Source organism: Puntigrus tetrazona, chromosome 6 (genome assembly GCF_018831695.1).
Source record: "Puntigrus tetrazona isolate hp1 chromosome 6, ASM1883169v1, whole genome shotgun sequence".
Lineage (NCBI taxonomy): Eukaryota > Metazoa > Chordata > Actinopteri > Cypriniformes > Cyprinidae > Puntigrus > Puntigrus tetrazona.
Window position 1 is genome coordinate 11,493,033 of NC_056704.1, and position 72,089 is coordinate 11,565,121.

Genomic DNA, 72,089 nt, shown 5'->3' on the forward strand with positions numbered 1-72,089 from the left:
TTTGCGTTACACAGAAGCAGACGGAGCTGAACCTCCACGAAGAGGCCTTCACAGTATAGACAAAACACGTTTTCTCAAGAAACAGAGCCTGGGAAGTGAGTGTTGTTCGAACAAGGTGTACCGAACGCTTTTAATTATGCGACATGTATATTGTGGGCTGATATGAAGCAGCTATAATTTATAATTAGCATTGTGCCAGGAGTAATGAAAGCTATGAATCATAGGTTAAGTATATGTGTATGTTAAACCACAGCGGTACAAGTTTAGAATTACACTGGTGTTTTCACAGTAATAGCTCTTATATCGGTTGGTGTCGGAAAGAGTTAGTGAGAGGTGAAAAAGTTTCTCCGTGGGGACTATACTGCTATAAATGTAGTGTAAGTTTCCTTGGGTGTGAAGCATCAGCTAAATCACTTACATGCATATTTTTGTCGTGTTTCATGGTTGAAATATATTTAAAAAATACGTAAAATATAAATGTGCTTGAGAAGCGGCATTGCATAAGATATTAAGACTTCCGACAAGCATATTTTGTCTTAATGAAGATATTTAATCAATCAGTTTATTCTACATCTTTTGGATCCCTTTATATAATGAAAAACATGTACTTAGGCTTGTGTTAATATATAACTGTTCAATGAACATGCATAGAACACATGAAATATGGTCTTTAGTAACTTTAGAAGTCTTTCCATTTCATTCATATATGTTTATTTGTGTTTCAAAGATGAATCGAAGCTTGAGGAATGTCTTGAAGAATTGTCTGCCGAAACAAACAAGCACGCTATTGATTTTATACAACTATAAGGAGTTAATATTGAGTAAATTGAGGCAAAGTATTGAAGTCAAAACATGATTAAGCGGTTCCAAATAAGTCAAAACATGATAAACAGGGCAATATTTAAGAGCAATGAATCAATGTCAATGTCTTTAAAACGATTGGCTGAGAGAATGATTCAATGACTTACTCATGAAGACAGTCACTTGTCGCCAACTAGTGGCGTCTTTGTGCCCACAAACACACACTGAACTGGAATAAAGCGTTATAAAGTCGATTGATGACTTCCCCTTCTCTTAGAGCATGTGCGTATTCTGGAGCGCTTCTAATTAGCAATGAATTATGGGGCTTAGTGATGGTATAAAGGGGAAAGTTGAACTCATGTGATTGAGATTCAGCACGGTGGCCTGGATGGTTTTCCAATCTCTTTTGTTTTGTCCTACTTCATTCTAATTACAATATCCTAACTATGATTTGTTGTGAATTTGATTACGAGTCCCTTGAAGAACAGATGTGTAGCGCATTAACAACCAAGCCTGCACGAATTCACTGAATGTGAACTGAAACCATAACAGGTACACCTGGTGAAGACAAATGGCAGGTGGATTAAAAAACAATAAAAGTGATTGAGAAAAACAGTGTTGAGCTCCCTATTAGTGTTCTTATTAACATTGTTTGCTTAAATATAGAGATGCATTGAAATGCTAAAGTCATAGAGGTTACGTACAGGAGCCGTGTATTAATGAGTCATTGCAGGGCTATATTATGTTTAATTAGCTGCTTTATATAATGAGGTGTTCATTTCTAATGAAGGGAATTCGCTGTGAGTGGCACATCTGCAAGAATAACTCATGCAATCAGCAGTGCTTGGACCCATGCAACTGCAAATGAGACTCGCTTACCCGAAATGAATTACATCTCGCGCTTTCTCAGAAAGTCCATTAATTAACTCTCCTGACATCAAGGTCTTTTCTTAATTTCATGTACCATTAGCATAATAAACACAATTTGAGTTAGCACAATGCGATCAGTTTAATGGATGCTATTTATTTTACTCTATTATTTAAAGGTCTGGTAATAGGAGGAAGAAACATAAATTTAGTCATATGGGCCCTTTATGAGAATTCCCCTCAGAGCCCGTACCATCACAGATGTTCGTTAAAGCTTGGTCGCATGCATTTGGCCAGTGTTTGTGGACTTCATTAATTTGCACGGCGGAAAGGCTGTAATTTCAGACCGTATTGGGCAGTGTAACCCTGCTTCTGTAATCTGACTGGCTTTCACATTCATTACAAATAGACGTTCATTCCCACCAGGGCAATATCTTAGGCCTAATGCTCGTTTGCCTAATGTTTACGCTTGTAAAAGGGGGAAGGGTCAATGATGTGGCGTTCATTTTTGTCTGATCAATTCATTTAATAAAATGTACATTAAAATGCAGTTTCGTACAATAAAACAACATGAACACATCTTTTGATGAGAAAGTGTATTTATGCAGTTATTTTTTTACATTTTTGAATTCTGAGAGTCAAAACACCACAAGACCTACATGACTATATATTTATATATACTATATTTATTTATTTATTTTTATTTTTCTTTCCAAGAAAGCCATGTGACTGTGTGTCAAGATCAATAAGTCTGTTAAAGTATCAGATGAGGAAAATATCAGGTTGGTGTGCGATGTGTGTCAAAAAAAAAAAAAAAGATAATGAAAAATAATAATGTTGTGAATGTCGTTTATTCAAATAATCAGCTAAATATACGTTTTACTTCTTTTTTCTTATTCATATTTTATTGTACACATTTATTTAAATCAGGTGTACACTTAACATTCATTCAAAGTGTTCAAGGAGTACATCTCTAAAAATATGGCATGCGTCACGTAGTTTTTCTTTTATCGTGGAGACTCTTCTTTGTCACTGACCCTCATATAGTTAGACATGTTAGCTTAAATAAAAATAAAAAAAGTTGTGGTAGATAATTGTGCTCCGCCTATAGCGCTTCTTTCCATCCTCCTTTTATCTTCTTTCTTCTTAAAAAAAGCACCCTTCATTAAAACAATACAGGATATTTAATTCCTTGCAGCGAATTAGTTGTGACCTTATAAAGGCCTGATCTGGAGGTGAGACATGATTAGAGTTATAGTGGAGGACAGGTACATCATTATCTCATTGAGTCTTCTGCACTGCCTGCTTGCACAAGCGTGTTCCAGCTCGGGCTGGCTGTTCAGCACTTACTCTCCTCTTAGGACCCAGGACAGACTTAATCATCAGTATTCCACAAGCGGGAACTGCCCTCCAGTTCTATTCCCGTCTATTAGAGATCCGGCTTCTGCCCCATGGTAATGTACCAGTCCTCACTAGACTCCTACTGTAAATGAACTGCCCTAATGTGGAGGAGGACTCGCTAACTCCGTGTAGAAAATGGAATAAATTAGGCTAGGTGAGGACAAGACACAACTTGTATTTATAGAATACTTTATGATTTCCAATTTGGTTTGACAGTTTGTTCTATGCGCCTCCTCATTGCCATTCGGGGTTTATTAGTAGACAGTGTGTCCGCGTGCTCTACATAGTCAGGCAAAGACAAGCCGAGAGTTATGGGTATGGGAGAGCGCTAATGGGAATATATTCAGCCAAGTTTCTTTATGAATGATGTATGTCGCGCTGAAAATATTTCAAGTGTTACCTTTGTTACCGAGAAGAGTGATTCACCTAACTTCACAATGCATAAAATGTTTTCTGTCCAGTAATTTTAGCTAGAAAAAAAAGTCTTTTTGCGCCACATATTCCAGGAATGTCAGCACAGAGGGATGAATAATAGATTATGTCCTGTCCTGAGCTCTTATCAGTTTGCTCTAAATCTTTGCGTCCATCTTGGCCTCCAGATTTTGTCCCGTTTCCTGTGACACAAAGCCTTTTTGACCAGAATCAATTATCTGTGGCTTGCTGGGGTGCTGTCTCATTAGGGGCAGGTTGGGTTACCCCTAAGCTCTGCTGGTCATCCAGTGGCGCCACACGCACATGGCTAATGACTGGAGATCGATTGGCCTGTAACCTGAATGCTGTTTGTTTTGGTATAACGTTTGCCATGCTCACAATGGCTCATGCATCGCAGCAGACTAACGCACGGCTCACAAGGAGAGCAAGTCACAGTGCATCAGACTGTATGCCAGTGGTTTTTCAAACTGACACACAATCCCGTTCTTTCTTAATTTAATCCTGTGTTGTGTCTTTGAGAATAACCCTTGAACAAATGACACACTGCGGCCATGTTATAATAAAGCAAAGAGTCCGGTATTTTTAATTGTTACATTGAAATAGTCCAAGAACCGGTTTAAAATATATACATGAAGTAATCCACTTACTGAAATAAAATGATGCTGTTGTTTTTTTGGACACGTGCGATGCTGATATGCCGTTCTGATCGGGACCAAGCTAAAAATAAGATAGAAGAAATCTTTCAAATAAAACATAAAGGCCTACTGGGAGATGAACAAAATCTATTTGGACACATTTATTATAATAACTAATTATTATATATAAAAACATGTTCCTACATGCATAATACAGTTACAGTAGATAGCAGTCTATGAATGCTTTGGGCCCAAATGTACAGTTAGCTAAAAAGAATCACTTTAAGTTTGGCATAAGTTTTTTTTTTTTTTTGCGGCAGGTTTTGTGCCATAAAAAAAAAAAATCTGCAATTTGTATTGATTTCCCAGAAACATTTCTTTAAAATTGAAAATTGATTTCATTTTGCTTATTAATTAATTAATTAGTTCATTTAAATGTATGCTGCCTGTATCAATGCATTTATTGTGGATGTTCTTAACAAAGAAATGCCCTTTTGTTACATCAAGTGGCTTAATGAGTTTTTTGCAAAACCAACAACACGTGGGTTTCATAATTAAGCCAATATTAATTCATTTAATCAACCATTTCTTTCAAGACCTATGATTCATTCAGCAATGCCACTGTAGTGATGAGAAAATCTAGTTTAATTCCTTGACTTGGTTCTTGTGAACAGTTAAAAAAAAAAACTGTTAAAAAGAGTTAAGGATTCTTTTACTCCGTGAAGTGTACTTATTACGTTTTCACTAACAGTCTGCCTTGAGAATGGAAACATACAAGTGGACTGAAACAAACAAGTAATGAACGACTTTGAGTCAAGTGTCTAAGTTTTAATTATACATACAAAAGATCCTATAGACATCTCTCACCTTCTAAGATTTGATTTATACAGATGTTTTGATAGACCAGTCATAAATAACAAATTATATAAAATAAATGCAATAGGAAAACGGCTAATTGAAAACCTTTATTTTTTTATTCATAGGATTATTTTTCTACGACTGCATGAAATAACCTTGACAATATAAGCAATTCAAGCACCGACTTTCAAACCAGTCAAAAATGAGACTTATTAAACCGTTAATAAACATTGTACTAGACCATAATGTACAGTATTAGCTGGCTTTATGCATGCATAGAAAGGATAGCCTACTGTAAACTATGAGGTTGAATGGTCAGTGTTGGTAGCAGTTAGGTTATTTTTGTGTAGTACGGTGAAACCTCTTTATGTAACGCGCTAGTATTATTCTTTTTTTGCTTTCTTTTTTTCTTTTTGTATTTTACAGAAGCGAGGAATGTGGAGGCTGTCCATCTGTACCAGTGAGAAAAACCTGTACTTGTGGTTGTGAAATGAGTCCTACACATAAATTTGGTAAGCGCTCTAAAGAAACGTTGGGCTCATCCAGTATTCTCATGGGAAGCACAATCTTTTTTGGATTTTACAAACTTCACAAGCAGAAATCGGTTGACAGTAACCAAAATTAGGTTGAGACGTGCGTCGTAGGAGGAAATGAAAATGCAATAAAACTAAGTATCTGGGCAGTGTAGATGAAACATTCTATCCGATATCTCGAGTCTCATGGTCAGCTGTCCTTTTTTATATACAGAAGATCAGAGTCCAGTACTGCTCATGGAGAGCCAACATCCTGCATGTTTTGGTTCCAACCAACCAAAAACACATTTGACTGGAAGTTTGAACAAATCCTGACAAAGAATGCTGGTTTAATTGTGGATAATTATGATTGCAGTTAAAATCTAACGATAGATTCCAGAAAGCAGAACTGGAAACCCTTGTGATAAAAATCATTTATTTACAGCATTATTTGTAATAGCTTTAGTTGTACGTTAAAACATGCGTATGGAACCTGCTGCAATGGTCAGTACTTTTGACCTGAATAACAGCCTGTAATCAAACTGTAATCAAAGCTGAATGAATACAGGGAGGCTCCAAAGGATGAGTTATCCCTCAAGTGTGCTTTCCCTCATTTTCTGTGATATTCCTTAATTAACAGGAAAAATCTGCAGTATACTCTGGTTTTAATGGACTCAATACCCAGATCTCATCTCCCACATCCAACACAGATCCAGAAAACTGATAGTAAGCCATGTTTTTCCTGCCTTTCTCCATTTTTTTTTTCCAGCATAGAATCAGTTTGCCCAAGGAACTCGGGTCTTTTCCTCATTACTAACAGGCTTCTTCTGGTTTGTGTTTGAGTGTTTGTGGCCTGTATCCTGGGCTCTGACTGATTCCCCAGTGTGCTGTCTGTCTGAGAATGAACATTCAGGGTCATGAAGAGGTGTAAAATTGACCAAAAATATGACTGGAGTGATTTTGTTAGTAAGATATGTTTTCTACAGAACTAGTACTGAGCATGTCTTTAATGTTTATTGAGTACAACAATGCTAATTAATTATACAAGAAATATGAGCATACAGTATATCTGGGATAATTATGAAAAATTTTGATTTGAATTTACTGCAAAAGATAACAGAACTAGACATTAGCAAGCACGTATTGCACTGAATTCAATTAAATTGACAATTAAAAAAACTAATAGTGTGTTACCTTTTGCTTTTTATTTGTCTTTTCAGATAAAAAATCACTAAAAATGTCTTTCATTCACTTTCCTGAAATTACTAAATCACGTGTTCTTCAAAATCAAATTGTCCTAACAAAAGTAACACTTTTTGTCTTCTACATGGAATGAATAAACAATACAGGGATTTATTTTTTAAAAGGCTGTCAGAATTAACATTCTATTGTGCAATATTAATCAAAAGATTAATCACAATTATTTTTTTCTGCTAAAAGCCATATGCTGTTAACTTGACAATATTTTCTAAAATGCTAAATAATTTGAATAATTATTAACAATATAATATAGGGCCATTATAAAAATAATATATATTTTTACATTTTAATATTGTATATTAGTGTATTAGAATATTATATTGAATATAGTGCTGTCAAACAAATCGTATCCAAAATAAAGGTATTATGTATATATAATGCGCACAAATGCATGTATATATTTAAGAAAACAACTGTTAAATTTATATTTGAAATATATTTTTATATAATAAATATATATAATAAATATATGAATACATATATACATGCAATGCCTAAATACAAGTTATTTAATACATACATTTTAACTTATATAAATTTAATATAATGAATACATTGTAAAATACAATTAATTGTATTATTCATACATTTATTTTAGCATACATATTTGAGTGTTTTAGGACCTTTTTATTAAAGAATAATATGAAAAAATTGATTGCAAGTTTTGTTTGATTTCATCTCTAAATGAAAGCTTCAAGGTCATATTCCACACATCTTTTCAAGTGGCCACTCAAAAATGATTAAAAAATATATATTTAAGTTCTTAAGTTCATATTCAACAGCATTCAACATTGAAAAACAAAAACAAAGAAACATTGGTGATGCTTAGGGGATTAAAGTCAAGGAGAAGCTTTTGTACTTATTATACTATGTGTTGAAACGTGAGTATTTAGTTGAAGAACTACTATTCGTTGAAATGAATACAATACAGTCTGTAACCTTCCCTCTGCACAGTGAATGTCGTGAACTTTCCTCTCCCTCCTTCTACCTGCTATGTCATAGCCAATGAAGCCGCTCGTCCAGGCTAGTGATGGAAAGCGACACAAACAACACAAACGTCAACCGCTGAGGTTTCAGACCAGCAGCCCACAGTATAACCGAGTCTCATGAAACTCACTTTGCGAATCCAGAATTATTAGTACCTGGCCACAACATATCGTTGCGGTGGAGAGACGGGACAGTGCTCGCTATTACTCATCGGCATCTCGGATATCGTTTGGACAATGCAAAGTAGAGAGCCTTCAGATCAATGCGGCCCTCCGCAAACACCATTAGTACACAACAGCGTATGATCAGTTTACTGAACAAAAAAAAACATCGTGCGGCATCCCTGCACTCAGCATCCCTTTACTGGAAACAATTGATGCCTTGTTGCAGTGAAATTAATCCTCCGAATTCATTAGCCGAATCAGATATTCAATCGACGCGACCCAAAATAATTATGTGGCGGAAAACGAATGACAAACGACTCCTCTGCCTAAGCTTTCCATTCGCTAGACGAGACTGCCTTATTTCAAACGTGGAAAATATGATACTGGCCAACCTCATCATAATAACAAAACACCAGCCACATCTGAATCTAATTTATCTCTCATTTTAGATTTGTCAGTGTCTTCCTTTCTTTCCAAGGCTCCAGAGAGAGGAAATGAGACGTGAAAGGTGCCAGCGTGATCGGCTGTTTGGGTATCCGTCTGCGCTATTGCCATCTACAGAGCAGTTATTAATCCCTCAACGATATTCTTGTATTCTAGGCTTGCTAATTGGGAGGTGAGAGCAAAATTTCTAACTGCACTCTGCGGATGTTCGCTTTCTGCACAAATATATCGAGTTGCTTTCTCTCCAAACATGATCGACATGTTGGGACTCCAGTCCGCTGTGAAGAAAATGCTCTCCACACATGATCGACACAGTGAAACTCAAGTCTCTCTCGTTGAAAATACGATCCAGAGGGTAAATTGCCAACAATTAAACAACGGGCCTCTATGGAGAGGGTGAGAAGCGAACACGCAGCTCTTTCACGCTGTCTGAATAAAGTGTGGCCCAAATGCATCTAATTAATGGGCTTCTTATGAACCATGTCCAAAAACACCTCTTTAAAATGTGCATTATTTTAGGCAACATAAATTGGCTAGAAGTTTTGTGTGTCTCCAGAAAGAGCACCATACAGTCAATTAGTTTAAAATCCCCCTACACTCCAGGGTAGGTTTGCGTGAACTTTTGAGGAATCAGAGCCGTTGGAAATAAATGACGCTGCAGTTATCCCAGACAGCGCGAGATGTACAGCAAATCCTCTTTGGGGATGAAGGTGATGCAATGGCTGATGCAATTGCAAATATTTCCGAGCCATAGTCAATTGGCGATTAACGCTGTTTTAAACCAAACTCGCTCGGTGGCGATTGCTAGAAAATCTTAGAATCATTTGGCACAATGCGTTCTGATGAAAGCGAGACATGTCTAGTCTGTATCTGTCATATTGGATGTTAGATTGTAAATGAACCCAGCTGACATGTGGTTATTTATGTGAAACGAGGTTATTTATCGCACATCCTTTATCTTGTGCCAACCGCATCCCACACTAAGCCACGGCACAGCTGTTCTTCACCATTTCACGCCTTTTTGCTAATTGCACAAGCGCACTAATGATGACCTATTTCCATGGGTAATTTTAATCCCACAGAAACAATGTGTGGCTTCATAATATTAAGAGGGTATTCAGAGGAAAGGAGTTCCTTTAATATTATCTCTTCAAATGTTAAAAAACATATTTTAGTCTACAATCAGTTATTCTTCGGGTCTCGTGGTTCAAGATGATTTGAAATGTATTTTATTTTTTGCACTCTGGCTCTCTTAGTTTCCAAATGATCTGACTGTGACCCTGACCCACGAGAGGAAATGAGATTGTTCCCCTCTTGTTTCTGTAGATCAGAGTGTGTTGAGAAAGATCAATGATCATCAGCCTTCCATAATGAGGTAGATGATGTGACACAGATGGTGGTCAATTTCTATTTACTGATGATTTTGGACCCCCACTTCCCCTTTTCCCTCTATCAAACAATTGTTAATCAGGAATGGCTTAGATAACACCTCTTTAAAAGCATGTACACAGAGCAAAAAATACTGTACAGTAGCAGAGCACTTTTAGTATAATAGTCAGAGGCATCGTGCTGTTACATACCAAATCAGGTTTTTGATTATAATTTAAAATCTTTCATAATGTATAACAATAATTTTTAATAAGTTTTCTAGTCAGTACAGCTTTTTCTTTTCTTAAACAACTTTTGTTCAGCAAGCTTATTTTTATATCGGGCATTTATGATATTTTAAAATAAATGCTGTTTTGAGCTTTGTTTTTCTAAAAGAATCCTAAAAAAATGTAAAAGAATTAAAAAAATTCAGTAACACTTTAGAATTAACTATGACTTTTCCCTCAATGCTGCTTGTTAATTAGTAAGGTAGTTGTCAAGTTTAGGTATTAGGTAGAATTAGGGATGTAGAATAAGGTCATGTAGAATAAGGCATTAATTGGCACTAATATGCATGCTAATTGTCACAATTGAGGAGTCTGAGGCATGCGGATCCATTTGCAGGCTTTTATCTGATGAAGGCATGGTCAAAGCAGGCAGGCATCAACAACACAGCAAACAGGAAAGGCAACAACAAAATCCAAATACAGGCAGAGGTCATATATTCTCTGGTTTTCAAAACCAGAGAATATCAATAGGGAAAAAAGAGGCAAGAACGAACAAACAAGCATATGCTAAATACAATGCTACATGTGGATGAAAGGCCTGCTACAGGATTTGGGGGTGGGACAGTGGGCCAGGTCCATGTGGGGATACAGGGTTTGAGGCACAGTGGGCAGGGCTGAGACCCTCCAGAACGCAGCAAGTGTGGTGAAAGCCATTCCGGGCGGAGCAGAGAGCCCCCAGGGCGAAGCAGAGAGCCTTCAGGGCGGAGCAGAGAGCCTTCAGGGTGGAGCAGAGAGCCTCCAGGGAGGAGCTGGCAGAGTCAGGTCAGGTGAGTCGAATGCCCTCCAGGGCAGATCTGGTGGCTGGGATGCCCACCAGGGCTGATCAGTTGGCTGAGATGCCCACCAGTGCGGATCTGGCGGCTGGGATGCCCACCAGAGTGGATCAGGTGACTTGGACACCCGGGGAGTAACTAGGACCTAAGAAGGGATGAGACACAAAAGAAAGGCAGAACAGTAGGAACTGTAACCCTCCAGGACTGACTGGACTGGCCAGGGCAGCATACGTGGGCCAGGGTCTGAAAGAAGCAGAGACTGACAACATTCGTCTCACAGAAGATCAGGACCTGGCTGGCTGAATATTCACAGGCGCCCTCCATAGATGTGGCTGGGCTGGACAAGAGATCACAGGCAGCCTCCCTAGCCATAACTGGACAGAATGAAGGTTCACTGGTAGCCCTCATAGCTGTGATGGGGCAGAGTGGGAGTTCATAAACGGCATCCATAGCCGTGACTTGCCAAGATGAAGGTTCACAGGCTGCCTCCATAGTGGTGACTGAACAGGACGATGATTCACAGGCGACCCTTATAGCCGGGAAGGAACAGGGTGAGAGTTCATAGAAGGCTTCCATAGCCGTGACTGAACGGGACAAGGGCGATCTTCACAGCCGTAGCTGGGCAAGGCAAGGATTCCTCAATAATTTCTCTAGAAATACTTGAGCCAGGAGAAGGTTCATAAGCAATCTCAAGGAAATCACTGAGGGCCCTTACTCAGTCTCTGTGGCCGAGTCTAGGCAGGCAGAGGGCTTTGTGGTGACTGATACCCACTCTGGAGGTTCTACGGCAGTTGCCGACACCTCAGGAGCAGGCTGGCTGGAGAGGTCTAAGGAGCGGACTCTGGATCAGGAAAGGCCTCAGGGGCAGACCTGTGGACAGGAAAGTCCTCTGGAGCAGGCTTGTGGACTTGAATGGGCACCGGAGTGGATTGACGGGCAGGAATGGGATCAGGAGCAGATTTGCAGACTGGTGTAGAAGTTGAGCAGCGTGTGGCCCAAACACACAAAATGGCAACCGCCATTACAGGAAGTGCAGTGGATGGGGCTCAGAGAACAGTCTCAAGGATGACTTGTGTTGAAGCCTTGGGAATACCGGCTGCCCTCACTGATATCATTGGTGGGTTCGCCAGACTGGATATCAACGTCAAACACCCTCGGAATGCCCTGGTGTCCTCAAATGCAGCATCCACAATGCCTGGAAATACTAGAGAGGCATCCAGCCAACCAAAGGCAGTTAGGGTCAAAACCAGAGAATACTGACAGGGAAAAAACAAGGCATGAACGAACAAACAAGGATATACTAACTACAATGCTACATGTGGATGAAAGGCCTGCTACAGGATTTATAGTCCCTAAACAGGAAGTAGTAGCAGAGGAAGCGATCACTGTTCATCCAGAGGTAAGGGCTCCCTCTGCTGGCTTGGCGTAACACTAATAAGCAACTAATAGGTATAACCGTAAAATAAAGTGGTAGCGAAAATTCTTAAAGTTATCATTAAGCGGCACAAATATGGTCAACATTATTCATAGTAACCTGAGAACCAAATCATATTAAAATTTCTAAGTGACACTGAAGTCTTAAGTAATGGCTGCTAAAAATTCAGCTTTGCCATCACAGGAATAAATTACATTTTAAAATTACTTGGCTTATAAATGGCTTAAATCGTCTACCCTTCTGCTTTCACATCATTGAGAAAAAAATGTTGTCATGTAAATTCTTGGCTGTTTTACAATGTGCATTGTTTCTGTTCCTGAACAAATTGCATCATATGAGGTACTGTTCGATTTCTAGTCTATCTGTTGTTAAGCATCTAGGCCTAACATTCACAGCAGCAAATTTATGATTTGAGCTTAGTCTGTCCTAGATGTCTTACAGATGTCATCAGAGACGGAATGTCATTCAGATTTGGATTAAAGATTTTATATGAATTATTTTAGGGTTTATCGATTATCGATTATATTTAAAGTTTGAAGTTTCTGTGTAGTGCCTTAAAAGGATAGTCCACATCATTCTAATGTTGTTAAATAAGATATTTTGAATAATGTGGATAGGCAAAACATTTTGGTTTCCATTGACTTCCATTGTATGGACAAAACATGCAACAGAAGTCAATGGAAATCGAACGGAACTTTTTGAGGTGGACTGTCCCTTTAAGCAGCAACTAACAATTAGAATTACTAGAATCTGTGTCCATAGTACATGTATTGCATTGTTGTTCATACACAAATACCGTTTATAAGAAAAGTTGGGGCACTTACATGAACTGAAAGCCAACTTACAATGCCTGAGTCATAAAGCACAGCAACTGTTTATTATTTCACCAAAGCCTATAATTTGTGGAACAGAAATGACCACATTTCCACCCAAATTCCCCACATCGCATGGCATCATGTCCAGTGTGAGGTCAGGGGCCATAAATATTTCAGAGAGGTTGTTTGGGCCCGGTGACAGAGCCAGCAGCCCACACTCGCCTCACCGCCTGAATTAAAGATGTGTTCTGTTCAAATGCTGCGACTGCCTCAGATTAGCCACAAACAGTAATCTGTCACTTAGCTGCAGCCTGGCTGGCCGTTTGAACTGATGTAAACTGGCCCTGTCTTGATGCTCCACCGGCCAGTGTAATGGGGATTCATTGATCCACTGGTCTCTCGCTGATTGAGTTAGATAATTAAAAAGCCTTGTATCTGTTCCATTAAGGATTGTTTGTGTAGGTCTTTCATGTGCCTTGTACTTATTCCTCTGTTGGAAAGCAAAAGCTTTGAGGATCCCGTGAGCGTTCGCTCTTTTTGTCCCCTTTCTCTCTTTTTCAAGCATTTAATACAATTATTTTGCTTTTAAAGGACAATGATTTGTTTATTGAACAGCTTTAGATCTATTATTAATCTATATCGTGAACTACTATAAATTTGAGTGTAAGAAAAATAGAAAGTCTTACAAATCATGAATAAGTTGATAAAACATCTATTGATCACAAGTACAAGTAGAAAAGGATGCAAAATGCTAGAGACATTAAATAGATTCTGGGAATCACTCTGAAGAGACAATTTAGAAGAGAGACTTCTTGAGTGTGTGAACAGGAATGTGTGGGCTGAGATGTGGCACTTGTTTACTTAAGCTGTCCTCTTTTCTAGTAAAAGCCATCAAAATGAATTACTTAAAAAAGGTCTAATGGCACAACTTGCCCTGTGTTTGGGATAGTTGAATCATCACAAAATATCTAAAATATTTAAATGCAATATATTTAATACAATAATAATGCAATAATACATTTTGGCCCAAAAAATAAAAATAAAAATAAAATTATATATATATATATATATATATATATATATATATATATATATATATATATATATATATATAATTCAATGCATGGGCAGCTTACTGAACATACAATATTTCTGGATCAGGAGAAATATCTATAATTAAAAAAAAGAAAATACAGCACCTTCCTGAATATAAAAATTGTTTTGTTGTGAGATTCAAATGTTTTGCAGTAGCTGATCAAACCCGATGACGAGGGTGGGTTAACGAAGCATTTATGCTACTGGATGCTGCAACTCTCAGCAGCGGCGGTCCTCTTGTCCTCTGCTGTCACCGTTAGCCGTGTGGGCCCTTCCTCCTCCTCCTCCTCTTCGACGGCGGTGATGGCGTCTCTGTCTGCGGCGGAGCTGAAAATAGCAGAGCGGCTCTCATTAACAGATTAGGTGTTGCAAGGAATCCATGCGGTCAGAGCTCCAAGGCTTGATATTGTTCCTCCAGGATAGCAATTATGGCTGATTGACACGTTGGCACGCGGGGGAGAGGCCGGAAGACAGTTCTGGGATGAAGGACAAAATGCTCTTCCTCATGGGCTCAGACCAGTGCAGTTGTGGCATCTTGGCCCACCATGCCTCGCCAATCCAATCACAGCAATTTGTATCAAACAGTGCAGATGTACAGGAAGTGTGAGGAGGTAGTTTATTTGTCCCTGGAACACACTCTCGCACATATATTCTGCAACACAAACACACTCGCACAGTTCCTGCAATTTGTTGAGCATGAGGTTCTGCATTAATAATAGATGAACTTTGTGTCATTGTCAGTGGTAGTGGAATGATGAACATGATAGCCTGATGTCAGCTCCTGACTGTATTACTCACTCAGGGTTTGCTGTTTGCAGTTCCAGGAAGCCACAAATTAAACTCTGTCCAGACACTGATAACCTGTGTGTCTCTCCACGTCCCTCACCTCTCTGTCAGGGCGGGATAATGATGCCTTTTACAGTCTCACCTGTATGAGGCAGGATTTTACTTATCAGTGAAAGACTGGAAGAGTCATCATTGTAACAGCTCAGGTCACACTCTCAAACTTGGAAATAACAACTCGAAAATGTTCACGTCTGTGTCTCTGAGAGCGGGAAATGTAGTCTTCAAGAGTAATGTGAAAACAGAGCTTGAATTCGTATTTTTCATAATGCAAGAATTGGATTAGCTTTCTCTTTAAGGTGAGTTGCTGTCATGGCAGAGCACAGTTCTCAACAAATCAACCATCGAAACGTTTGGCTCTTTATCCACTAACCGTTTCTAAAATAAATATTCATATATGAACTTTATACCATCTCTTGTAATTAGAACATTTGTATTCCTATTTTAAAGAATACTGCATTAAACAGTTTTGTCTGCTTATTATCTTACAACTGACATAAAGAATATTGAATGTGACTTGACGTGATATAAATTTTCTTTGTCACTTTTTTTTATCATATTGCAGCATCTGCTGTGGTTTACACAAAGTTCTTTGTTATAATTTTTTTTTGCTATATCACATTTAGTATTTTGTGTATCTTGAATTCATGCTAGTTTTTTTAAAGATAATAATACAATGTATTGTAATAATATAATAATAAAATTACTAAATAAAACAAATGTAAGACTATAGAAAGAATTTGCTTGATTGGAAGTGTAATACTAGTAAGGATTCTCAAGTGATATTTACCTTTATGTTCATATTTTATTTCTTCACATTCTCTTCACTGGATGAATTTCCATTACCCTTCAAAATGCACAAATCGAAATTGTGAATTGAAATATGCCAATGAAAACAAGTCAACTAGTCAACAAAAGCTCTGTATTGCAAAAAAGTGTTTACACAGGCATAAAGTGTTTTTTCAGGCCACTGCAGGTCACTTTGTGTACATAAACTTCACATTTTCATTTTTCTATAAACTATAACCTCCAAGAAACACCTCATATATGACTGTTCTCAAGTATAAGGGGCTTTCCTTACCATTAATATTTGGATGGACAACCCCTTATTTACTAAGCACATCCGTGGCACATTATGGCTCAGCCACAGCCACTCTAGTCAGTGTTTCTGTTTATACCAGCTGTGCAACAACGTGTAAAAATGCCAAAAGCAGCTCTCTGTGCTATTTTGCTAAAGATATAGACATACTCCTTCTATTAAAAATAATGGGTGGTAGTGCTGTGACGATATACGTAAACCTTACCAACATCTGTCACCTTGAATTATTGCGAGAAGAAAGAGTTTTAGTCACATAACATCAGCTAATAGAAATGCCACCATTTAACAATCCCTTTAGAAATCAATTTCCCATAGTGCCTCATACCTTGGACTGATCATACACTCACACCTGCACCTCATTACTGCACACACTTGATTTGCCCCGGCTGTCATTACTGAGCGTTTTGTTTTCTGGCCTCTGATATCAGACTATGATTCTCTGTATTCTGATCATTTGCTGCCTGCCCAGACCCTGCTTGTACATTGGACTGTACATTGCCGGCATTGTGTACCTCTGTCTGAAAACGGATCATGTCTCCCCTGATTCTTTGCAACAGAAGACTTTGCCACCAGCAATCCAGCAGCTATTCTCTGAATTATTTGCTCAAGGCTCTCAGCTCACTGTGCACCTACAATGGCTCACTAGTCTCACCAAGGAGCTGGTTCAAGCATTGCAAGGTCTTCGCCTATCATCCACCATATCCGCTACCAATCAATCACCTACCTAAATGACCCACAGCCACCACCGATGCCTTCTGTCAGCCCATGGCTCGCCTTCCCAGAGAAATCATGTGTAAGAACTATTTCAATGCTCACTCTTCATTAACCAACAATCCACTTTCTACACCACCGACTTAAGCCACATAGCTTTCGTTTACTCACTACTCACCGGGAAAGCACTGCAGTTGGCTACAGCCATATGGAGGATGCATGGATCAAGCTTTCCCACATTTGAGAACTTCTTACAGCAGTTCCACAAGGTCTTTGGACACTCCGTTGAGGGAAGGAACGTGGGTGAACAACTGTTAATACTCTCTCAGGAGAGAAGGTCGACTGCAGAGTACAGTGAAGGTTCTATTCAGAGGAGGGCTGAGTGCAGAATTGCAGTCTGAATTGGCTTGCAGAGATGAGGACAAAACATTGGGTGAGTTCACCAAATTGGCCATCCAACTGGACAACTTGTTCCACGCACATCACCCACCTTGAGTTTCACCTCATTCCACTCAAAACCTCCACCCTGTCTGAACCTATGCAACTGGGTTTCACTCACTAGGGTCTGAAGAGTGCTAACGTTACCTGCAGAATTACCTATGCCTCTACTGCAGTCAAAACGGCCACATAAAAATCACCTGTCTTGTTTGTCCCTCTTCTAACTTTACTAGTGTCGTTAACGGTCCATGATTAAACCATTGATTCAGTTGCCTTAGTAGACTCTGAAGCAGCAGGAAATTTCTTATGTTACGAATTTGCTGCGCTAAAAAACCCTTAAGCTAACCCCTTTTAACTCAGCATTCAGAGATAATTCGATTTTATGTCATTCACTCACGCAATCATCCTATCATCCTCAGTCTTCCTGACTCACACACCCACAATCCACATATTGCTTGGAGAAAGTGTCAGATTGTTCACTGGAACACCACCTATCAAAATCAATGCCTACAAAAGGGTCTCTCATATTTACTGTTCTGTGAACACCTCTCCTGTCCACATGCCATTTGAAGTCAATAGTGCTACATTCTCCTCTGCTGCCAAGGTAAATAATGAAACAACCAGTTCAGATGCATAGAAGGTAATCTTCCCAGTGAATATTCTGATCTAATTGAAGCATTCAGTAAGGAAAAGGCATCTTCAGACTCACTGTTCAGTTGATTGTGCCATCGATCTACCAATTGCCACTAGTTCCAGGCACTCTAGAACAGCTGCATAGGGTAAAATATTATACCAAACTAGATCTCCCCAAAGCCTACAATTTAATTTGAATCCGAGAGTGAGATGAATGTAAAACTACATTCTCCACCACTAGTGGGCACTTGAATATGCCCTTCTGCCTTGCTAGCAGTCCTTCTGCATTCCAATCCTTTATAAATGACATCTTCAGAGACATGCTGGTTGTCTACTTCGATGACATACTGGTATACTCATCCTGGAGGAAGATGTCACATCCAACATGTCAGATCGGTGCTAAAGAGTCAATTTAAACTGTAAGCCAAAGGCAGAGAAATGTGAGTTCCATCAGACCAGAGTTTCATTCCTTGGATATGTGATCAGACAGGAGGACGTAGCCATGGACAACGCGGAGTTAAATTGGACCCAACCACAAACCAATCCTAGGATTCACTAACTTCTACTGAATATTCATCGGGAGCTTTAGTACCATCACTGCTCCTGTCACCACAATGACCAAATGCCAGAATGCAAGCATTGAACGATCTGAAGAGTTGCTTTACCTTGGCACTCATCCTGATCCTAACCAGATGTTTTATCGTGGAAGTAGATGCATCCAACACCAGGGTACCTTGCCATACAATCTCAATGCCACAGCTCTCCAGCCAAAATATACATAAATATACATGTGCACATAAACTGACCCCCACTGAACAGAACTATTACATGGGCAACTGTGATGAAACTAGAACTAGAAGAGTGAAGGCACTGGCTTGAAGGGGTGAATCATCCACTCACTATACTCACAGACCACAAAAATCTAGACTATCTCAGTTAAAGCCCCTTAAAGCCCAGTGGGCATTGTTCTTCACACGTTTCAGATTCACTGTGACCTATCGACCAGGTACCAATAACACCAAAGCCTATGCACTCTCCCACCAAAACAAAAACACCACGTAATTCACCATTCATTAAAAAATCATCCCTGAGAAGCTGTTGGTGGCCCCAATACAATGAGACATCATGACTGAGATCAGCACAACCAGCAAAACATCCAGAATCCTCCACTACCCGAATGCCCTTCTAATCTTATGTATGTTCCAGATCCATTGAGAAAACTGGTACTTAACGAAGTACAAACCACACAGAGAGCTGGTCATCCCTGTATCAATGCCATTTCTGTTTCTGTTTCTGGTGTCAAAGAATACACCAACCAGGGTCGCCGTAAGGGGTTAGGATGTTTCCTTATTTTTTATTTTACTTTTTTATTGTAAAGACAACTCAATACAATTCAAAACATCTATTTATGACATCTGTCACTTTTACAACATTTCCAGCTTATATTCCCAATTCAGAGGAATAGAAAACAGATCTCCTTTCAGTCAGTGAAAGGTTACAATGCAGGATAGATGTCTGGAATATCTTGGGACACCAATGACTTAGTCTAGGCCAATGGATCTGGCTGTCAAAACGATATCTACGCCTCTGATGTTCGTGCAGAAATCTCAGTCCCAGGTATTCCTGGTCGATGGCGAAAAGGCTTACCGAGCGCACAAGCTGCTAGACCCCAGTCTCTGAGGCGGAACCCTCCAGTATTTGGTCAGCTGGGAGGGGTTCGGTCCAGAGGAGAGATCCTGGGTCAACATGAGGGATATCCTTGACCCTACACTCACTGAGGAGTTTTGTCAGACCTGCCCCTCCACCTCATGGTGTAGCTTTATATAACTATAAAGATGTCTAGCATCCACACCAGCAAATGGAGTTGCCTGTTTATTCTCAGCACATGCTCATCTACTCTGCTTTTGACAGCAGGATTGATTGATTGGCTGTCAATATTTTTATCATTCATCAGCTGGAAAAAAATATAATATAGTTTCTCTGTGCCTTTATTGTGGTTTGATCTAAGAATGATTTTTACAACTTTTAAGTTATCTTTATAGTTTTCATTCCTGGTGTGAGTCTTTAGTTTAAAAATGTACATTTATTATATACATTAAAGACATTAGAAAAATAATAAAAAATACACTTCATGTTTTCAAGTCAGTTTGAATGTGAAAAGATTGTAAGATAAATAAATATAAAAAGATTGTAATGAAATAAAATATTGTAATAAAATAGCCAGAAGAAACTCAGTTGCCTACTTGAGCACTTAGGTTCACCAGAGTAATGCAGAATGTGTGTTAAGTATGTACAGCGGGACTCTTGCGTTGGTCAGGCATTCGTGTCTGTGTACGTGTGCTACAGCGTAGAGTAGGTTTCTTGGTGGATATGTTTGCACATGCGATCCGTATCAAACCTGAATCCCTTACGGCAGGGAATTACGAATCTCCTTGCAATGTTGTACTGGCAGGTCTCGTTTGGTCTTGTGCTTAATTAGTGCCTCAGTCTTTCTCTCCTGTTGTTGCCAGGGTGGCACCTGAGAAAAGAGAAGAGAGACCTTGTGCCGTAATTATTGCCCCAGCACTCCCCTTTTGATCAGGGCCGGCTCGCTCTCGCCGGGGCTTCACTACATGGCTGCTAATCAAATAAATGTGCCCTTTAAATGAATGTTGTGTGTGATTCCTCCCCTTGCCCTTCCCTAGCTGTTTTAAAAGAGAAACATTGTGAGGTCCCTGTAGTTGCCCGGGCTCCATGTCTTTTAAAGCTATATGTTTGATGTTAATTCAGATTTTTTTTTTTTTACCCCCTGATCTTTTTCGTGGTTTTCAAAGAAAAAAGATACCTCTGAGTTTCAAAACATCAAAAAATCCATCAGCAGAATCAAGGGAATTTTTGATTATTTTAACTCCAAAGTCTTCAAGTCTTCACTTGCATATGAACAACATTTTCACTAAGTTGGGTCTTCTAATCAGAAGATCCTCTGAAGGGGCAAAAACTTTGTTATGTTGTTTCACTATTCTGTATTAATGAAACATATTTCATCATGCTACATGCCAGCGCTCCAAATCACCTTGGCCGTGTTCATTAGAAGATTTCAAGATTTTCTTATAATATTCGAAATTCGTATTTTTCCTGAAAGTTAATGTGAAACTGGCTGTTTTAAAGTCATAAATTAAAAGGTACAAAAGCTGTCGCCTTTTGGTATACTAATATCTGCTGCTAATATTTAGGCCGTAAGGTAATAACATGCACCTATGGAACATGCACTATAGAAATAAATAAGGTACAAAAGTATACCTTTTGAATAGATACAACTTTTGTACCTTTTAGTGAATATATCAGTTTATTTTTTAGAATGGTAGATTTCTTTTAGTCCTCTTAAACCCCTACATTCATCTGCTTTTTTATTTTAGCACAATGCAAACGTATCATTGTTCAAATTAAAAACTGATGCAGAAAAACTAGTTTCCACTCCGTTACACTTGATGTCACAATACAGAAGAAAAGATATGCTGCTACTTGTGTTTCATTGTGACTTTAAAGCAGCTCATCTTACAGTATACAGACTGCTACACTTAGAGGACAAAAGGTGAGGACATTGAAAGTGATCGCTCAAAAAGAGTTGAGCTTTACTGTTTTGCCAATGTTTTAGCAGATATAGCATACCCACTGTGGTCTGGAGGGATAGGAAGCAAGATACCACCTCACTTTTACAGAAATCAACCAGACGCACACTTTCAGCTCTCAAGCTGTTTTTGAGTACGGCAAATGCGCAGTTGCACAAGTGCTTCAGGAAAGCTGTGATTTGTAAAAATTGGAAGCATTTGTATCTATTCAGTGTGGCTTCTCTTAAATATCTCCAAATGCTGAATAAATTGTGACCTAGTAGTTTGTACAGCCTCAGAGCATTTCATGTATATTGCATGTAAGAGTGGCAAGACATTTCCAAAACCCCCAGAATAACAAGCTCTACTTTATAGCTTCTACAGTATTACAGGGAGAGAGAAACAAAGTTGTGTTGACAAGGTGCCAGTCTGCTAGATAAAAGCTTCCCAAGTCTGCTTTTGTGAGGTTCGTGGCATTAAATATTTGAAAGATTATTTGAAGATCTTTGTTGTGAGCCACTTAGCATACAAATAATAATAAAAATAATAATAATAACAATAAAATTATAGTTGCGATTGATAAAAAAAGCAAAACATTAAAATGCAATTCATAATGTTAATTACTTGAATATACCCTTCTACGATGAACATTATATATATATATATATATATATATATATATATATATATATATATATATATATATATATAATAAAAAAGACCATATTAAAAATATATTATTTATTTTGATAGAAAGTGTAAATACTAAACACACTTTGATTCAGTAGAATTTTTTTTTTAAATATGGAACAAATCAACATTACAGTACATATTACTGGAATTAAATCCAAAACCATAAAGAACACGCATTTTCTTTGATGCTGCCTGTACAAACTTTTCAATCAGCTATACATGAGCTTTGTTGTGCCATATCATTTTAGCATCATCAAATTTAGCTTAAAATTAAATGTGAACTATCATGATTTTAAATATATTTTTATTTGCTGTATTACCATGCTTTAATCAACAGAGAGTATGTAGGCTGTTTGTAAAATGTATGAAGATGTCAGAGATCATTAAACGCAGTAGAGTGAGTCAATGAGTTCATTTACCAGCAGGTGGTGCTTGCTGCAGTGTTCACTGAACTCTGTTTTCTCGTCTTTTGAGCATTGTGGATCATCTTCTTTTCTTTATTTTTTTCCCCTGCCAATTTAAAAACAGTGTAATAACACTGAGTACTGAGTCATATTAATTAACAACATGCGCATGGTTTAACGTTCACTTTTATTACTAGAGTAAATACATGTAATATATGTAACAAGGGCACATTTGCATAAAGCGTTAAAGTGTCATGTTCCTTTAGAGGTCGAGCACTCATAACGCTGTTCATGTTTTAAAACTTTTATCTTCTACTGACATGTTTCATATTGAACTAGAGTCCAGAACTGCGAAAATAAAATAATATAATTAAGTACAGAAAACTCGGACAGAATAAAATCAGCACACAAAAGCTGTAATTACCATTCTGAACAGTACAGTAGTAGTGTTTGCTCTGGGCATTGGCTTGATTATTTACTCTAAATCAATGAATGAGATCTGCACTGTGGATGCATTAGCAGCACCCTTTGAAGAATTTCCCTCTTTGGAAAATAGAGAATAACGGAATGAAATAAGTGTAAATATGTCGACCCAACGACTTTTATTGTGTTGTCTTCTTTAAAATGGTAACATAGGCTTATTCTGGCAGTGACCTCTGAATGAACTCCCTGTTGATTTTAGCTGTCAAAATGGCATTAGTTGTCACTATCAGTGTCTGATGGGAAGTGGATTTGAGTGAAAGAAATGCTTCGGCTTGAGCTTTCTCTGTAGCTGTAAACACTGGCTCTTTGAGAACGTCAGGTGTGAGAGATTTATTTCAACAGGGTGGGTAAAATAATCACATGACTGACTGAGGTGTGCTGGTGTGTCTTGGACACATGATCAGCTTTAGGGATCCACGGTAATTCGTATCTGACGTGTTGAAAAAGTACCGGGTGAGTTACGGGAACAAAATGCATTCTGTCTAAAACAGTGACCTCAGTGTTGATGGTACAAGCGCATTATAAGCCTCTCTTTCAGATCCTTTTAAACAAGGTCTCTTTAGAAATCACCATCACTTTTGATCATGTATTCAAATGAATTTGTTAAAGTATTGATCATTAATTATAAATTGTTTCATTAAACATTTGATTTTATTTTAAGTGCGAGGTAAAAACAAAAGCATATTTTGTACAACTTTGCACAACTCTTACCTTGAACGTGGCCTTTATGGTCCTCTGTCAGGCTCCTTTCTAAGTAGGTTCTGTCTGTTCTTCTTCACCCATCAAGCCTGGACTGCCCTGCTGTTTTAAGTGGACGCGCTGTCATATTTCTACAGGGACATGATAATCACTGATATTACTAGTGCTGTACATGGCTGTAAAGGACAAACTTGCTTCTATATAAGGATTTCTCTGCAAACCTTTTTATTTGCCTCAACGGGAGGTCAAATAATGGCCTTTGAAACAGAAATGTGTTGTGGCATTGTCTCCTTTAATCTTTTGTCTCCGTTTTGATATAGCATGCAAATTCTACATTTGCTAGGCTGGTAGGCGATGATAGATAAGAACATTGTGTTCAGATGTCCACAGGTGAAGACGTGACCGAACTGTGAACTGTAAAAGATGGCATAATTGACAAACCCTGTGACAAACTGTGCGTGAAGCCCGAGAGAGTCTGAAGAGTTTTTTATTGATCACTTTTATTTATTTAAATACTTTTTGCAAACTTAGCATGGTTCCATGTACTGATCTTGAATTTTTGGAACATGTACATGTTTTATTTTATTTTATTTTAAGTTTTGAGCTTCCAGCCATGTCAGCCATTATTATCCATTCTGACATCAGGAAGACAGATAGTGGAAAAAACTAATTTCATTTTCTCATTGTGCGCATCACGTCATTTGGTCTAATTTTTTGGCCTGGTAAGAGGAATGATGTCATATATTTATGAAAAATCAGACCATTTGGCCAGTGCTTCCCCAAATAATGTTAATATTGATCCTTATTATCAAGGCAGAGAATTTACATTAGCTGTTGTTTCCAAGAAATACTAATAGATATTTTCTGTGCTACCATACAAGCTGATGAAAATTTCATAGCGCACACTCAGTGTCAGTGTTATCCTGTTTAGACCAAAAGACAGGAGTCCTCATTGCCTTGTTCCATCAGTTTCAGGTAGAAACATTGTAAAAATTGCGTTAGTGCAAAAACACAGCAAAGATGAACAACTTTGTCACCATGTCAGAACCCATAGAGCTAAACCAGCCCTGAAAAGAAGCTGTTTCACAGACATCTACCTCTAGAGTGTCTTTACGCCTCTAAAAGGTATGATTGCACATGACGTTCACTTCGTACATGCGTAACAGCGTCTGGTTTCATCTCAGCCGTGATCGTCAAATAAGCGCTGTTCCTCAGAGTGTATGAATTCACTTTAGCCTGACAGCGATTCTGTGGCTGTTACCAAAAAGCGCTGGCCTGGGATGTAATTTGATAATAAATAGACCAACAGTTTCCGCAGCATACATTTTGCGCATCTAATGGAGGCACCAGAGTGGCAGGCGCTCAGATCTGTCCTGATAGGACGATAACACAGAAAACACTTCCATTCATTTCATCACGCTCCTTTCTGTTCTCAAATACGGCAAGGGTTGAGACTAATGACTCGTGAGCAATAAGCGAGTGTTTAAGTAAATGTACTTGCAGGGGGAAGAGCTTTTTCCAAGTGGCATATCAATATTTTAAATAGAGTTTCTATCGCTGTCTCCACCTAACTTGATTAGCTGTGTGATGTGTTCTGACAGGCCTGTTGTTCGAAATACCCCATTAACTGTGTCTGTCAGCTTATTTTCCCTCGGTAGGCCGCGTAACACCCATATATTTCATAATTTGTTTTGCTATCAGGGCTGATTTGTAAATGCGCAAATTCTAATTAGTAGCAGCCACTGTTTCTAATTTATTAAATATTAAATGGATCCTGCGGTGGATGCTTTTCTCTTCCCGAGATGGAAGTGTATGCTATGCAAATTCTTCGGCCCTTTTAGGTTGTCAGCACTTTTTAAACGCACCAAAATGCTTTTTCCTGGTTTGTTTGTTTTCCCTCTCCAGTCGTCTTCGAGTTAATATTTATTTATCTTAGATCTCCGGCTTTCTTTTTCATCCAATAAAGGCGTCACAGTCTGCTGGGCTTCAATCCCGCCGCTTTGTTTAACTTCATTAAAGCTGTCTTAATCTAAGGCCTAGTCGCTTGTTTCAGAGGCTGCATAATACATCTTCTGAAGTCACTTTGTCACTTACACATTAACAATGGTTTTGTCAATTTTTTCCGCCCAGCCCGAGGCGGAGGTGGAGCTGATATTACATGCTCATAGTCTGTTCCAGAAAAAAACCACAAGCATAACCAGGTTTATTTTTAAAACGCCATGTATGATGACCGCTCGCAATGGAGTAAAAGCCCAAGTCCCCCTTGCCGCATGCGATATTAATTCTATTGTTTAGTTAAGATTTTCCTCTGACCGTAGACATCGGATCACTTTGTTTTCTCACTGTGACAGCTGCCTGCAAACTGGACGTGGTTTAAAATATGTCATTTGTATTGAATTACCAGACATTTATCGAACACCCACTTATCCCAAGTGAACTTCAGTCTAATTAAGTTTCAAGAAACACATCCATCAAGCTATTGAGGCAGTTAATTTGCCATTGCCTCCTGGATCTGTATTCCCTTCCCGAATCACTGGAATTCACATGAGCATCGTTTCAGCGATGTCATTCGCTTTTCCTTCCTACTGGGCTGCAGCTGGCATGGCCACACTTGAAGCACGCTCACCCCACATGCTATTAAAACATGCTTCCAGAAAAATCCCCCCGTCGTGGACAATTGTGAAAGAAGTCCCCCAGCACTTCCCTTTGTGTGACTGTTTCTGTTGGGGTAATTTCATTAGAGTGCTGCTGTTTGATATTATATAATGAAGTGTGAGACTGAAGGGGGAATGAGGGTATCGTGGCTTGTGTTCCAAGGTCATTTCAGCCGCCAGGACATATCAGAAGGAACTACATTAGTAATACAAGGAACTCCTTGTTTCTCTAAAATGTACAGTACAGCTTCCTACCTCTGCGTACATTGAATACGGCTGTATTATATTCTTACTTTGCTATTAATACAACCCACGTTTGTTGAAAAAACGCCCCTGTTGTGATATTTCTGCGAAATTATATTGCGTTTCTTTTTGCAACGTTTTGCAGCAGGTTTGTTGAGTGTCACAAAAGCAAGTTAAACTTTTCTCAGAAAAAGTTGATTGTGAATATAGCTACATTTCGTTCTGTTGGTTGTTGTACGTAGTTTGGAATGCCAGATTATTGGTGCTAATCCAAAAGTTAAAATTCATTTACTCACTCTAATGTCACTCCAAACCTCCAAATAAATAAAAGCGAGAACCCCTCATTATATTAAAGCATTTGGTAGGCCATGAGGCCATGAGTAAATAATTTTTTGGATGAACTATTCCTTTAATGCTGTATCATGTTAGAAAATAACATAAATACATTAAATGCTAACTGATAGTGTTAACAAAATTACAAGTAATTTCAGCGTGCTTTGCGTCGCAAGTGCAGCTCGTACTAGGTGAGCTACCCAGCAATCTTACTACATTACAAAAGCCATACATATGTGATGCAAGCATTACAATGTATTTGTTTAGAAATTATGCATAACGATAGAAATGTTCTGAGGTTATACTTTAGTGTTGTGCAACTATTAACTGATATTTTTCTCCTATCACAGTCTGTGTGCAAAGGAATAAAAGTTGTCGGTGATTTATGGGCACTGATGTTCATTTAACCTGGAAAGAGTGAAATATATGTGCATATACAGCATATTGTTGGAGCAGAATTGGGGTAAAGTGCAGATATAGAGGAATGTTGCATTTATTGTTTGGTTAAGTGTTTAGTTGTTTATTTAAGCAGCTTTACGGTTGTCATACCTTACAGTTAAAAATGCGGTTTTAAGTGTCTGAATGGGGCAGTTAAATGGGTACATAATTACAGTGTGCCAAATCCATGTGGCGAATGAGAAAACACTGATATTAATTATAGAAGAATGAGAAATTATGTGCAGTCTAATTGGTAATCAGTTTGTTTTGTACTTTAGGCTACTTGCATATGAAAATGAATGATGGGCTATTTAACTTAATTTATTCCGGTTTTTACAGACATTTACCGGGCAGAACACATTTACATAGTAATCAGTAAAATTACAGATCACAATCACAAATATTAAAGACAAGTAATAAATTGCTTCAACTCTTTTCTTTTCATACTGCACATAAATTAAAGCTGTACACTGCTCTCGTTATACTTTATTTGAGACAATTATATTTAACATAGCAATAGAAAGTAGAGAGCACTTAAACCGAATATCGCAAATAATAACCAACCAAACAAACAACAACACCAAAACTTGTTTTTAGTTCCATCTTAGGGGTATGTCATCTATGCAAACTGTTCGTTTTGTTATTGTGTATGCGTAGCAATAGTCTTGTTGGCGAGCTAGCTGGAGTTAGCAGAGTCTTCTCTCATTAGTGCAATTATCCGTGTGAGGAAAACCTGTTTCTGTTTGCTTCTTTTTACGCTCGGTCCTTTCTCTTGGCCTCAGCACGATTCTCTCTTTTCTGCATAGAGACAATACCCCCCACGCTATTTGTCATAAAATCCCTCATTTGCTGGATCCTGAGGAAAGCAGATTATGCTTATTTTTCATTTGGACAGAGGGAGATGGAGCCAGGTGTTTGGCAGCAGTGGAGTGTTCAGGTGTAACCGGGCCGGCGATGGGACATGATGAGTTGGGGCTGATGAAGGATGAGGCGTAGAAGATTTCAGGGAGAGCGGCACCCCGCTGGCCGCTCCCTCAAGAGCACCCCCACTGATCAGGCAGAGGGGAAACTTTCCTTTCTAATCCGCTTGTGCCGTGATCACTTTCTGCTGCCTTAATTAGCTCTTTACGGCCTTGATGAAAATGCAAGGTTTGCAAGCTCAAGGCCCGCTATTCTGCTAAACTCATCAAGATCACTTGTCTTGAGTCTCAAGGTGATCTTTTATCTCACTTCTACAGGTAGAACTTCTTCTTAACTCTTAAAGATCCATTCTCAGCACTTTGATAATATGAAAGTTGAGACGTTGTCTTTCTGGCCTAATGCAGGGGGTTTCAGGCTTAATTTCAAGAACCCCCAAATATGATGATCTCTCTCGAGGTCCACGACTGAAACATAAAGGTAGGTTTGTATTTTCATATCCAAAGACTTATACTGAAGGAGAAAAATGAAAGTGTGCTATTATAAAGAAAACCGTCACAATTAAATAAGGGGTCTTTGTACTAAATAAGGTTGTCATTTTAGTAAGGCAAATTATACAATTTTCTACATTTATGCATTTATTGAAAAGCAACTTGTCAAAGAAACTCCAATAAATATCATGGTTTTTATTATAACTAATTTTATTTTAGAATAAAAGCAATATTTAAAACAGAATACAACCATAATATCATCAAATTCTGTAAATTTGTTTCTGTGAATAATTGTTTTAAAAATATTAATTTAATAGTTGGTTAAAATCTACTTTTTTCTTCTTCTAATTTTCTGATATTTTGCAGATCATCAGCATGCTCTTCATTTCACCCTTGACCTAATGTGATCTAAATATTTCTTAATGTCTCATTTTCCAGTAAAAATATTGAAAATGCAATTTTTTAAACATTTAAACAAAGCAAGAAAACAGTAAAAAGATATATAATAAAAATACAATATAAAAAATATACAATAAAAATATATATTTTACACAACTATGCTTTTCGAGTAAGTTTATATTGTATTGAGAGTTGGATTTCTTACAAGAAATCAAGAAGGAAAATAATAAAACTATGACAATAAAATAAATATTGTGCATAAACCTAAATATGCAATAACTGACTACTCAGACAGTAGATAACTGAAACTACTAGAGAAAATACTAGACAGATAGATTGTCAGAAGGGGCACATCCAGTCAAACCAGTGATATCAGTACTGACTCTTCAATGCAATAAGTCTTCAGTGCATGCAAACAAGACCAACAAACAGGCTAAGTTGTTCTTTTTGAAGATGGTCATTGTCCAACTCCATTCTCGCTCATTACACCCCAGCTTGATGCTGAGTCATGCATGTCTAATGGGGCAGGCAGACTGCAGAGTGTCTCTGTCTTCAGCCGGTCCCTCAGACACACACCACGACAGCCTTTCCCTGGGGAGAATCACATGGAGGAAGCTAAAACATGCCTAAGCACTGTCTCCCTGCATCAGAGGAAGCGGCACGCATGACGACGCCCACCAGAACCTAGCGAGGACCATTATTCCTAGCCTCGGAGATCCACCTGTACCCAGCCTTCAGGGAAAAAAGCTCTTCACAAAGTCTTCGGTTTACGCAGGATTGAGGACTGACGGGATACGGAGGTATAAACCGCGCTTGTTTGTAAAGACGGTGAAGAGGGCTTGACGCAAACATCCATAAACCTTTAGACAACTTTAACGCCACGTAAAACCTAGACACTACGTGAGCTTTCTCCCTCTCTTTGATGCCTCGAAAATGTCCTACAGTGAAATAAAATACTAGGCCTTGAGCAAACCGCTGGGACTTGTCAGTAGACTTCTCCCATGTCCTAATTACCGTCAGCAAGCTTGATGGACAGTCAAACCATCTGAAATCAAGCCTCCAGAGGACGCTGCTCAGTTAACTAATAAAGGCCTAGCGGTTAATACTCTCCTGAGAGGCCTGACAGACCTGTAAATCAGTCCTTCCACATCCTTTTATCTGTGCAGTCTACAGTCTGATCTTTACCTGCAGAAACTCCGTGCACTTTGTGCTGCAGAGACCTTTAAGAGTTTTCCTGATCCAATAACTGCCATTTGTCAAATGGAAACCTCTTGGTTTGACCCCCATCTCTTATTTTCCCTCCACTGAATTCATTATAATTTCCCGGGCTCAACTAATGTGGCTTTGTCTGCACGTTCTCAGTGCAAATGCTCCTTGCATTATTGTGTAAGCATCTCGAATTGAAACATCCGCCTTGTGAAATATTGACTTTAATATCTCATTTGAAAAATTCATGAAACCTTTGATGTTAAATCCATACTCAATTTAGCAAAATGCCACTAAAATATGCAGAGGGGGGCAGAAAACATTATTGTCTGTGCTTCTGTGAAGAAATTACATTTTATGGCTGTTACACCGATCTTTCCCATGTTTTCTTTTACTTTTTTTTTCTCCGTCGTCTGGGGGAAAAAGTGGAGGCGACCCATTAGAGGAGAAATGAAAAGCGCTATTGATTGGTCTCTTATTCCTCCACTCTTTGCCTCATTTCCTAAATGCACGGTAATAAGGGCTTAGCCTTGGTGCCACACAATAAGCTTTAATGAATGAAACTTTAAAGAATTAGCGAGCGTATATGCACGCGCGTCAGATGTTACCATCGGCGGATCCTTTGCGGTCGGCTTTGCTGTGTTTCCATTTAATAAAGCACATCCATGCCAATAATGTTACAATACAATAAAGACAATGAATGATACAAATATATGTTTGAAAAAGAGGAGCTGTTTCTGTGTGGTTGGCAGAAAGTGCCGTAGGGAGGGGTGAGATTTTTAAAAGGCATCATATTAGAATTAGATTTCCTGAGGCTAATTATGATCAAACACAGCCTTTTGAAATGGTCCGAGGTTATGACAGGTAGAAAAAAAAAGAGCCTTTTAGCAAATGGATTTCCATGGAGAAGAAAGAGTGTGAAAGGGAGTGCAAAGGAGAGAGTGTAAAAAGAGAGAGTGAGTGGTGCAAGAGAAATGAAAAGACTGACGAATGTTGTGAAATCCACTTGCGTGCTAATAGAGTTGCATTCGCCTTTGGTAATTTGTAAGCACTTTACCCCTGCCTATCGATCAAGCTGAGGAAGGGAAGGAGAAAAAATTACACTGCATTAACATGTCCCACTCTCTGCTGCTCTCTCTCTTACTCTAACACACACACACACACACACACACACACACACACACACACACACACATCTTTCATGATTGTCCTGTTCCTCTGTTCCACTCATATTTTGAGAAGAAATACCCCCTTTCATCATCCCGCTGCAAAACAAAGACGCATTCTTCCTCATTTCTAAAACCCTCCTTCCTTGCATGGTGATCTGCTTCTTTATAGGACTGCATAGGATGGGATTTGGGAGGCTGTATCAAAACACTTTGATTCAAATTAATTCCTCACGTTCAGCTGCAGCTTAAAGATATAAGATGTGTCGTGAAATTCTCAGGGTGGTGCTAGTGAAAGCGCAATAGAGAACTTGTATTTTTGAGGCGGTTTTTGGGTAAAACCAATGAGTATTTATATTCAGAATTTGATATATTGTCCAGTATGTTATGAATAATCAGCTACTGGCTGTACATTTAATCTACTTACTACATATCTGCTTACCAAATAAATTACTGTAACTCTCGAGTTGAAATATATATATATATATATATATATATATATATATATATATATATATTTTTTTAATCTTTAAACTTCCACTCACGTTTAAAATAATCATCTCAGAAAAAGGATGACCACTGCTAAAATATTGCAGTAGCAATGGAATAATATAGTAGTAAAAGACAGAACGGGAAAAAAACAAACAAAGAAGGAAGGAAAGGGAAAAAAAAGATCCTAAGCTATTTAAATAAAGGAAAATAAACGATGCACAAGTTGACACCAGTTTCATTTTTTATGAAATGGGTGGTGTGATACAAGAGACTTGCAGTTAAAGTAATACCAGTTTCACTTGGTTGGATATACAGAGAAACTCTCGGAGTGAACATTTAGAGTGCGTGAGGTGAGCTTTGCAAGAACATGACCGCGAGTTGGAATCTTGTTATTATGGTAACTTATGGTAGTAAATAAATTTGATGGTTCTTGTACATATGCCCTCCTTACACAAACAAGTAGGATGTTTCTCTGATCTTGTTCATGTTGGCTCAGGTCAATAACAGTCATCGTTTTTTCTGATTCAATGTGCTGCTGCCACTGTTGTTTAGAACGGCAATCAACAACTTTACAGTTGGGCCTGCATTTTTATCAGTCTTTATAATTTCATTGACACAGACGTTGTAGACACATGTAAAAAAAAAAATCACATGTGAAGTGAAGTGTATCTATAGATTTTTGTTGTTGTGCTGTGCGCAAGGAAAGCATGAGAAAAGGATTATTGGTTAGGAAGGTATCTTATGGGGATTTAAATTCTCATTTTCTGGTGTTTGAGTTGCCAGTTTATTTTTCATTTTCCCTCAAGTGTTTACACTTTAATTAATTTTGGATTTCATTTGGAACAGTGGTTGAAATGGTGTCCATGTAAAGCATCTATCTATCTATCTATCTATCTATCTATCTATCTATCTATCTATCTATCTATCTATCTATCTATCTATCTATCTATCTAATTACAGTGGTTGTGTTGGTAAATGACTACTTTTCAATACTTATACAACTAACGCTTGCCTAATGGTTTCATTTCATCTAAACATATAATGTATCAACGGAGCCCTCATGCAGTTGTGAAGATTTAGCTTTCTCCAGCCACCCAACATCGTGGCCATCATGCAGTTTACACTTTCAATTTTTACAATAACTACCTGTAAGTACCACTAAAAATCATTTTAAATATACCATTTTAAGCAACATACTAACTCTGGGATTTGTGTCGGAGGACTGACCTATTGCCAAGTAATTGGTGACACTTTTAGTCACGTGATTCAGTGAAGGGGTAATCATAGTGGAAATGGTCAGCTGTGTGGCTGTTGGCTTCAGGGTGATCATCTTGCTGAGGCATGAGTACTGCACCAATTAGTCAGTGCCGGGAGCTGTATGGGACATATTCACTTGCACTCTCTTTGCTTATGTGGATGTTCTGTCCTGTAGTCCATCTTGCTGATATTCCACAGTGGTATCTAAGTGAAACATATTCATTAAAGTGGCACCACGGAAGGTTTTTTTGTTGTTGTTGTTGTTGTTGTGTTAACATGGACAGAATTGTATTGTTAAAGGTGTCATGACACGATTTCATATTTTCCTTTGTCTTTAGAGTTACAAGCTGTTTGCAAGTAACAAAGATTAAGACTTCAACCTTAAACCACATTGCATTACATGAAACCACATTGCATGAAACCACATTGCATTACACATTGCATTGCATTACATGAAACACACTAAATAATGTTCTATTGACCAATGTGTAATAACCATTGTAACCACTGTAATAACCATTTCTTTTAAAGAAATGGTTCACTCAAAAATGACAATTCTGTCAACCTTTACTCACCCTCAAGTAGTTTCAATTCTGTATGAATTTCTTTGTTCTGTCGAACACAAAGCAATATATTTTGAAAAAAGTCTGTAAGCAGGCCGTTTTGGGTCACCGTTGACTTCCATAGTAAATTTTCTTTCCCTACTATGGAAGTCAGTGTAAATCTGTGTTTGGTCTCGATGAGAAGCACAAAACTTACTTGAAACTTTTACAAAAGTATGTTTTAAGATTCACTCATTTTTGAAACTGTGCTTGAATGAGATAGAGGAAGCCAGATAAAGCGCTGAAGGTAAAATCAGCCTCTCGCAGCAGTGTGTTTTGGCTTTGATCAAGGCGTACCTGAACGTCATTAGATCAGCTTTAAAATAAGATGTTAATTTTCTCTCCTTTTTTTCCTCAGGAATAGTTATTGTCTCATTTGCGCAGGGGTGTGTTCATTCTCCATTACCTCCAGCCACCAATTTGCATAATTATCATTCTGAGATGAAGCTCTTTTAACACGGGTAACGGCAAGCATCAGCAGAGCCTGGGTGAAAAGGATGTGTTTGGAGGAAAAGTTCTCAGATGTTCTTAAATTAACACCGATCAAATCTAAATCTAATTAATATGCCTTTTAGCCCTGATAGCACAACCCGACGATAAATTCATACATTTCTGAAGCATTACTTGCATTTAACCTTTTTTTTCTCTCCACATCCTTTTCAGAATTTTCACTTCATTTTCTTTTGTTCGAGATTATCTGGAAATATCAAGCCAGAGGAGGTCAGATTCTGTATGACACCTTCAAGCTAAATGTCGACTTATTCTACTTAACAGATATCAGCAAAAATCATAAAATAGCTTCTACAATGAAGATTAATTATATTAAAAAGCAAGAACATCTCGCATCAGTGACCTTAAAACCTTATTTTATTTAGATGATAGCCTTAGTAGCTGAACCTACTGGCTTTTCAGAATATATGACATTTTTTATGATCATTTTAATACAATCTATTGGCGTAAATTTTAGCTTTTTGATCTCCATCACCTCTGCTTTCTAATTTAATCTATTTCTGAGCTATGTTATTATTTTTTCTGATATCTGTCATGTAGAATAAGTCGACATTTAGCTTGAAGGTGTCATACAGAATCTGACCTCCTCTGGCTTGATATTCCCTGGTAATATAGAACAACTATTTATATATTATATAATACATTATTTTTAATTTTTATATTTTTTTATATGCAATAACAAAATGAGATTTTCAATGAGAAATTATGAAACTGTCCTTATATTTGAACAGGTGATCACATATTTGGATCTAACTATCTTAAAATGCATTAAACAATAAAAATGAATTGTAAACATTTTACTCACGTATTAAAGATGATAATATCTTTGCCCTTTCAGTGACAGATCAAAATTGACAAGTAAAGTGCAAACTGTCTGTTTCAATTGTGGCATTTTTTTGCTAAACGTACAAAATATTGCCAGAAGTTCCCTCTTGCCAGAGCATTTCAATTTGTGGTGAACTCCTATTTTATTATTTTCTTACACTAATTACTGTCTTTCTTCTTCTTCTCTCTCTCTCTCCTCGGCTGGCCCACAGCTGCCAGTTCAGCTGTCAGTTTCACAGCCAGATGACTCAATTATATTGTGGGAGCGGCAGCTTTTCAGGGAGGAAAGTGTGATCTTCAGTGGCGCTATGGCTTTGAGACCATTTGGTAAGAAATGCTGGGGAAAATGGCCGCAGCGCATTAAAGGGCCCTTCATTAGTTGAGGTACATTAAGGCTCCTAGAGGCTCACCACTCTCCTGAGCATAGACGATAACATTTACACACACATACACACACATAGTCTCCACACAAAGTTAATGAAAACGCTTGCCATTGACTTGTGCGTGTGTGTGTGTGTGTGTGCTGAGAGGAAATAAGGGGCTAGAGTCCTGGCAGAAGCAATATCAAGCATGAGTAATTTACAGGGTTTGGGCTGTGTGGTATTTCTGTTCTCAGGCCTGTTAGAGATTTGTCCAGTAGATAGAGCACATATAACTGATAGAGAGGAAGAGAGAGAGAGACGCAGCCTCAAAGCCTGCAGATAAAAGTCAATGTGCTCTTTGTTCAAGTGGTGAGTGGTCTAATGTTTGTCCATCATTTAAGGAAGAGATGAGAGGAACTGTTAAAGACCATATGTAATAGTAGCTTTTAGTCCATGCATGTTAGCTTTGAGGTCAGCTGTATTTTAGCGTAAACTAGTGGTCGCTTTGTTGCAGATACGTATAATTAAGCTTCATCTGGATGTACTACTTTTCTGACATTTCATTTATTAATTCATTCATCAGTACAAACAGCTGAGCAAATATGCAAAGCAAAAAAACAAAACAAAAAGAGACACATTTCCTCCTATTTCAACTTAGAAACTTAAGTTCAGTTGCTGCCTCAATTTTTAAGTATAATAAAAGCCTAAATGATACTAAACATATTTAAAACATTTAGCAGCATTTAGTTGAATTTTGTGTAACTTAAATGTCGATACCATGCTTTACTGATCATACTGTTTTTTTTTACAGTGTGTTATCTGTAGAAGCTAAGGAAGGCGTACTTGTAATGTCAAAGTTCAGAGGAAGGAGAAGCAGCACAAACGTGCAGATGGTGCTCTTCCCACAGTTTTCCAAAAAAATTGTTATTTTACTTTTTACCCCCATCTGGCTAATTTAAATATGCCACTGGTGGTTATTGTTTGTGCGAGATTCTTTTTAATATATAATTTAATATTATTTTCTGTTCTACGTCAATTCATTTATTTCTGTTTTTTAAGATTCTTGGTTCTTTTGATTTATACCGTCTTAGTATTTTTTCTTCGAGGATATCGCTTCACAATCCTTGATTGTGTGTTACAATCCTTCCTTAATCCAGGAAAAAATTTAAAATGAGATTTGAAGTTGTCCTTTGTGGTGAGTTATAATGACAGAATGTTAATAAATACTGTTAATAAATCTCTTTCATGAAAGAAATATTAACTGAAATGACTTCAACATTTTGTAATTTAGAAAATCTAAAGGTTCCCGTCTGCAATACAATCAGCAAGAGGCTGGCTAGGTCTCTTTCCAACCAGTCACATTCAGACTTACCATAACCATGGCTTCAATGCCTGTTAAAGGGTTACTCCACCCCAATATGAAAATTGTGTCGCTAATCACTTACCACATGATTCGGGAGCTTGTGAACATTGACTGTCAATTTCCACTTTCTTGGCCCAGAAAAGTAAGAAAGATGTTATCAAAATACTCAATTGGCCAAATATGTCTTCTCGCATTGATTTGAAAGAAAACAGCTTATCCCGTCATTGAGTCCAGCAGATATTCTCCAAAATGAACCACTGATGGCAGATGGAGTAGTCAGATAATGTCTTTCGTTATTTTTCTGCACCTTGACAGTGTAATTTACTTGACAGTCAAAGGGAAAGTCACAAGATTCCCGGTCACAGACTACATCCTGACAGCAAAACGTGTTTTATAGCAGCAATATTACTTATGCTTATTGGAGAAAAAAAGCCTCTCAATGGGTCCTAATTGTCAGTTACCTGACCTTAAGATATTTCATGCAAGTGGTTGTTAAGAATCAATGATGATTGTCACTCTGCATGTACTCTAAATATACAGTTGGTTGTATCTAGCAGGGATGAAATTTCATGAACCCGCTTGTTGCAAAGGTGGAACTCTGTCACGGTGCTATGCTTAAATTCACTGTACTCTGCATAATGACCCTTTTTCCCCCCAAATATTTGGAAATGCAGACAGCATGGTTAGGTGCTTCATTTTATACACTTGTGGAAATGGATAGGATTGAAACACCTAAATTCGCTGATCATGAGGTGTGTCCCACTACGCTCTTGTCCGTTGGGGGACGTGAAGTGTGTATATACGTGTGTGTGTGCATTAACACCACTTTGCCTGGCATTATGGCTGCTCCACAGGACAGTTACCCTGGCTCTCTCTTCCGCTGTTTCAGCTCAAAGCCATCCTCCTTCCCTGGGACAGCCTCCCACAGAGGGGCAGATGCTCTCATTTTACACACCAGGAGCACCAACCCCCAAACACCCACCCAACCAACCACACACGCTCATCTATAAAACACACACTCAGGTATTGTATTGTATTGAGAGATAACCGCATTCTGTATATGTATAAGATACTGAAAACAAATACCCCTTTTTGACTACAAATTCATATTGCTTTTATTTTAAGAGAAAATTAACATTGTGAACATTGTTATAAATTCCCTCCACCAAAGCTTTTTTCTATCCCAAAGTGTCGTAGTACGAGACCAAAACAGAAAGAGGGCTGAACTTGAGTCAAAATTGAGACCAGAAGTGGTTTGAGTTTTAGTCAAGACTCGAGAACCAGGACTAAAACCATGAAAATATGGTCTTTGACTTGAGTTAGTCTATTTTATATTTGTCACAAACTCAGGAGCATGCGGACACTGTCTCAAATTGAACTTGTCTCGGCCGTCTGAGATGCTATTCTATATTGTCATCCATAATTGTAAAAAAAACATTGGCACATTGGACTGAATCATGCACAAGAACCATTTTTACATGTCAATGATTGGATTGTCAGTGATGCACATAAACCATTTTCAAATAGCTTCTGTAGACTTGATTTGATTTTATGAGCATGGATATTTATTGTATTTTATGTCCTTTCAGGACAGATGTGATCAGTGCTCTGTAAATTGTTTAAAGATTCTTCATCTGCTTTCTGCCACCATGTACCAAATAAAAAAACAAAACAAAAAAAAACAGCAATGCAATGTGGAAATAATAGAAGAATTTTATTTTTCCAGTGAACTACATTCAAACTTCTGATCTTCATATATAAGTTATTAGCAGCACTGAGATCTACAGGAGATGATTTGCTCCACACACTGTGTGTTTCAACACTTTATTAATACTGCATGGCTTTGGCTCTGTTCCTCTGCCTCTATTGTCCCATCACCCTGTGCTCTCAGCTGCGAGGTCGAGGCTCAAACATGAGGTCAAGGCCTCTGCAGCCAGTTCGGCGTTGCCTGAGATCTGCAGAAAACCCCAGTAAGGGTGGATCACCAACAGATTATCACTCTTTTTTCCCTGGGAATCATTATCTAGGAGTCAAAAGAAGTTAAATTGCCACCTTTTCTCTCGCTTACTCCCTTTTCCTGTGGAAAATGCATTTTATGTATAATTCTTGGACTAAATAAGCCACGGTCCAGATGGATAGGTTCTTGACAGTTATGAATGAGGGTCTGGCTACATTAAGGCAATGAAGTGAAAATGGGAGGAGAGTGGGGTGGGGGGAATAGGGGATTGCAGATTTTGAACTAAGTTTGAATAAATCATCATCAGAGGCATTCTGGCTACTCAACTGGAAGCCCCGGACCTTTGTGACCATGTGACCTCTGGTTTCCCTGGCAACTGTAGTACTCTACATTCTTCAGAATATTAAAAGAATTTTGGTGGCAGTAAGTTTGCCTGAGAGCAGTGAACTGGTGCCCGGCGTGATGAGTCTACCCCTCATTAGAGCACCCAGCCTCGGCGGGCTTAACAGAGCTACGTCTATATCTTGTGGTAATGAAGACCCCGCAGAGGCCGAGTGGGAGAGCGAGAGAGAGAGGGAAGCAGAGGGCAGTGGAAAAGAAAGTCAATACTAGAACCCGTGCAGTGAGAGGTAGTATCAATTTTCTGGATTATTAATTCAAATTCGCATCGGCAGACTGCTTCAAATTAAGAGAGCCGCAGACGCCCTCTCACGCTCAGACAAAATTATAATTTAAAGTATTCTGTTTCGGACACTCAAACTAGACGGCCCAGTCAGCATGCCGGGGTTCTTTCCATCCTGCTAATGAAGGCACATATGCAATGAGTGGGAACAGAAAGAGATCCAAACTACACCTGTTTCACCACAGAGCTGCTTACAGAACTCAGCTTTCTGTCTGGCAGCAGAACAAGGGCTCTTTGTTTTGAACCGGTGAGAGGAGGGGGGAAAAAGTTGACTGTTGAAAGGTAGGATTTGCAGCTAGGTGTGAAATGTTTGGGTCCCACATTAACTGCTGAGGTAATTATTTTTCTTCTTTTGCATAAACAGCCTTCTTGGGGAAGTCATTGATGGCTTTGGAAAGTCATTTTCGTGATTAAAAACCGGGTCTCAGACCCACATCATCAGGTGGAACTAAGTCCTCTCAATTACAGAACCCAGCGGTGGAATGAGAAGCAGGATTGTGTTCTTGCAAATGACCAGCATTATATTCTAAATGGGCATGCGAAGTTTCATCCCTGGGTTTGATACTTTTGTCAGGAAAGAACTCATTTGAGAGATGAAGCCATGAGCTTGAAGGGCAGGCTGGTGTCCAAGGATTGTTAATTTTGGGGTCAAGCAGGGTCATGTCAATTTCATTTCGGTATCATGAGCATTATTGTTTTCCCTTGTGCGCAGGGATTTGAGCCGGTGCCCTTAGCACTCAAGAGATTACGTTTTATTAGAGTTATGCGTCCATTATCCTTCAGCCTGAACATGCAATGATCACAACCTCATTAAGCATTTCAGAAGTGGCTCATCCAATCAGATGATGATGATTTTAATAACCGTATGAATCTCTTACCCTGATGTTGGGATAATATTAGCTCTGTCATCAAGTAAAACAACACAGAAAGTGGTTTCCCGTTCAAAATAATAATTGGGATTCGAGGTCAGCTGACTATATGTTGTGTTTGGATGCACTTTGCGCAATATCCTGAAGTTCAGCTGATTTATTTAATGCCAGCATTGCTGATCCGTCCTGTCTGCCCTAATAATTTCAGAGGACACATTTGCTTAGGCTCGGAGTGAGTCAGTATCAATAAATGACAAGCAGGTGGAGCTGTGAGCAAAGTTAAACCTGTGGAAAACAGCACAACAGCTCAGTCCACTTTGATATACTGTACAGAGTGAAGATGAAAGGCAGATGAAAACAGGATCGAGGAACGAGTCGCTCTCGGTGTACCTGGTGGAAGAAACGGCGCTGGTCAGGTTTGGTTTTTTTTTACCAAGATTTCTTCAGCACGTGTCACTTTGAGGCATTTACCACAGTCTATACGCTCTCTCTAAGCTCCCTGTGCACCACAGTCTGATTCAATTTGCTTGATTCGAATCTGTATCCCTTTCTAACGGCCCTCTTCGTTTTTATCCTCTGCAATAGAAGGAGATGAAAGAAAGGGATTGAAAGAGAGGATCGACGGCAATCAGGAGATGGCAATAATCAGAATAATTTGCAGCTAGCACTGTACAAGTGCGTGATTGTGTGGCGCTGCGCTGTGCCGTGTTTGTACGGCTTGTCATTTTTTCAATTACTCTGGCTGTGGTTAAATGCTCATTTTCAGTTGCCCTGCCTGAAGCTAGAACACTGAGGCCCATTAGGCCCCGTGCTCCAGCCTCTCTCTCATTAGTTTCCCCCCGACGAGTGGCGTTTGGGAGAAGAGCCTGAGACCAGTGCTCTGGAAGGAGGTCAGCGTGGAGCTGTGGAAACAGGACGCCGCAGACATGAGTGGTTAGATTGCTGACCCCACGGCATCCCATCCATGCACTGGCACCAAGGACACATCATTAGAGAGCAGGGTGACCTTCAGGGCCAACATAGCACAAAGCTCTTAATGACCGGGCCAGGCCTCCCTCTTCTCTCTCAGAGCCTGTCTGGCTGCACGATCCTCTAAACAAGTCACATGGCAATAAACATCACGGAGACCCAAAACCAGTGAAACCAGCCATGATGACAAGACCATCTCACAGCCCAATTTATCATATTCTTTCATGTCTGGTCATTGAAGGGAATCGCTTTAATTCAGTGGTTTTCAGTGGTGGGGCCTACCAAGGAGCCTGAGCAAACTTCCATGTGGGCTGAAAGTGACTTAATAATTACATGACTTTAATCGTTATAATTTAAACAATATATAAACAACAGTTATAATTTTAAACAAACTAATTTATTAAAATGTTATAAAACAATTCAATTATATAAACAAATGAAACACTTAAAAAACACTTAAAAAAATAAAGTGCAAAAAATGTACGTGATTTTGTGTGCTGTATGAACCATGATGAAAACTTGGATTGTGCAGCAGGATCGTGTCATTTAGAGTTGAATTGATTATTATTTTAAATTTAAACTCCAGAATTTGAATTGAGGTAGCAAATAATATATTATAAAATAATTTTAAGAAATTCATGTAACTTTCATGTAATGAAAATGGAAGGTTGTTTGAGAATGTTAGCTTGAGAATGTTAATAGAGAACTTCGTTGAACATAATGGCTATAAAATATATACTTTATTATACTTAAAATATTAAAGGAATAGTTCACACAAAATTCACCCTGAACAGAAAATTGAACTGTCAACTTACCCTCGTGTCATTCCAAACCTGTATGATCTTTCTTTCATCCTCAAAACAAAAATTAAGATATTTTTTGATGAAATCCAAGAGCTTTCTGAGCCTGCATATATAGCAATGCAACTGACAGAAAGGCAGGGTTAAAATAACGTATTAAACTTTTTGTGTGCAAAACTTTATGTGAAAACAAAAACGACTTTATTCCACAATTTCTTCTCTTTTATGTCTTCGACACATTCTTTTAATTCTTCAACACACATTCACAAGAGTATCACAACACAAGTGTGTGTACTGCTGGTGCAGGAGCCTGCGTTCTGATATAACTCTCTTAGTTCATCATCCATATATTCAGATTCAAATACAATAAGGTTGGGTACAAGATTAAAGCAAGTTATCCTCTATGTCAAAACATGCCCACAAAGACTTTTTAAGTGCTTAAATAAACAAGGCATAGCACAGTTGCATTGCTGTTAATGTGTGTTGTAATTTCTGGGTGATCTATCCCTTTAACCAGTTCTTTTCTTAGAATGCCATTAATCAGCAAGATCTCACTGTAATTATTACATATTTTTACGAGGTGGCTAATTCATTCGTACAACCTTACTCATTTCATGTGTTTTTTCGCTAAATCGTACGTATTTTACGAATTGCTAGTACGTATGAATTTGTATGAATGACTTACACCTAACCCCGCCCCTAAACCTACCATCAATGGGGTTTTGGCCAAATCATACAAAATCGTACAAGTGAGGTCGTACGAATTTGTATAAATTAGCACGAATCAGTCACCTCGTAAACTACGTATGAATTGGTCGTGAGACTGTGTCTACTTCTCAGAACTATAGATTAGCATTCCACTTACTGTCATTACAAAAGAAAATGAATTAAATTTGGAAAAAAAATGAATTTAAATACTAAATTATTGTTTTGAAACATGATTTATTTTGATGATCTTGAAATAGGAACCACTGCTCTAATTGATTGCCAACACAATTTAAACTCTACTTTTATGTCTGCTTCCCGCTGTCCCAAATCCTTGCGTAAACTTGCAAAAGCTGTGACGTGATGTCCTCTCCTTGCATGTGACCTGAACAAAAAAAACATTGCCGGTACAGCTCCTCCAGCTAAATGGAGGTCAGTGGAAGATGGCATCCATTACGGATGCATTCAATTCAAATGTCACCTGGCTGGCATGCTTTTCCTATTCCCTAATGTGTGTGTTTCAGGATAGGGAGAAAAGAGAATGGGAGGGGCCTGCCGGGATATTATGTGTTTTGTCTCTAAGTACGCAGTTTCTCTTTAAATGCTTAATTTCACATAGGCTTGCGCAAAGCTGCCCACCGGCTGCCCATGGGGCAGGGGGGCTATTCATCAATGGAGACGGGAAGAGGCAAGGTGACACCGCATTAAGTCGACAACCTCACCTTGGATTTGGGCGAAACCACCATCGAACGCTTTCTCTCTCCACTTTTCTCCATCTTTCGCACAGAGGCAGCTATCCTCTGGAGCTCCGGTTGCTAAAACAAGACTGATTGTAACTATTCATCATTTCACCTCGGCGCTACTCTAAGCAGGCCTTAGGACTGGATGTGAGAATGCACGCCAGAGCCAGAACTTGGCTCTGTCATAGTACATAAACACTCACACGCTGTCACACATGCGTATAGCCACATACAGCCAATGCCAAGGCCTGCTTAAAAATTTGAACGCCAGGCTTCTTTTGGAAAACAATGCAGTCTTGTCTCCACGAGAGGACCGAAAGACAGTAGTCTGCAGGTTGCAAGGTAAAATGGGAGTTGAGCACGGGCACGTTTAACGAAGACGACTGGGATTCTTGGACATGACAGACCTGATTGTCACTCCTTGAGTTCCTGTTCTGTCACAGCAGCTCAGTGCTGTCATCCCTCACCTCAGTTGAAATTAACAGGTAATTTGTAAATGTCACTATGGGTTAGACGGCTCATTTTGTTTCTTTGTGACCAATCCAGGGAACAGTGGCTAATTTTTCTTGTCTTCTTTTAATAAGATGTTCATTTATAAATAGAATTACACACTGCAAAATAAATGAGGGGAAGTGATGTGGAGAAAGAAGCAGGTTTCGCGGCATCTCATCGTCTCCGGCAATTAATAACACACATCAGAGCTGATGGATTTGACTTTGCTGTGTTCTGGTAATGTATCTTTTCAATATATGAGATTATGACCAGAAATGTAATTTCAAATATCTAAATTCATTTATGCTAACAGAGTTTCTCTTTCTCTCTCTCGCTCACTCTCTCTCTCTCTCTCTCACACACACACACAGCACACACACACACATTCTCCTTTTAATGAGTTCTGAGTTTAAAGAGTGTGAGTAATTAATGGAAAAGCTAAGGTAATGAATTCAAGGTAATTTTTCTTGCCTTTCATTTGTGGGTGATCAAAGATAATTGAAAGCAATTTAAGCATGATCTACTTTTATTTCTTTCAACAGCTTTAATTTGATCTTCGACTGGATGTTTCTCCACAGAAGAAAGCTTTAATTGTGAAGGCATAACCCTCAAACTCAACCTCCTTGATTTAATGGGTGTACTGTTTTGAGTCTTGCATGTTTTTGTTTGATTTTCACTTAGAAAATCACTGTAAATCAGACAGTCCAAATTTTATCATATGTATATATATATATATATATATATATATATATATATATATATATATATATATATATATATATATTTATATATATATATATATATATATATATATATATATATATATATATATATATATATATATATAGAGAGAGAGAGAGAGAGAGAGAGAGAGAGAGAGAGAGAGAGAGTTTTTAGAGTTTCAGGCTGAAGATGGCCATCATAGAATGTGTATTAAACAGTATGTATAGAAATTGCATTTATTATTTTTTTTTAGAGTAGATTAAAAGATCTGGAAATAATGTGAATACGAATGCTGATAAAGCATTATTATAAAATAAAGCATTATAGCGTCACATTAAAAGATCTACCATAAGAGGACTTTACTCCAAAGCAGCATGATTATAAAGCAGTGCCAACAATCATCTACCAAGCATACTAAAGAGACTTAACCAGTTACAACGGGATTACTGTAAATATTATAATGTTTACGCTTTATAGTCATCCTAATGAGCTCTACAGTTCTGATGGTGCACACACATGCAGTGCCAACAGAGAGTGATTATACAGCTTTAGCAAAAGAATCCTTCATAAACCGCATTATTTTAAACCATCTAAATAATCTATCTCCGATCCGCCGCCAATAGCTGATCACACTACCCTCGCATCATGTATAAATCTATATCACAGAGACTTCTTGCTCTGACTTTGCCGTCAGATTTGATGTCACTTTGTTTATTTGCACCATCTGAGGATGCTTATCATCAAACACTCTTTATCTCTGGAAGAAGTTGCTCATTTCAATGGACGTGGGTGTGTTGGCATTATTAGAGAATCATTTGGAATTAAATGTTAACATGAAGTTGAAATGAATACAAAATATTATAAGCATCTCTAGAACGTAAGTCAATAATAATAATAGAAAATCATAATAAAATTAAAACATTGACTCTATAGACAATAAAACACATTAATAACAATAATCTTGAATATTCATAATTATTTTAGAATATTTAATCTTATTAACAAGTAAAAAAAGGCAAGTACATGTCAGTGACAATACAAAAAATGTAAATAATATTAATTACCAAAACTTTATTAGAAAAAATAGAAAAAATATTAGCAATATTTTACCTGTTAGCAATATTTCATAAAATATTTCTGGTCACATTATACAAATTACAGTATGTAGGCCTTACTGGCACTCTCAAAGCATGACTTATTGACACACACACAATGATACATGTTGTCCTTACCTCTGTTGCGTACAGTATGTACAAAAGGCAAACCTCACTGCTCTAGAAATGAAAGAAAAATACACATAAATAACATTTTTCTTTAGATTTCCCTTCAGGTGCCCCAGTTTCCTGCACGAAACCTATGCTCTGCTTTTCCTTTCTGCTTGGGGTGTAATTAGTATATGTGTGTTCTGTCAGGTATGATAGCTTGTCTCCACTCAGGAGGTGGACCAATAAATATTTATATATATTACAAAGGGAGACGCCACACCAAGCCTATTAATGAAGACACCATATATGGCCATCTTAGCCATGTATGCACATAGGTATCAGCCCATTTGTCAAGCTATGAGAGCTAATTATCTCCTACCAGGCAATGTTTTCCTCATCCGGAGAGTCTCAATTCCTTGTATTAGGACATGCGTGGTCAATCCAGCTCCAAATATCACTTCCATGCTCATGAATGCATTAAAAAATTTTGGGTTGCTGGTAATATTATTAAAATGAGGGGGAGGCTGAATCCTGAATCCGAATTCTCTGGCGTCTTATTCAGCATGGATGGAAAGGACACTGGTGTTTATTGATGCTATTAGTGAAAGGAGAAGATTCATTTAGCTACTTTGGCACACACTGTAATGGGAGCTTTGATTGCGTGGAGTGACCGGTGAAAGGGTGACTCATGTTGGCTTTATCCTCTTGCACTTCCTCTGGGATGTGACAGAGAAAGCAAGTTTCTGATTCTGCTTATAAGTGAAACATCCGATCTGGATGGAGCGTTGGTTTCTTTTCCAACTCTTTTTTCCTCTTTCTTGAGATGTTTGCAGTGCTAGCGCTTGGTCTTCGTCACAGCATGTGATGAGAGGCCATTTTGTTGGCATCATCAAGCTCATTACTGCTAGACAAACACAGAATGCAAATCTCTGCTAACTTAATAACATCGTCATGGTTTCACGGCTGGGAGATTAATTAATTCTGAGCCCAGCTGTAATTAAAGAAAATAACACTCCAAAGGCGACTTTACATTGCAGAGTTAAGCAATATGTTGTGCATTTTGATACCTAATTTGTGAAATTCCTAAACTTTGTGTTAAATGATTTTGAAAGTCCTCATAATGACCGCATTTATTTAGTCAAAAATATTGTAAGAACAGGAATGGCAAAGCTGAATCTTTCGGCAGCCATTGCATCACATTCTTGAAAAAAAAGCTTCTTAATAATTGGCATATTTGATTTCACAAAGAAGCTTGAACCTTTTTTTGTATTGGAAAAGGGTTATTTGAAATATCACAATATTCTTCACACTAAGAAAAAATATTATATTGACTGAAATGGTTATGTGAAAACCCCTTTTTGAATTGTTATTTTTACTTAATGTAGACTTCAGTGTCACAGTGTCACATAAAAGGTCATTATACCTGGTCTTTAGAAAGTACATAGTGTGTTGTATGGGGACACACACCACACTACGGGCCGATCTGGCTACAGAATCGCGCATTGTTGTGTTTTGTCACTTTCCTTATATACTCAGACCAGACAAAGAGATCCCAAATTTAGTTGGTGTTCAGGTACCCGTGCTACAGGGTCACACCTGGCTGAAACACTTTCAGAGACCCAAAAGGAGGACACACCACCTCTTCCCAGTTCTTAATCTTTTCCATAATATAAGTGATTACTGTGAAATTGAGACCAATTGAGACCTTTCAAATGAGACCAAACATGAAAGTGAAGAACAATAGGTTCACAAGACACATGACATATAATGCCTTATTCATAATGACCTTGAAGCCAAGTCTTTCGGGCAGAAGGAGGGGAAGCAGGAAGAGCAGAGGTGAAGAGGGTGTCATAAAGCAACAGGGAGAGATGACCAAAAACAGGGTTGTTCACAAGGTTACTACAAGGTTCACTTATTTATGAACATTTATGCACATGCGCACTTTTCCATTCACAATGGATGTGCAAAAAAATTTAAATGCATTTATATTTAGATAGAATGGAATATGCAGTACTGCATGTTAGCTTGCTTATTGTGCCCAAGAGCATATTTATTTAAGCCCATAAATTTTATTAACAAGAAACTATACTTCTAACCACAGATGGAGAGTTGCAGTTCCAACCACTTAAGTTTGTAACGTTTGTTTGAACTATAAATTTCTTATTAAATATCTGACAGTATTTATTAGTTGTATCTATCCATGATGCATATTATAGTAATGAAACTGCCCTTAGAATGGGCTCAACCATTTTGTTTAAAAAATGTTAAAACTTTACTTCCACAGAATGCTATTAAACAAAAATTTAAACAACATGTCCTCCAACCAATACACCCATATAGGTGTCACATCATCACTTCCATCATCCACTGAACCTGCCACCTGGTCACAATCCCAATCACCAGAATTCTAATCCCCTGCACCTGTAGCCACTCACCTGCCTCCCTTTAAAACACACTCTCACCATTCCTTCCATGGCTGATCACAAGGTTGCATACCTTAAGCTCTGGTCATCATCCTGTCTGCCTGTCCTGTCTGCCTGCCAGCCAGAGGGAGCCTGTCTCTCGATGAATCTCCTACAAATTAAAAAGGAAAGAACTTTACTTACCTTGCTGATATTCTCATTTCAGTGATCGATTCCTTCCAAACTCATGTTCAAGCTCTTTCCAATGCTCTTACCCCATCTACCAACCCAGCTATTGTTTGGGGAATCTACCTCTTGTGCGGGCTTTTTACTTCAGTGCTCCCTGTACCTAGAGATGCATCCATGCCTCTTCTCCACTGAACGGGGTAAAATAGCTTTTATTATCTCCCTGCTAACTAGAGTGCTGTCATGGGCAGAAGCTCTCTGGACTGCTAATAGCTCACAACTAAGCTTGCTGGAGAATTTCTTAGAGCATTTCAAGGAGGTGTTTGGCCAGCCATCTACTAACGTGACTGTTCATACTAACTCCTTCAGCTCCGGCAGGCAGACCTCCCTGTGCATGAGTATGTCCTACGTTTTTGCACATTTGTGATTTGTAGTGGATGGAACGACACCACCACCGGACTCAATCCCGCCATTCACCAGCAGATGTGGGCTTAGAAGTTTTCCTAAGAAATGCCACCAGTGTCGCTCAACATCTCTCAGCCTGCTCCCCTCTACCTGAAAATACCAACCTCACTACCAGTCCCGGAACCCATGATCACAGACAATCACCACCTCACCCATGAAGAACGATTCTGTTGCATAAAGGGGGGGTTATGTCTATACTGTGGATCCTCAACACATTCACTTCGAAACAGTACATCATCACTCTCCCTACAAATTGGCAATCTTCATACAGAAACCATCACCCTGCTAGTCTTGAAGGACGCCACTGTGGATGTGGTACTGGGTCGACCTTGGCTTGAGCTACAATAATCCGTCATAAACTGGAAGACTGCTGAGGTACTTCAAAGGAGCAAATCATGTTATGAAAATCATGACTTCTGTTATTAAGGTTCCGATACCACGACTGCCTTGCCATTCCACCACCATTGAAAGCCCATTCCTTCCGAATATGATTTTTGTGCTGACGTGTTCAGCAAAACATCTGCTACCCACTTACCTCCTCACCATCCTTGTGATAGCGCTATTGACCTGCTACCTGGGGCCAAAACTGCCCAAGGGTCTAGTACATCAAGGATGTCCTTCAGCAGGGATTTATTCGTCCATCCACGTCACCCACCACGTCCAGCTTCTTCTTCATTGCCAAGAAGGACGGAGAACTAAGGCCATGTATTGACTATCGCATGTTAAATGATCAAACTTTGATCAAATTTATCTACCCATTACACCAGGTTCCCACTGCACTGGAGGAGCTATGCAAGACCCAATTCATCAGCAAACTGGACCTGTATAAGTGCGTAAAGGAGACGAATGGAAGATGGCCTTTATTACCCCTGCTGGACACTATGAATACTGGGTTATGCCGTATGGGCTCTCAAACTCTCCCTTAGTTTTCCAAAATTTCATGAACGAGATCTCCCGAGATATGTTAAACAGGTTTGTAATCATTTACATTGACATTCCAATTTACTCACCCAATCTGTCAGAACACTGCCGTCATGTTACCCAGGTCCTCCAACACATTCGCCAGCGCCAATTGTATCTGAAAACAAGAAAAGTGCAAATTTCATAAGACCACAATCCACTTCCTAGGATACATAATCACGTCCACAATTGTTCGCATGGATCCCAAGAAAGTAGGTTTGGTACGTAACTGGCCCACTCCTTCTACCAGAAAGCAACTGCAAAAGTTCCTAGGATTCGCCAACTTCATTGGCAGGTATAGTCAGACTGTCGCACCACTAACCTCCCTACTTTGCCATAATCAAAAGGCAATACTGTGGAATCCTGACGCCAAAAGGGCCTTTACTGCTTTTAAAATCTGCTTTCTGCTTGGCCCCAGCTCTCACTCATCCTGATCCCTATCAGAAATTTACAGTACCTCAGAGAAGCCAAACGGCTAAAGCCCCGTCAAGCTAGATAGGCCCTGTTCTTCACATGATTTAACTAGATTTCTTACAGACCTGGCCATAAGAAACTCTCCCACCTACACCAACCAGACCCTGTTGCAGAAGAACCCGAACCCATCTTACCTGCCTCAACCTTCCTCGCTCCCATTCAGTGGTCACTCGATGATCAGATACTTGAAGCCACTATCAATCAATCAATCATTTTTATTTATATAGTGCTTTTAACAACACAGGTTGCATCAAAGCACTGTACAGTATAAGGTAGAAGAGTACAATGACAGGGATGTATAATGACGAGAGTGACCAATTTGTTATTAAATGCAGAGACGGTCTCTGTAATCAATTAGACAATAATCACTAGAAGTTAAGTGTCCCCAACAAAGCAAGCCAGAGGCAACAGCGGCAAGGAAACAAAACCCCATCCATACAGAATGGAGAAAAAAAAAAACCTTGGGAGAAACCAGACTCAGTTGGGGTCAGTTCTCCTCTGACAGGACGCCCAGCACTTAACTTCCACTATAGCTGAACCTGCTCCGCCGGGAGGTCCAGAGGGAAACTTTACGTCCCTTCAGCGCTCCGCTTATCACTTCTGGGCTCAGTCCACACCTCTCCGGGATCTGGGCACCCAGGTAGCTACCAAACCCTCTCACTCCTCCAAACAAACCTATGTACCAGGGACTCAGCTTCCTACAGGGCAGCTGGAGATGCATGTCCCGGGTGGACACCCAGACCTGGTAGACGAGACTGTCGGATCTACGAGTGTCTGCCAGGCACTGGTGTCTCCGAAATGCCTGCTGGAGATGGACGTGATGTACCGCTGGGACTTCTGCATGATCACCAGTACAGGGGAACAGAGGTGGCTGGAAACCTAGAACACATTGAAATGGTTAACTCTATTTCAATGTGTTCTAGGTTTCCAGCCACCTCTGTGGTAATTTGTCGGAGGGAGTTCTGTGCACATTCTGCCCAGGGTAGATACTGGCTCCAGCTATCTTGGCATTGGTGACAGTAGGCACAGAGATATCGACTGATTTCTTGGATCTTCTGTTCCGTTTGGCCGTTTGTCTACAGATGTCTACAGACAGAACACATACTAAAATTGCGCACCTGTTGGCAACAGGACATTTGCATATTAATGTTTTGATTTGTGGTTTGTGTAGCTCAATTTGTAGTGTTGCCTTATAAAATAAGACGTAATAATGCGATCATGGGTTTGAACACGTGCTCATTAAAAAATATATGACCTGTAAATTATGGTTTTGCTGGATTTTTAAAATGGGTAGGTTTAGGGGTGAGGTTAGGTGTGGTCAGTTGTATGAACTACACCTATGAAATATACAAATATGTTTTAATTACCATGAGATCGGTGTAAAAAGTCAACACACTGCATTTTAACAAACAGGCATTTTGATTGGTAATGACAGTCATACATAATTGTCATGATGACAGATGCAACACGACACTGTCATTATTTTTACACCCGCTAGAGGGCGCTTACCTTTTAAAATGTAAAAATAGGTCGTAATAAGGTACTTGCACAAACGACCTATGGGGTCATTTTTGTTGGAGGACAGGCTCAGTTTAAATGTGGAGTAGGTGATTTGGTTCAAAAACATTTTGTTATGCTGTCAGAAAGCCTCTTCACTTCCCGATAGTCTTCAATAAGTTAAGTGGTACAAATGCATCTATAGCAGGCGTAGGACCATAAAATGCTTGTCCAATCAAATTCTTTGGTCCAAAGATTACGACAGTCCGTTCTACTACACGTCAACTTATGTATTTGCACCTGGTTTAGGCAAACGTGATATGTCATTGGTTCTTTCCATTGTGCTATTGCTGATTGGAGCTGAGCAAGAATGAAAGGTGTTATTATTGTAATATTATTCACTTTGTACTGTGATGTTTTCTCACTGGTGAAGGAGATATAAGGACAGCTTGGCATTTAACCCTCCACCAACGCTGTCTTTCATCATGTTGCTCTGGTCACATTCCTGTGTTTTAAAAAGGGAATTGGAGAGTGAGATTGTGGGATCTTGCCCCTCGAAATAACCTACCCTGTCTTTAACTCTCTCCCTTGTAATTACCTTAGAACCACTGAACGCACAATTTCTTGTTTCTACAAATCTCTCAATGAGCATTTATGCTGTACCTGTCCCCCTTTCAGTCTTGATTAAATGTAGAACAAAATCATCAGTTGCTTTACTGAAGAGTCAGTCAGAGTAATGGAGTCACATCACAGACATTGATTTAACACTTATACACTGTGACCCTCATATTACTATCACTCACCACAAAGAAATTTCCTCAAAAATGTACATCATCCATCACAAAGAGGTTTGTATTGAGGCTGTGATATATATGTTCTTGACCTCACAGCCCGATGAGGAACTTATTTAAGACACCCGGGCATTATTTTAATTGCAGGGCTCAGGTAGAGTGGTGGCAGCCTGTCTGTGTTTAATGAACAGATTTCTGTTCAGCGCCGTCCATTTCAATCCACGGATCAGCAGCCGACAGTAAAGCTGCCTTTTGTTCATTTAAAGATTGACATCAAGCAAATGAAACAATGTGTGATATGTGCTGTACATCAGAGACCAGGGCATACGTATAGAAACAATGTTAGTTTTATAAGCCTGGCCTTGAGAATATAACTAAAACTGATGCCAGCATTAAAAGTAAATGTAGGCCTATGATTTAGCATGAAAATGACAAGAGTGAGTCGCAAATTGTATGAATGAAGTAATGAAAAATAGTCTGTGTGTATGTTTGAGTGTTTCTGAGCTGATTGATGACGTACAGGCCTATGAATCTAAACTTTTCTGCGAGTTACTTAGGCTGAGAGTAAGTAGTTGTCTGTGCTGGCTCTTTATTGATGAGTGGAGGTATATATCTTTCAGGCTGTCATCTCCTGGCCAGTGGAAGAGCTGCTCTCTCTCCTCTCTGCCATGGAGCTCATAGTAATAGAGTTCTTATTACACTGCTGGCTTTGCCAGCAATATGTTGTCTATATAACATTGTGAGATGTCTGTTTCATCTTAGTCATCCTGAATCAGAATCTTTTTTCCCCCACAGCAGAGTCTCGTTTTTTGTGATCTTAATATTATTGTTTAATATTAAATAATGTTTTATTATACTTTTGATATATTTGTACAATTTTTTTTAACGGCAATATGTTTCTAATTTATTATATTTTCTATTATAATATTATAATAGTACAATCATAAAATTTTTAGCAGCAATTACTTGATGCATATATGTTGTAGAAAATTTGTGAAGTTACATAATTGTAATATATGTAAAATAACAATATTATGCTTTCTTTCTTTCTTTCTTTCTTTCTTTCTTTCTTTCTTTCTTTCTTTCTTTCTTTCTTTCTTTCTTTCTATTGATTGATTTTTTTTACATAAATTATTATTATTATTTTTTTACCTGGTAACTGTAATCTGAAAATGTGATTTTTATTTCCAAATCATTCATAATTTTGTTGCATTATTTAAACTGTTTAAATAATAATATTTATAATCGTTTTATGATAAAAATACACTGTTGTAGGAAAAAGTGTCTTTTTTAAGTGAATTTTTCCAACTTTTCACAAGTATTCACAAGGTGTCAATTTTTGAAGAAACGCTTTCTGTGTTGCGAAGAATACATTTTAATGTATTCTTGCGGTGTATAGGAGGTGAGTGTGTTAACATAAGATGTGTGTTATAGCGTTTGCAAAGTATGATATTCCCACACTAGCTCCTGCGATCACGCCTCCCACCCCCCTGGAAACTTGTTACAGATGTATCCTCAAATTTGTCTTGTCTAGGTCTTGACACCTGCTCACCTCAGAGTGGAAGTCTTGCTCCTTATATTGATGGTTGGAGGGCAGTCTAATAGTGTCTGTCCCACTCTGTGAGATGCTCTCCTCTGTGGCTTGATTGCTTAGCTGTGGGTGCACACCGAAGTCTGTAGAAAATCAATAAAGGGCGAGAGGCCTTGGCTTCCTTTTCTTAATAAAAGTTAGATATTATTTGTCACATGGTATGGCATGGATTTTATGACTTAGCCTGCAGTCTTGTTTCTCATAGTAGTGGTTGAAATAAGAGAGCTGTAGAGGGATGTAGCGAACAGATCATGTTGCGTTGTCTTATGTCCATCTGCTTCATGAAGGACTCTGAGCAGAAGCGCTGTGACCATTTAAACAAGAGTTTGGCAACCAATCGGGTTGTAAAGGCAACTTCCAAAGTGCTTCCTAATTGAGGAATGTCTATCTATCTATCTATCTATCTATCTATCTATCTATCTATCTATCTATCTATCTATCTATCTATCTATCTATCTATCTATCTATCTATCTATCGTGCTAAGCTTTCATTTTATAGCATTTCATTGTCATTCCATAGTTGAGAGGGCGCTATGCGAATATATTCATAAATTTGTCAATTTACCGCCATGACATTTTACTCACTCGACTCCAAAGTTTGCCTATGCATAATTGGGTTTCCTATCTACTAAATTAAATTACAATCAGCAATATGCATCAAATTATGTTAATAGGGCTGCTTTAAGTGGATCATTATCTAAAAGCCTTTTTTCCCCCCATATTATTGGCGGGATTCTTTCACTGCGCTCTATCTAAATGAATCCTCTCCACCAAAGAAAATAAATAAATAAAATAAATAAATACACTGAATTTAGAATTTAGCATATCATAATACACTTAAAATATTATATGGCATTTAAATGTCAGGATACATTACACAAAAATACATAAAAATACATATTTTAACAAGAAATTTGATGACACTCTTTATTATTATATATATTTTATTATTATTAATTATTATATTGAATTTCATGATTTAAAAATGCAAACATCCAACAAAACTGTCCGGTGGTACTAAGCAATGTGTTAATGATTACATAATAATAATAACTATTATTATTATTATCATGACTATTACTATTATTATTTTATTTAAATGGTTTCAAATGTGTAAATGTTGCACAAAACAGTTTACCGGTATTCAACGACGCCGTTTTAGGTTTTATGTGCTATACAATATCATAATGTAAAACATACAATATGACATAAATCTCTAGATCCAATTTATGCTGCTGATTTTCTTGTCAAAGCCCAACATGAGAATTTATGTAGACACAGTTATTCAAACTTTTATCTGCCTCTCAGTATCATGAGCATACTTTATCCCTTGTTCATAACCTTGGGTATGGAAAAATGCAATCGTATAAATACACCTGAGCATTGTGATTTTTTCCCATTTGCGAGGGTCACCTCCTTGGAGTGGGTCACAGTTTGTTATTCAGCTCAGAGACGTAGCATTACCAAAGCAGGCATGTAACACAATGAAACATACTACAGGGGCTGTTATATACGGCCCAGCGATGTACCTCGAGAAAGCCCTTTCGTTAAAAAGGCCACGTTTATATTTACCGAGCTTTATAGTACTCACGGGCGAGAGGAACACTAGACTTATCACATACATTCATGTAAAAGCGTTTGCTTGATAAATCAAACGAAAGAGGTTTTTCCTTGCAGCAATCTCATGTGTGATACATAATGCCTTTGCATACAGAACAGCACCTATGTACTCGCACAACTGAGTTTTTGTTAGACTTCCCTATTTTTATTAAACGCCTCTGGCTGTAAGGGCAGGGGAGTCTCTCCATTTATCCACTTCCTGCCACGGGTTGCCAGGTTTGGTAGTGAGGCGCAGGAGTCCATGGGGAAATTAATGGGTGAGGAGTACTCTGAAGTGTAATGAAGTAAGAGGGAACAGGCAACATGGATTGAGAGATTAAACGTGTACCACAGGGCCAGCTCTGAATGACAGAGAGAGTTCAACATGTTCGTCTGAAGCATCAGGCGAGACTGTGTGTGTGTGAATGTGAGCGTGTCTAATATCCTTACACTTGTTAGGCCATATATGTACAGTCTTTCGCTTTATTGTAAAGTACCATCGGCTATAAAACGTGTGAGATTTAGCTGCAATGAACATTAATGTAATTGAGTGGGGATTCCACAAAACCTGTGGCCACAAAAACAAGTTATTTATTTTTTGTCAAACCATGCACTACTCAATACCGCATTGCTTTTATCCTCAAGCTATGTTTGTGCACTGTAAAAAATGATTTATATCAAGTAAATGAAACGCATTTCTTTTTCCAGTTTGAAAAAATATATTTGTAAACATTCAATCGGACTAAAATAATGTAGCAATGAACTGTTTCGTGTATCTGTTGCAAAATTAACAATAATAATACTTTTTAAAATATATATCTCGATACATAATTATACAGGCATAACATACTTAATTAATAAGTATGGTATATATATGAATATGACACTTTAACTTGTTAAAGAAGTGACTGTGACATTATGAAATGCTCTAAAAAATCGAAAAAGTATTTGATTTGATTTTAAAAGAATAAGATCTTGACAAACTCATGACTTTTTGTAAGAAAAAAAAGTTGGCCTGTGAAAAGATTTTTCATTATTTAATTGTCGCTGAAATCAAAACAAGTCTTAAATCAAAATGTACTTTTATGGTCTCTCTATACATTTACTTTTGTTTTACCTCAAAGGTTAAACCAAGTTTTTCCTTACAACTATTCACTGAGATTGACATCAGACTAAATGTGACTTAATCAACAGCGAGGGCCTTTATCAAGCCCCCACCAGCTTTCACCTTTGACCTCTTAACATGCTGAATTCCCTTGATTCAGGGGTTAAGAAACTATAGGCATGAGGAGGACATCGCAGTCAAAATAGAGAATCGTCTTGCCCACTGATTTATCATTCCTGAAATATCCTCAGAGGAGCAGCATCGTAAGGAGTGCGAGGTCCTGTCCTGGAGATTTACATTTATTCATTTAGTAGATGCCATTATTCAAAAAGTTGCAACTGAGGAATACTACAGCAGAGCGTTTCATCCTAGGGAGACAGAAACATGTGAAATGCCTCAATGCAAAGTTTCAGAATTGCTCAGAAAAGTACAAAAGATTTAGATGAGACACTGTGAAACAACAAAACAATCATCATTACTTTTTATTTAACTTGGCTGATTTCGAAAGTGTAACTGATCCACAAAACTGTTCAGTGATATTAAACTTATATCTTTATGTGCAATGTGGAATCCTCGCTGATGATTTTGCCGGATTTCGTTCAAGAAGGTTCAAGTTGGTTGGATCCGCAAGCATGTAAGTGACTTCTGTGTCTCATACATCCCAGCATTACTGACAAAAGAATGACCTTTTTTTTTCCTGCCAATGCTAATGCGACCCCATTTTCAGAAATAGTTGTTTCCGGAGATTATTCCATCACTGAGGAACAGTAAATGCGAAAGTTCAGGAGAGTTACAATTAACCTGCTAAGTAGATCTCCAGAAGCACAAACCCCGAAAACCCTCTCTGGCTCCTGTGAATCACACTGAGGCTTCTGACTATCTTAGGGTCCTGAGGAAGGACCCCAATGGCTCCATTATCCGCCATGAAAGCCAGAGTCCACTTCTGAAAATGACTCATTAAGATTTTGATCAATCTTATGTTTCTCTGTGCGGCACAGTAAGGAAATGCCATCAAGAAATTGCATTTCCCAATGAAATTAGGCGTCCAGCCGGCCCATCCAATCCCATGTGTTTCTTTTGAGACATTAAGATCTGATATGATTTTGGGCTGAAAACCACTTTTTTTTTTTACCCTTCTCTAAATGAAGCAATTGAATTTCCTTGATGGTCTCAGGGAGCACTTAGCTTAAGAGAATACACTTCCAAATCAAAAAGCTTTCAATCATCTCAAATCACATTTGGATGAGATACGCTCCCAAGTGTAGCGTCTCGTCGAATGCGATTGAACGTTTGAGTGGCTTGCGCACACATCGGGCATGTTAGGAAACATTAGGTTTGACTTTCTGCAAGGTCTGCCGATTGCCAGTGACATCTTGGCCGTTTGAGGTACGCATGGCATGTCAAAGGAGAGGACGAGGGGAGAGCGTTTTTCATTACCACACCGCTCTGATTGATTACAAATGGACTTGGCAAGCAGGATTCAGGACTGATACGCGTTTAAAGTTGCAGGAATGGTTCACCCAAAAATGAACATTTATATTTGTTCCTTCATCTGAACAGATATGGAGAAATGTAGCATTGCATAATTTGCTCACCAATGTGTCTTCTCAAGTGAATGGGTGCCGTCAGACAGCTAATAAGATCAAGACAATAATCCACAAGTAATCCATACCTTTATTTCAGCCTCTGTTAGCATCTTGTGAAGTGAAATGCTGTATGCTTGTGAGAAAAAAATCCATCAAAGTATTTCAACTTTAAACTATCACTTCTAATCCATGTAACACTTTCGACAGTGAAAATATCCATCCGCTTTTTTCACTCGTAAACAGTGCTTGATCTGTGCATATTTCTCTCTTTTCACTCTAAAAAGCAATATTATGGATAGAGGTCTTAAAAACCAAAATCAAAACAAAACAAAAACCCATCTTGATGGATTTCCCTAGTGAGACTAAATCTACTAAAATATCTTTGAAATAAGTACATGTTAGCTAACACTTTACTTTGATGGTCCCTTATGAGCATTCGGTTGACAACAAGTAACTTTGCACCTACATGTCAACTGACTTTCATTAGAGTATAAGTAAACTGTCTGATTATTATTTGATTACTGTGATGATCTACCAATAAAAATTCTACCGACTATAGGTAACTTTTCAAGAACATGTCAACTTATTCTAACCCTAACCCTACCAGTCTACTGATACTCTAAAAACACTCTAATGAAAGTCAGTTGACATGTAGGTGCAGAGTTATTATTGTCAATAGAATGTTCAAAAGAACCTAATTTTATGCTAAGTATATTACAAATACATTGCAACTATTATTAAATATAGTTAACTCAATGTATACTAAACTTGTATACTTAAATTCGAAAAACAAATTTCGTGCTTTAATCGAAGTCCAACTAAAGAAGAAGTATATTTGATTGTGCTAAGTACACTTAAAACTTTAAAAACCTTGCTTTAAAAAAGCTTTATTATTCAAAGATCATACAATCCTCACCAAAAGTGACAGTTAAAACACTTCTTAAATGTAATAATAAGAAATATACTCAATATTAAGAAATACTAAGAAATTAATATTAAGAAAATCAGTCATTCTCTAGCAGTATCAGTAAATATGTGAAGAGATATTTAGTTTGACATAAATATATTATAAATATATGACTTTTTTAGGGTTGTTTACGAATACGTTTTTTCACACTATTTGTTTTTCTGTATAGACTCTCATTTTGACGGCACCCATTCACTGCAGAGTCATGTAATGCAAAATTCCTCCAAATTAATTCCCATGAAGACACAAACTCGTCTGCATTTTGGTGCCTTGAGGGTACATTTCAGGCAAATTAAAATTTTTGGGTAAACTATTCTTTTAAACGCAAATGTGTTGTGTTTTTGAGACAAAAAATGGTTTATGCTCGGACGTGCTGGGCTCAGGTGCCAAGACCTTTTTAGCAGTTTCAAATGTCTTATTACAGCTACTGATGTAAAATAAAAATATCACACGAGAGGTAATGCTTGCTTTAATGTGCTGCCTGTCAAAATGTAATTGCTCATTTGAGAACATAAGATAAGAAAATAGAATTATAATCACATTTACATGAATAATATAACTCATAGACATGTGCAAATAAATATATATATATATATATATATATATATATATATGTATATATAACAAGGCCCCAAATAAAGAATGGTTGTTGCTGAGGGCAGTTTTATCTGACAGGTGCCAGACTTGGCATTTAATGCACAGGGATTGAAGAGCAGGGCAATCCAGGATGATTCAGGCTGAGAGAAGCATAATACAATTCTCTTGTGCTACTAATAGGAGACAGATCTCCTTTCCATGCCAAAGCATCATATCTCTAATGCTCATGTAGGGGAAACATATGCTAATGGAACCCAATCCCTATCCCCTCGTATTTATGCTATAATGACTTTAAATTTGTGCATTAGAATGAAATAATGAATAAATCCAATGGAAAGGCAAAGCAGCTGAGGCCAGGGCCGGTCTTGACAGCCACGCTGAGAATGATTTGAAATGGGCAAAGTTGAGGTGTCATCACTCTTTAGCCACTGTGCTCGCTCGGTTTGTATCAGGCTTTAAGAACATTGAGTGTAGGCCCCATGTAGTGTGCTTCTAGGGTGTCCACTTCAACCTCAAGTGTGCCAGATAATAAGCGTTAAAAGCTGTAGTATGTTAAAGACTGATGAATGTAGGAACAAAGAGGGTTTAGTGACCTGTATGAAATAATAGACCAGACAAAAGCACTAAAAAGCCAGATGTGCATTCACTTTCTGTGATGCACAGATGTTAAATATTGACTCTACAATTTAATTACTTTGGTACGATTTGAATTGAAGTTGGTAGCGTTTAATGGTTTTTATTTGAATCATTTTGAGGGATAATTAATGCTAGAATTAAAAGGTACTTACCTTCAATGTAACTAAGTGCCTCAAACAAAACGTTTGATATATTTGATCGGTGTTAGCTAAAAAATGGTTATTTAAAAATAAATAGAAATCATGCTAAATGAAATGCAAATATAAAATTCAACTTTCAAAACATGTAAAGAAATACCAATAAAAAAACAATAGGCTCAAATGAATGTATTAAAATGAGTAAAACTAAAACGGAAGAAAAAAAAGGAATATTTCATGAAATCACTACAACAACAATGAAATGAGTAAAATATAATTACGTAAAAGCTCTTTCAAAATATGAATAAATACTATAATGGTATGTAATCGGTAAAATAACACTAGATTTGATTTTTAAGAATGCTCTTAATCCCAATCAGATTAGAGCTTGCCAAATCTTATAGTGAACTCAGTCTGTGGGTGGTCTGAGACTACATCGCTTGTGACTAAGCTTGAAAATATTGCATTATACTCTTTGCATTGTCTTCGGCATCATCTTTACAACAAACACATGCAAACAAAGTTACCCGTGACATTTCATACCTGGCTGTCTCTGCCTATGACAGCCTGGAAACATCTACTGCAGGAAGCTCAAGGGGGGCCAGGAAGTATAACTATGGGTTTGCAGTGTAGGCCACCAATATGAAATACCGCTTCCATCGCCCGACAGGAGGTGGAATGTAATTGTGCCTTTTCATACCCTGAAAGTGCATGGCACAGCTTTGGCCCTGCTACTCTCAATGGATTTTTCATTTGCTGGTATTTGGGCGACAAGGCCACTCAAGATAGATTTTACCTCATCTCTCTAACCATTTGTACAGCATGACTTTGATGAAAGTGCAAGTAAAACCTCTAGCAGCGAAACTGCCACTGTGTTTAGCTAAAGGGGCAGATTGTAAGAGCAAGGTAAACTTTCATTCTTCTGTTTATCTTATGTTTGTTTGTTTTTGTTAACTTTTTGTCCAACGGTAGCTCCAGTATAAATGAAAGTTATATGATATATATATATATATATATATATATATATATATATATATATATATATATATATATATATAGAGAGAGAGAGAGAGAGAGAGAGAGAGAGAGAGAGGGGAGGGAGCAGGGTCTTCAACAGGGGCAGCAGTAGTACTGTAATAGGTCAACCATGTCCTGCTTGATTTCAAACTAATTTGTGAAAAATAAAAATATGCATTAAACTAAAAATAAAAATAATATTACAATAACTAAAATTGAAAGCATATGCCACTGTACCTAATTATTATTTTTGAGTGGCTTTTCAATGTAAGTGTTATAACAAATAATAATAATAATAATAATAATAATAATAATAATAATAATAATAATAATAATAATAATAATAGTATTATTATTATTATTATTATTATTATTATTACACGACACATTCAAATGATAATTTATAACAACAACAATATAATAATAATCATAATAAATTATTATTCTCATTATGATAATAATTATAATATTCTAAATTACAGAATTATTGTTTAATAGAGCAAATCCTATTTTAGTGTAAAATAGTTATTTGGGGCAAAAAAAGAGATATGAATCAGCATATAATTTCACAATCATTTTAGCAATCAATCAATCTATTTTTTTTTTATTTGTCTGTTTATTTGTGTGTAAATACAAAGTACACACCCCTTTATAAACCACTCTGTGATCATCACATTTCATTATTTTTTCTTTCCTTCCAGTTTTTCTTTTTATGGTGTTTTGGGTAGTTTTATGTTATCTAGTTACTGTTTGTAACACTATTATAATGTCATGTTTATTACAGTACAGTACAATTAAAGGAGCAGCGCAGTTTTATAGATCACAAGTAGGTTGTTTACACATTAGCATTATACAAGATAATGATATATATATACGTTTCTGTAAAAATATACAAGAAAACACAGCATTCTGTAGAGCATGAAACATTGACAATTTTTTATTTATTTTTTTATGCTAAATGTCTGGCAACCACAGCTGGTGTTGTCACTTTTTTTTCCTTTTTACACTGATTTTTTTTATTTTTATTTATAAAGCCTGTTTCTGTTATTCGGGCATAAAATACATGCTCCGTCAGTTGGCTTGTGAGTGCAGTCCATTTCATTCACTTACATTTTTGTTCTTTTATTCATTTATTTAAAGGAAAATGTGGAAGTCTTAGACGCAGAAACATATTTCATAATTAGGGGAGTCATATTAATTAGGAAGAGTGTGGAGGCATTGAAGAGAAGCCATTGCTTCTCAGATGAAATGCTATTCATATATGTCAGCTTTTATTAACTAATATTGCAGTGGTTCAGTGGCCAAGCTTCAAAAAACTCTCACATGTGCATTGGTTCAGTTTTCCTAGCTCTGACTCTTCACCGTACTGGCAAAATATCTTAATTTCATTTAAGATTTCAGCATATAACAAGTTTAATGTGAAGTGTTAATTTTTGTTGTAATATGATCATAAATGCAAAAGGTGTGCCTTTGTCATTTGAAAGCCATTTTAAATGTTAAATGTTTAAAATGAAATAAAATATTGCACGATTTAAAATGTTATTATTTAAAAAATAAATGTTATTTAAAAATAATAACATTTTAAATCATGCAATATTTTATTTCATTATTTAAAATTTAAGATTTAAATTTGAATGAACTCGTGTTTTTTTTAATGCAACGGGGTTTTTTGGTCTTTGGAACACAAAGAAGGTTTTTGGTCTCACAAAAGCGTTCAGCAGAATGACCAGGCTGCTCTTTTCCATTGGCTGCAAGAAAAGTGATGAATAAATGATATCGGGATTTTGTAGCGAGCCGTTCCTTTAACTAAAAGCTTTTGTCAAGGAGACATTTAACATCGCTGAAAGGTTCATTTGTTTGAAATAGCCTTCGGATATGCCAGAGCGCCTAAAATCATATCACAAATTCCTCACCTTTAAAGCTTCTTTGATATGGCTTTTAATTAGCGTCTGGTCCTTTCAAACGAAGCCAAAAACCCGAGTTCGGCCTACTTACCGTCGCCACTCGACGAGACAGCGGGGAAAAAGTACGAGGAAGGTGGAGGGGTGGAGGGTGACAGCTTCCTCTTCCCTTAGTAAGCCATAGAAATAAATCTCCTGCTTCTCTGTTTGACTTCTTGATGAGAAAGTGTTGTGCAATAACGCAATTCTGAAAGGAAAAGGCACTTAGGAGGCTGAGAGGTAGATTAGCAATTTGTAAGAGCTATTTATAACCATAAATTGCAGCCAATCAAACCGCCCTTGTCTTTTATAGAAGTATGTTTGAGTTCCAGAGAGGCCGCTTCAGCCTGAAATGCAATATCCTGAAAGAAACAGCTGTTCCAACATACAGATGGGAAATGAATGAGGGAGGTGGGGGTAGGAAAATGAAAGACACGCACAGATGTGACCTTATCAAAGCGACTTGAATCTTGCACTTATTGGCCAGGACCGGTCTGAGCGAACTAAACGCAGTGACGCGATCACAGCGGAAGTAAAGGACGGTTCTCTGTCTACTTTACAGACCCTCCCTCTCTCTTTCTTGCGGTCGGCCTGAAGAGGCTGGAGATTAGCATATGACATGACAGATTACATTAAATCACATCGTTGCAGTACTTTATGGCATTAGCCTCTTAGCCTAGGCAGCTAGACGCATGCAAATGCCCCTCTAAAACCCTCTTATTTAAATCTGCTGAGTGACATGGCACCTTTGATATGATTATTAGTCATCTGACTGACTGGAGTTCACCAGCAGCAGGACACACAGATGCCACAGGAACGTCTCAGATATTCACACTTTTCAGCGTGGCTTTCTGAAATTGACACGCTGATGCAGATTTATTTATTTTCTTCTAGCAGGGGTTTTTCTTCATAGCAACATTACTATTGTAATTAACTAGGTTATGTTTTTTTTTTTACACACATAATTATGTATAATTAGGTTTTAGTTATTGGGAACCGTGTTTTAATGTATCCACATGTACTTAATTAATACGACTGCATTTTAATTCTACTCTACTGTAAGTGTAATGTTGTGTCACGTTTCATAGTTTTTATTTTGCTAATACGTTAAGATCATTATCGCATTAACTCGAACAACACATTATTGTTATTACTGTTGCTGGTAATGTGTATGTAATAATAATTATCGTTCTTCTTTTTCTTACTGTATAGTTGATTTTGTTTCGGCTGCTGTGTAAGCTATGTAATATAATTTACAGAAATTGCATTTCTGCTCATAACATCATGTATTTTTAATAACATTTTAACTGTGTTATTTATATAAAGCGTATTTACTTCATAATAACAAATAATAATAACAACAATAATAGATATTGCTATTCTTTATTATTGTGTAGTTGTTTTGGGTGTGGTCTGCTTTATTAATAATAATATTACTTACAGAAATGTTGTTACTATTCATAACATACTTTTAATTACATCTTAATGTTATTTTCATATAATGCAATATTTATAATGTATATATATATATTATTATTAGTAGTAGTACTAATACTGGATACTGATATTGTTCATTTTTGTACATTTTTTGCATATTAAAAAAGTACATATAATAACAATAACAGTCATATTATAATATTTCATATATTTTTAATAATGATAATAATGAATAATGTGCATTCAAAACCTGTTCCCCATGTTATGTACTGTAGTGCATATTGTTGCAACGTCAAGATTGATATTTATAAATGAATATATATTTCAGACTCTTTTCTCTAATTATTCAGAGTGTCACAGCAGAAGCCCCCCTGCCCTTCTGCTGCGTCTTCCCCGTGTTCGGTGGTCTTTAATCTTAATTATAAAGCTATCATTACCACATGAACCCGAGGCAGCGGCCGTCCACGCTCAGAATCAATCACGCGATGGGTCTGTTCTGCTGCAGAGCTCCTCTCCCCTCGTTCCCCACTAGAGCTTTTTCATTTATTCTCTTTTCAATTTTCATAATTGCTGTTGTCCTCACACTCGCTAAGAGCACAGCCCGTTGCCCTCCCTGCTGAAGTTCAGCATTTTGGATATTGAATATTGGTTTCGCATACTTCATTGCATCGATCGGATTGAATTTTGCACGAATAAAAGGATGCGTCCCCTCTGATTTAGGAAGATAAAGTGCTTTTCTTGCAAATACGCCTTGACCAATGACTCTCTCATTCCGCCGTGTCCGTTGATGCGTGATTTATGGGCGTTTGAGTTTATTGCGGGGGCCGATGTTCGCTAGAGTGGTACATTTTGATAAAGGAGTTTGTGTCTCGTTACAAATTTTAAAAAGAAAAAGTATTCAACGGAGAGCTGTTTATCCAGTTATTATGCTGTTTTATCGCTCTGTTTATTTCTTATGTGCACTAGTCATTCTTCGACAGGCTGTTGGCAACCGCTGATGAAATATCCCAACATGTAGAGTAGAGATCCTAACAGGACTTTCACACTCTATTAGATGTGAGAAGGCGTTAGATGAAAAACAGGACAAAAGCTCGCCAAATGCTCATCGCGCAGCTGAATCCTCAATAATCCAAGACGCTCGTGCAGAGCTCTCCAGGTCTTCCGATTGGGATATGCGAGGCCGCCGCGAGGACTAATTTCTTGAAAGCCTTGCTTGCTAACCGAGGCGGTGAAATTTAGGAGCAGTGAAGATGTCAGGACTGCATTAGACCGCCTGATCAAAGGCCTCCAGCGGGCCTCCTTCTGCAGGTCCTTTCATGAATCCGGTCGCTCTGCCAACAGACTTGTTTTAGCGTTAAGGCAGCTTTATGTTTGAATTTTATGTGCCAATTAATTAGGTGCTTTCTAATATATGTCGGGAGAACTGTAAACTATTTAGAGAGGGGTAAGGAGAGAGCGATCTGTGCTAAAGTTCTTTTGATTTATAACGGTCAGCGTTCACGTTCAGTAAGCAGAAGAGACAGCTGAGAGTGCGCGGCCGCCACTCCGGCCCGCTCTGAACCAGGAAGAAGGATTTAAATGTCTTCCCTTGAAGTCTAAATATTTAATTTCTTAATAGAGGACATTGCAGCCAACATTAATTTTGAAGGAACAGTGAGGACGTTAATGAGGCTAACACAGAGTGGCATGTCTTGTGACATTCGTTTGATAAAAAAGGTGAGGCTTTTTTTCTTCGTCTTTCTGCACTTTCACCCCTTTTAGAAAGCGGGCGGTAAAAGGCACCGCTGCCATTGATCTGCCTTCCCTGCCTCCCCAATTATTAAATTAAATGCAAAAATATACGCCGTTTGTAATGACTTTCACTTAATGGTATCCTGTGTTGCACGCACCGTGTACAAATCCGCTTCTTAGCAGTAAATATCCTTTGTTTCTAATAGGATAAAGAGTGCAACCTGGTCTCATAAAAATATGTGCACTTTTTACGTGAACCCTGGCACTTTTTTTATTAAAAATTGAAACTCTGTAATGTGTGTGAAAAGGAATAAAAGGTGTCAGGGGTTTACTGTCCCTAGTGTTCATTTCTTTTGGAAACTGCGGTCATATGTACTTGTTGGTACATATTTTGTGTCTCGCTTAAAAAGTGCACCAAGGTACATTAATGCCACAAGACCAGGTAGCAAGAGTGAATTATAACATTGCCAAAAAAATTGCCTTGGTTTTTATAGGTGACACTGAACACTCAAACCCACTGCTTGCTAGATTGACACCAGCGTCGGTGACATAAGCCAAACTATATGCAATTCTAGCACAAATATCCAGGAAAACATCACCTCAGATGGTGTGAGTGGGATTTGATTCCGGATATGGCATAACACCTTCACTTCAATCAATTTCTCATACCCACTTGATGAGAAATAGTCTGATTATAGTTGATGAGAAATTATGTTTAATAAGATTTAGAAAGTAAAATATAAAAAAATCTGCCACCATACCCAATGGGATTTGTTTATAATGACAGTCACTTATTATTTATCACTAATTATTAGTTCAAGAACAGTTTTCTGTAGAAGTATGTTTTTGCCTGAATAAAATGAATAAAGTTAAAATAAAGACATATGTAAACGTTTACATAAGATCTTATATTATGTAAAGATATATAACATTACAGTATAGGAAAAAAGGTTGTGAGATATAAAGTTGAAAGGCATGACAGGGAGATATAGAGATTTTATATTTGATCTAATATTTCTTATTTCATATTTTTAATATTGCTAAATGCACCTTTTTTCACATTGTGAGACACTGTCACGATAAAAAGATAGTTGCATTTGCGAAATATAAAGTCACGTTTTAAGCTATACAGTGAGAAAAGGTTAAAATGCAAATATAAAAAAATTATTAAGTTGCATCTACTGACTGCAAGACTTATTGCGTGAGATAAAATAACTACGGGGAGATATAAAGTCATAATTATTATAAAAAGTTAAATTATCAGAGATCTGTGAGGTCATAATAAAATAAATAAATAAAATTGGACTCGTGAGATATAAAGTTGCCAAAAAGAATACAGAAATAAAGTCTATTTTCTATCTTATAAAATAAACAATTACTTTCTATAAGGTGTAAATAGGTTTCCACAGCTCATGAAGGACAGAATCACAGACTTGATCTATTCATTTTATAATAAAAACACATTTTTGACCTACATCAATATAGGTCCTCTGTACTTGACTTCTGAATTAATGTGCACAACCGCAAACCATGATTCAACACCTGAATGTCTGTTCTCACCTTTTATCTACAGCACATATTTCCTTTTGAAGTCTTTGCCTAAGAAGATAAATGAATCAGAGTAGATCTATAATGCTTATCCCTGTCTGCATGGTTTATTCCTTTAAAATATTAATCCCACATGAAGGAAGCTGTCGTTTTTATAAAAGATGGCTGGATAGCAACGAAATCTTCCATTACCATTTTTTGAGGGTAAAGAATATCTAAAACCGCAAATGCAACATAACGTCTTAAGACTGAATGAGAAAGTAAAGTCTCTCGAGAGGGAATCAGAGGTGTCGACTAAGCTGGAAACTCTGTCAAGTACATGGGTCAATTGTTAAGCACACAAAACCCCAGGACAAGCAGGCCTTCCCTTTGTCCCTGTAGGGTAGAAATTCAAAGCCTGGCTTTAGCGTGCTGGAAAGAGAGCTATAATACTCTTTAAAATATGTAAAGAAGCACATGATTACGTACATACTTAATGTGAGCTAGTATCAATCCGTGAAAGCCAGAAGAGGCCTGGGATATTTATGCTGCTCAGAAGCTTTTTATTTAGTCCCTCCTCTATTCCTGACATACTTCAGTTAGAATAGAATGAGCCTGTGCTGCTTTTTAGAGTTCCACGTCCTCTTAGAGTGAATAATCTATACTCATTTTCCATTGTAACATACTTTTAGATAGCTCAGAAACATACAAATTTATGATTAATCATATGTATTAATATTAAAATTCATTATCGATGCATGTGTATTTTTACATTGTAGGATTTTATAGTAAATTATAGTAGTAAATATTGCAAGCAGTTCATTTTAAATAATGTATTGCTGCATGAAGCACAGCAAATTTGTATAACCAACTTGAACCTGATGGAAAATTTTAATTACTTGATTTTTTTTCCATGTATATTTATATAACAGAAAATCTGATCGCACCTTAAAGTTATTGTGTATGAAAAGTATTTTTAAAGCTAAAAAAAAAAAAAGATTGAACTACTGTGACGCGCTAAACATTTTAATGATGTCTTTACTATGTTTCTGGGCCTTGAACATGTCAGTTGCTTTGCTGTTTATACAGGGCCAGAAAGCTTTAGATGAACAAAGGTCTTACGGGTTTGGAACGACATGAGGGTGAGTAATTAATAATATACTAAGGTTGAACTAAGGTTGGATAATAGGCCTATGGCTCCCTATTGCGACGTCATTGTGTACTATGTGGTTAGTGACGCAGCTTTTCACCAGTTCACATCTGATGATGTCTCTTTGGTTAGTTCTGAAACATCTAGAAGAGTGTTTCTCCTCCTTAAACAACATTTTTTACTCTGAATGTGTAGTATCTAGGAGCACTGGAAAGCTCAAGACAGCGATGAAGTTGGTCATCATTTTGTCACGATCTGCTCTGACTGAAGATCCTCTTACCTCTGTGCTCTTATGGCTGAAATAGAAACTTCAAAGGAGAGATACATAATGAACCTTTATATATTTGATAAAAGGTACCAGCCGACTTGCTTATCACCGTTTGCCTTCTTTTAGGTTTTCACGGACATGGGAAACAATGCTTAATACGTACATCACTCTAAAAGAGTAGGGCTAATGCTAGCTGACCTCTTCAGGGGGGTAGCCTTGTTTTGTTGCCTTTCTTGGTCCATTTCTGCTGTGCAAGAAATTAGGTCTTTATGTACAAAGAGAAAGAGGCTAAAAGCTTTCAGAGAGGTATAAACACGCTGAATCTCATTTCGAGTCTTCCAGGGAAACACAACTCCGCTAAATCTTTTCCTTGTTCAATTTTCCTCCCTAACAGGCGTTACAAAACCGGTGCTGGTATGTAACTGCTAATTTATCATTTCGGTGTATGATATCCCGTCATCACCTCATTTGTCTATGAGTGTTTCTAATCTGAGATAATCTTGGTCAAATCCTTTGATTGTGAGTTTGGATGTGATCCATCTCTAAAGAAGCGATTTAATGGGCTCCATGGCACTTGGCGTTAAGTCATTTATCTAGCAGGAATGACTGGAGATGCTTGTTTTAATAAGAGTGCACTTCATGAAAACCAAGGAGACTCGCCATTTAATTATCCAAAGGCAATGCCGTTCTAAACCTTAGATCAAGTAAATTGCTGCGGGTGCCTAGAATTTTCCTCAAACTCACTCGTCCCTCACCTTCTTTGGAAGAGTTGGTGTGCCATCTCTTCTTGGATGAAGTCCACCCCCTACAGCTTCAGTGCCTCGCTTTTTTTTTGCATTTTTAAAAGCTTCACAACAGGCTGGATTAGTTATTCTTACATCACTGGAGAATGATTATGTAAGCGAAGCAGTTTAGGCGTTGGCAGTGGCTTTGTGTTGCAAGCCTGCAGACATTCCACAGATGGTAAAGAAAACTAATGGGCACAGAAACGCTGCCTCCATTTTCTCTCTCGCTCTGTTGTTTGATCAATTCTGAAGTTATTTCTCCAAGGGAACAGGAATCGGTGTGTTTAAACATAAAAATGACAAATTAGCTTATGATAGAATAATCTTCTCTTGCACTTTCAGGAAAAGTGCTTACACAGATTCGACTTGAAAAGTTTTGGACATCACAGCTAACATTGCTTTGTACTCAAGTTGCTTAAAATAAACAGAGAAAGGGTTTTATCGGCTAAACAAATGCGTTAGCTAACGTAGTTCATGGTAGTCTTGTTCTTTCAGTCTTTAGAGAAACATTTTAGCCAAGGTTTAAGCACTACTCTGAAGCAGAAAAGTGGCCGGTGTTGCTATTATGACATTTATTCCAATCAAATACGAGCAATTAAATGTATAAATATTTGCATGCCTGTATACAAGCCACGGAATACATTAACTTCAAACTTTTACTGGGATTCTGCTTTGACTTTAGCAAGGAACCCTCTTCTTATCAAAAAATAATTTTGCTTGTATAAGGTCCCTGGGTATGTTAAAATGTAGAGAACATGGTCTTCAAACATTTTGGGGCATCTTTAAACTTATTTAATACATGAACACAGTCATATGCACCTTCTGTAAATGCAGAAATGATATGATATCCTGTAGGCATCAGGCATCATTACTTTTTTTTATTACAATAAAGCTGTATGCAGCAAACAAATCTATAAATATCGCATAATTTACCGAAGCCATCGCAATTCATTAATGTAATTTTTTTCCGAATGCAAACGAACGACTGTACTCAAATAAAGCATGTACAGATATATAAATACGAGTCACTTGAAGATAAATTATTCAATCATTTCCTCTGGTTTTCATCATTGTTTTTTGTCAGGTCGTTCACAACGCGTTTCCAGTGTTCAGTTT